The 60948-nt window shown below is 49.0% G+C and overlaps 1 protein-coding gene and 1 pseudogene across 1 annotated transcript; one reads left to right on the plus strand and one right to left on the minus strand.

Annotated features, from left to right (window-relative positions):
- The first annotated feature begins 33215 nt into the window (after positions 1-33215).
- On the plus strand, positions 33216-38137 carry LOC144162261 (snake venom vascular endothelial growth factor toxin HF-like). Its single transcript, XM_077692742.1, has 2 exons — positions 33216-33431; positions 37526-38137. The coding sequence occupies exons 1-2, from the start codon at positions 33216-33218 to the stop codon at positions 37745-37747; spliced, it is 438 nt and encodes a 145-aa protein (XP_077548868.1). The 3' UTR covers positions 37748-38137.
- A 1415-nt stretch (positions 38138-39552) lies between these two features.
- LOC144162270 (uncharacterized) lies at positions 39553-60702 on the minus strand (annotated as a pseudogene).
- Positions 60703-60948: the final 246 nt, after the last annotated feature.

Raw genomic sequence — 60948 nt, forward strand, 5'->3', positions numbered from 1 at the left:
ACCCGGGACCAGATTCGACCAGATTCGACCAGATTTCGACCAGGATTCGACCAGATTTAGGGGAAATCCCCAAGGTGGAGTAAGTTTCTGTAAAGGAAAGTTTGACACCCCTAAATCTGGTCGATTAACACCTGTCCTTCACTTCGAGTTGTTGATCAATTCGCTTTCGCGCTACTAACGACTAGCCTCCTGGTTAGCTCAGTTGGTAGAGCGACTACTCCGGTTAAGCAGTGGTCCCGGGTTCGGATCCTGGACCAGGACGAATTTTTCTTCAACTGCGAAGTTTCCAAGAAAGCTGTATAGCTTTCCTTTGTAGCCGTGTGGCTGCATTTAGGTGGATGTCAAACTGTCATTTACAGAAACTTACTCCACCTTGGGGATTTCCCCTAAATCTGGTCGATTAGCCTTCGTTCTGTGTGGTGCTGGTGTAGTGGTGGCGTATTATACTTTCGCCGTTGTCACCAGCGTCCAGGAACTCGAGAATGTCTAAAAAAGCCTCGTAGTTAGGCAGTCCAGTGTAAAATTGGATGTCGTCATCGCTTTGCTGGATTTTTTCAATTCCGAATGGGTCAAACGCTACTCCTTCAACTTTTGCAAGCACTGCTGGGTAGTGACTAGCTCATCTTGAAGCATGTTGAGGCCCAGGCGCTTTTCTTTGAGCTTCCCTCTTACATCTGCTAGCTCTGACTGGGCATTAGCGAGTTCAGCACGTACAGTGGCTTGGCTGAAAGGCCTGCGTTGCCAGTGCCTGTTTAGTGCTCACTACGTCCACCTCAAGCTTTGCCTCCCTGTCTTTGGTTGCGGCGAGCTGCCCCTCAAGCTCAGCATTTATTTGCACTCCCAGAGGCTGGAAGAAGAGTGCGGCTGAGTCACGTTCTCCTCGCCTTCTAACACAACTTCCTGTAGTGGACGCTGGTTCTCACCAGGGGTGCCTGTCTCGCAGCATTGAAAGTCGATGGGAAGCTGGCGGTCAGACTGTGTAAAAACTTGTTTTAAATGGAGAGCATTTCTTTAACTCACGATGTCACCCGTTCTAGGCGTCCGTAGTAGTCCTCATCGCTCGCAGGTGCGCCCTCTCGGCGCGATCGTGGCGTGATAAAGGCGGGTGTCGGCGAGGCTGGAACGCACTCATCGCCGCGCACTCTCGTCAGCCCCGCTCCTCCTCGCCAACTCTCTGCTCGCATCGCGCGCTCTCTCCGCGGTCGGTTCGCGCCCAACAGGTGGGGACGCACGCGTCGCGGGATCAACAACATCTGTGGCGTGATCATGACGTCAGCATCGCGCGCGCGTGGCGCGATTGTGGCGTGATAAAGGCGGGTGTCGGCGAAGCAACGCACTCATCGCCGCGCTCTCTCGTCAGCAGTTGCCACAAGTGCAACAACATTAACGTAACGCAAACTACTTAACGTCGTGTGCCCCCGGAAATGCTCTGCATTTGATCGTGCCCCTCGCGAGGGGGATGTTTAGTTTACAAATCGCTTGCGCACAGGTTCATCCGCAGTAGAGGGAAAGGGCGGCAAGGTGTGGTGTGCAACGATCCAACTTTGGGCGTAACGCGACGCGTTGAGGTCTCACGTCGTTGTCAGGTATGCGCAGCCTGACGTAGTGAGTTTTTTTTGGTAACAAACGATGTTTCGATATACGTAATTAAAGCTGGCCATTTTCTCTCTCTTCTTTCCTTTCAATTTTTTTCGATTACTTAAAAAAGCATGCCAGCCGGAAGACGGACGCGCCAACGGAAGAAAGTCTGTCAAGTAAAAAAGGCGTTTCCGCCTAGGAGATAGAGCGGGAAATAACTGCACGATACCCCAGTCAGCATGACGACTGAAGGCCAGTTGCGTCGTGATAAAAAGCGGTAGGAGGCTGATTTTGAATGGGAAAAACCTAGAGAGAGGCGCAAAATCTGGTCGCCGTCGACTATATATGGGGCTGTGGCAAAGACATACAGTCCTCCACAATTCCGGTAGGAAGAGGATGGAAGCACACCGCGGTCTGCAATTGCGGATGGAGGAAAAAGGTTCCCCAATCTAGAATGTCACAGGAGTTGCAGCTCGCAAGTGCGAAATGCACCGGGGCCAGCCGTCCAGGAAACAGTGTACAAAATCTGCAAGTCCATGAAAGTAGCTGTCGGGCTATTTAGTTTATAATCAGCGTAATCCTAACGTCAATAAACCAGCAGGCGCACGGTAACCCGATGACAGAACCGTCGCTACCTCATCAGAATGTATTGCCATGCCACGTAGATGCATACATGTCAGGTGGAGTCCAATCGAAGCGCACACTCCCTTAACAGCATCCCACAAACTCCATCATGCCAGACCGAGTATGCACTAGGATATTCGTGGAATAAAAATACTGAAAAAAAGAATTCAGTGTTTTTCCGCTGTGTGAACAAGGATGGTCAGCGAAGCCAAGCAAAGTATAAGGATTGCACGAAACAAAACACGTTTCTTTGCAATTTGCGATTCTGCGTACTTCCTTTTAATTGGCTGATTGAAACTCGGAAGAACTAGTTTTATTCTAGCGGATAAACATGAGGCTGTCCGTTTCCCTCCCGAAGCCGTGTATTAACAGCAGACGAAACATTACACAATTTTTCGACTTCGGGGCAGGAATAGTTCGCTGACGGGGCATTCTTCTAGGAGGCTTGGTCGAACGAAATCGGAAAATTGACGGCACGGATGACTCCAGGAGCAGGCGATGGCCACTTCCCACATTTGTGTAGAAGTCTGTCGCGAGGAAATGCAAGGAGCACACTTTGGTTTCCTTGGAGACACGAAATAGTGGCCCCTCATCCCTCTTCATCGCCGCAATCCATTTTTTCTTGAGGCCCACATCCGTCGGAAACCTGTGGTATGACACCTGAAAAAAAGTGGTTAAAAGTGGTCTTGGTGTGATTCTAACGAGGCAATCTTTCCCACGAACCAAACTTGTGCTCTGTTTGCATGGCCGCTTTAAGGTTCTGCCGCGCGGCTGCACGCACGGAGCAGGGGCGGCCGCTCGAATTCCTCCGGTTTGCGGTGGCGCCCCTCGCGGTACCCTTTGTCCCCAAGGAAAACTTTGGCGGGGGTTTCACGACGAGAAAAGTGTTGAGGAGCTCGGGTAATACCATATTTGCTAAGCAGACTGTTTACGCAAGAACAAACCACGTGGCGAGGAAAGAACACTACATCAAGCATATGGATACACTCACGAGATGCAGCGTCCACGCTCAATTTCCGTGGTGCTTTGCAGCCCTGCCCTGCAGCATAAATACACGCACAGGGACGCTGAACCAGGCGCGCCAATTTGTGCACAATGGTATAGTTGGTGAGATCATTTTTTATAATGATAACGCTGTGGGAATAAAGTATAGGCGAAAAAAATCATGTTTCTGTATGTGGGAAAATTACAGGGCGCCAGCGACGGATTTTTCAGGCTGTCAAACACTTTGCAAAAGAAAACAAAGGCATGAGCAACCGATGCACCATTTTGCTTTTGTTCTTCCTTTCGCCTGGCTATGTGGAAGCGACCATGTCATGCCAACCCCCGCTGACCATTGACATGGCCCGGCAGGCACCGGATAAAACCTTTTTGCATGAGAACACGTGCTACACACAGGTTCAGCGAAGTGTGGAGCCTATACGCTCAATCATCATGATGCGCAAGTTATTCAGAAACGGACAGATAGAATCCGTTTACAGAGGACAGGATATTAGTGTATTGATAAAGACTCGATAGACTGACTTACCGGTCATCCCTCAAAGGAAGGTAGGATGCAGAATCATTACGTTTTTACGCGCGTGTAAAACCGTTCCCGTGGGTGTGCCGCTGAATTACGGCCGGAGAAAAGCAAGATGAGTATTCGAGCATGTTCGAAAGGGCGCAATTTGGCCGCATAGCCTATCCTAAAGTAGCTAGATAAGGAAACGTTGAAAATTAGACTGAACGGCATGTATATTCTGCGGACTTCGGTTTTCGGGTAAAACACGTTACTGCCCTCTTTATCACCCAGCCACTGTTTAAAAATAAACTTTTGAATGAACCGCATTATACCCCTCTTCTCCCCATGAATCCCCCCCCCCTCCAATACCTGTATTCAAAGCCCGATAATGGGACGCTTGCCTAAAAAGAAAATCTCTTTGCAAGGAAAAAGAATCTTGCTGAATAGATAAAGCTGAGTAGTGATTCTAAATCATCCCCCCCTTCCTCCTCCTCCTCCACCCATACTACAACAAATAAAATCCATCACAGCGGTTCACTTCGCCCTTAAAATTATTTGCACTTAGTTGTAGCTCTGAAAACTTGCTTAAAAGTGCGTTTTAATTGCGCGAAGAGAACACAACTCAAGTCGTCACAGGGAATTGCCTCCATGTGCCACCCAGTCGCAAATGCCGTCTGGCGTTATTAGTCTTTACAAACGGAATCGACTCTAAGTCATAACATAACGAAGACGATTACTTATGGAAATAATGCAAAAAATTACACGAGTCCGGCAATTTTTTTCTGCAGAGTCATCAGTACTGCGAAGAACACAAAAGTTTCGTGGCTTCGAAAAGACACTAATGGTGCTAAAAAATATTTTCATGTTTAAGGAAATAAGTCACGAATCTTTGAAAGACGTTTACCAGAACCTCAATCCTCTACTGTAAAGAACTTTAAAAAAAGCGCCTGAATTTCGCCTCCGAAATTTCAAAACTTGTCAACCGTGGAAACAATGTGGCCTATGCCCACTCTACGGTGGGCCTTATGGCTCCGAAGACTGGGGATTCTCGAAGATAAGAAAAGTTTAAACACCTCTTTCGTGGCGGGAACGGGAAGTGGGAGGGCGGAGGGGTCACTCTAACGAAGTTGCATACGTTAATGAGTTTTCGAAGCGTCGTAATCACAGTAAAATGCCCGTAATTAACGTATTAACGCTTCAAAAACAAGTATTCTTGCGTATTCCTGTAGCAGAATTGAAGCATTGGAGTTATTGTTGAAGGCTTTCGCAGCGGGTGCTTCAGGTTTTAGTGATTTCAAAAATCTCATTGTACCATAAGATAAAAGTTGATTGATTGATTGATTGATTGATTGATTGATTGATTGATTGATTGATTGATTGATTGATTGATTGATTGATTGATTGATTGATTGATTGATTGATTGATTGATTGATTGATGTCACGCGCTGACGCTACATAGACGATGAGGTGGGCAGTAGTGGAGGGCTTCGCATTAATTTTGACCATCCGGGGATCTTTAACGTGCGCCCAAATCTCAAACACATGGGCGTTATTGCTTAACTAACATAAAAGTGAGCTCTTGGCTACAATTACAGCAGGCTCGTCAGTTTACTCAAGAATTTTAGTGGTGCTGTCTGCAGGAACATGCTGCGTTTCTGACACTAAAGTTATAAGTTAAACAATTAACGACTGACCGTATCGATCGACAGTTTAAGCGTGTACTATAACAGCAGTAGTTTAACTATCAGATTTCTTATTTATAAAACTATATGAGTTTTTGCAACCGTCTGGCATTTTTATTGAGCGAGTTCCTAAACTTTATAGTTATAAAAGAATTTTTGGCATTCATAGCTTTTAAACCCTATATATATGCAACCTATTTCGAGACGTTTTGAATCACATGTCCTCTAACCTTGAAAAATGGATTATCTTTTCTTTGATATTGTGCGCAGACAATGGGGCTGAAAAAAATCCGTGTAAGCAGACATACGCCCGCCCGGCTACAGTACGCAACAGCAAATGGTATGAACGAACAGCTCGAGAGCGAAATATATACCCAACGTAAATTGGGTAGAATAGGCTGTATATTAAAAGCAGGGAAAAGTGATTGATTGATTGATTGATTGATTGATTGATTGATTGATTGATTGATTGATTGATTGATTGATTGATTGATTGATTGATTGATTGATTGATTGTCGGGTTCAACACGCCGACGCAACGCAGGCGATGAGGCGCGCCGTAGTGGAGGGCTCCGCATTAATTTCGACCTTAGGGATCTTTACCATGCGCTAAAATATTGCACACACGGGAGTTTTTGCTTTCCGCCTCCATCAAAAAAGCGGCCGCCACGGCCAGGAATCGAGGCCACGCCACCTTGTGCTCAGCAGCACAACGCCTTAGCCACTGAGCCACCCCGGCGTGTAAAAGCAGGCAAAAGCTGAAAAAAAGAAGGCGCATGCGTGCGCTGCACTTTCGGCCAGAACCAAAGTTTGATTGATTGATTCTGGGGTTTTAACGCGCCGACGCAACGCAGGCGATGCGGCGCGCCGTAGTGGAGGGCTCCGGATTAATTTTGACCACCTGGGGATCTTTAACGTGCGCCGAAATCTCGAACACAGGGGCGTTTTTGCTTTTTGCCTCCATCAGAAAAGCGGACACCGCGGCCGGGAATCGAACCCGCGACCTCGTGCTCAGCAGCGTAACGCCTTAGCCACTGAGCCACCGCGGCGGGTCGAACCAAAGTTTGCACAAATGTTTCTGACCATGAGCCACGGCAGTTTATTCTCACTCTAGATCATTCTCATATGACGTGGGAACCAAAATGATATTGCTGAACAACGTAGGTGCAGCATAGTCAAGTAAGTGCGCCATAAATGAGGAATGGGCACTACTCAGTAAACTATTTCTGGGGGATTTTCCGCCACGCCGTGGTAAAAACAGAAGCAAAAAAAAAAAAAAACTAAGGGGGACATTCGGTAGGAGTTTAAGCTCTGAAACGACCCGCCCGAAATGGTCATGGCAAATTATTTCCCAGAAGTTTCTCCATTTTCTTTTCCAACCAGACTGGCTGTCCGCAGAAAAAAACGAGAAGTATCGCCCCAAAAGCTTGGCAATGGTGGTGGTCGCAATTATCTCCCCATGGTGACACTAGGCTTCGTGCCTCTGCACGCCCCACTAATTGACGGTATAATATTCGCGATGGGGGCACGGCAGTCTAAACGATGGTCCTAAGGCAAGAAACGCGAAACCTCTATCGACATCGCGCGCCCGTGAGAGTCCGTACGAGTGCAGAAGGTTAGCAACGTCGCGTAGCTGCGCATCCGCCACAACCAAACGACCCGCTCCCCTGGTAGGTCCGGTTTCGAGAAGCACCGACTGCGGAAGATGCGGACGGCGTGCAGGCCCGATCACCGTCCTCGAGCTGCGACACGCAGCTGAGCGCCGTGAACAGCGGAACATCGCGCCGAACAGCCAAACCCTCGTGTGAACTAGTTTCCGCAGCACGACGCATGGAGGCTCTCCTCTGTTTGGTGCTTCCCGGCCATCCTGATATCACGCGGCGGAAGACGCCGGCGTGACGTCCCGCCGGCGAAGCAGTCTGCCAGCCGCACCTGCGGTGGGTGCAATCCCGGTAACCAGGACCGCTTAAAAGCATCATGGGTGCCCGTTCGTTCACAAAGCGACGACCGGCACTCACGAGCCGCACCTGCCGCCCCACTAGCCATGGCCAGAGAACAGTACCAGGTGACGAGGGGACTGGTATGGACGGCGCTGCTCGTCCTGTGCGCCTGCTTCGCCGTGGGACTGTGCCTGCCGCCCAAGACGCACGGCGACCCCGACATACCATTGGCCAGAGAGCACGAGAGGAGGGTGCTGCGGGATGCCCGCTGCAAGTTCCCCCAGCAGAGGACCATCTGCCTGAATGAAACCTCCAGCAAAGTGAGTGGCCGCCCCCCCATGATCCTTCCATGGTTGTTGTCCTGCACCCCCCTGCACCCGGTGGATGAAACGCGAACATTCGCTCTGTATTTTAGCTAGCGTGGCAGAAGGCAAGAAAGGAAGAATCCGTTGCCGACTCCTTCCTCGCCTTCGTATATCTAGCCGCACTGGATTCGATATTAACGCTTGACAACCATCCGAGCTTTGTGTTTTCTCCTTCTATATTTCTGGGGAAAAAAGAAAGCTATGCGAACGCCCATATACACGCGACGTTATGTATTAACGCTGTGACAGCTAGGAGTGCATAAACGCGCAATGAATAGGTAGCTTAAAACCCGAAGGTGAAATAACATGATATATCTCGTCGCCGCCGTCAAATCTGCAGCGCCGAAGTGCCAAATAACATGCTTGTAAACACAGAGCTGGAAAAACCACGTGCGTGCGGTTGGGCGAGATTGTTGTGGAGCGCGCTTGTGTTACTTGTTACTCGACGTTGTGCTCCGCGCGCACGTTTTATTTCTCGCCGCATGTGTGCCGCTGAGAAGCACGCCGAGGTTTCCTCCGAACTTGGAATAAAATCTTCTCGGGATCTTCGGATTGGCGGGAAACTTAAATCACGCATACTGAATACTTCCTGTAAATTAATGTTAAGCGTATTAAAATGCGAAGTGAAATGCTGGTTTTAAGTTCTTTGTGATTTTATAGCTCTGAATGAGTTACGCGACACGCGCAAAACGGGAGCTTTTTGGACGCACACAACGCTTACAAAGAAAGAAAGGAAAACCGGCGCTCTATTATGGAGTTCGTTCATTTTTCTCTAATGTGGAACGAAGCCAAAACCAAAAAAAAAAAGAAAATAAAAATGACGAATTCAAGCACATATTAGATACAAATAAAAATTACCATCCGTTCCTAATAATGTTGAGAGAAGCACGAAAGCTAAAAGTTGCTTCCAAACTTCGCTGAAAGTGCATCCAATCGATCGCCAAATTTTCAAAGACCCAAGTCGCAAACGAAGAACGGACCCATGCAATGATTTTGTGTGGGTTAAGTAAACGCATCTACGATCGGTCTAAATGTATTCAGATTCGGGGTTTATGAGATAAACGTATGTACTCCTCCTTCATGATCCATGCGTGTATTCTCTTATCTAGAGTCGTTCCTTTTACGCTATTGCCAAGTAACCATTTTGACACACTGTAAGTCTGGTTTCACGCTCGCCCCGTGCGTCCAGAGGTCTTATCAGAGCTTTTCATTCGACCAACCTGTCTATGGGGAAATGCCTTTGTTCTTTGACAGAATGCCATTAATCCTACTAAGACAGCTTTCGCTCTAAAAAGGCACTAGAGCTTGCCGATCAATTAGTAACTGTGTGTCCGGCCCGTACGTAAGGCTTTTCATGGCCAGGAAAGTCGACATACATAAATTGGAAGTTTCCCGTTTGAACCCATTTCCATTTCATCTTTCCAGCTTGTTCCCTCCAGTTTCCACCCGGCACAAAACTACCCTCCCTTTGCGCCGTTTCCCATTTCGCCTGTTCCCATTTGAACCTTCTCGATTGTTCCCTGCCGCTTCAACCCGGTACAAAACGCCCATCCCGTCTCGTGTTTTCCTATTTAACCCTTTCCCGGTATAACGACCCCAGTTAAGACTCGGGTTACTCGGGCTAAGGTGTGCTACTTTTGAAATTAAAGTATCGTCCGACTTTATTTTAACCTCATGTTTTGAGTTGCGTCCGATGCAACCGGGAGCCAAAAATTACTTGCGTCCGCCGTAACCTGAAAATTAAATTGAAGTTACGTCAAACGTATTTCACCGTTAAAAAAACGTTTCGGGTAGCGGAGATAAAACATGCAGGAGCCCTAATAAACTGCAATCTTTTTGCAATGGTCCGTTTTACGATACGCGGCGCCAATTTAAAAACAATACGTATACATAGGTTGCTGGGTTACGTCCGACGCGGTACAGCGTATGTGAATTACAGCTAAAACCACACTCTTCCGTCTTTTTTTTATTTGCGATAGAATACCCGTTGGCATAAAAACCTATTTACAGGTAGAGATGGGCACCCGTCTCTAGGAGGAAGGCAAGAAGGGAGCGGTGGTGGGGTCCCCAGAGTCACCGTTGAAGGTCGGGGGGTCTTCTAGGATGGTGGCCTTTGCCTCTCAGGTGTTGCTTTTTGGCTGAGTTTAGTGCAGGACACGCCCATATTAACTGGTCCGCATCAGATTGTGCGGCAGGAGCTGTGCAGAAGGAGCAGTTGTCAAACGGGGCATGGTAGCGTGGTGGCCACGCCCGGGTCACAGCAGGTCAAAGCGACACTCCAACACGAAGCCTGCTTCTGCTTTGGTCGAGCGGTCTGGAACTTGTTGCTCGCATGCGTACTCCACGGCAGAGGTGATGGTTCCAGTCCCTACACGGTAAAAACAATCCGTAATTTTACGGTCAAATTACGGACCAGATGGTTGTAATAAAACAGAGCCGTGTTCCGTTTGATGCAGAACAAAGAAAACACCCGTAATTTAACGGAAGTGCGCTCCGTCCCTAAGTGTACGGATGCTCTCTCCGTTACACGTCAAACAGAATTATTTTCTGCTTTGCAAAAAACGGTCGTTTCTTCTGTATGATGCAGAACAGAAACAGATCAGTTTATTAACAACTGCAAGAAATATATTGTCGTGTCGATCGTCGGGAATCGATCGAGAAGCCAAAACTGCGCCCCGACAACATTTGTGGCGTAATGAATGCGGCTCTGTTTCGTTATGTCTAAAGTGTAGTAAACTTAGTGAGGACCATGAGGCACGCTGCCATGAAGCGCTTCATAGAAAAACAAGCATCTTGAACCAGGCACGTTCTCATGGGGGGCTTGGTGAGGGGGTGGTTTGTATATTCGAACACCTACGGAAATCCTAATCGTTACCCTCTCCCCCACCCTTCCCCACCCGTTCTGCGTAGAGATAGGGTGGTGGTTCTGAGGATCTCAATTCCCAACTCCAGGCCTCCCTCCTCTTCTCCTTAGACATCCCGAAAAACCCACCACGAGAACAAAGAAAAACGTCTTGCAGCTTCGGCTGTGTTTTGAACTTGGGATCATTACACCAGCATATGATACGATCGGCCTCAAGACTTCCTGGCGGAATGCTTTTACATTAGGAATCTGAGTAAACACCCCAAGGGGCCCCCCTCCAAGGGCCCACGACAAGCGGGTGGGTTCCTCCGTGGAGCGAGGCTCCTTGACGCGCTGCGTGCCGAAACAAGACGCCTAATTGCGCGGTGACACCGGCGCAGTTAAGCGGGGTGTCGGCAGCCACGGGCGCGCAAGTTGTATTTTTCGTTCATAACGCCGGTGCGCATGTCGGGAAAATATTAGAAATACGTGCGCGTGGCCTGGCTATAGTATACAGACGAATTATGATTAAACATTGAAATTAACTGCCTTTTAAGCAAGAATCGACAATAACGATTAAACCTTTCAACGCCCCATACTCCCCTTTTCCCAGACCCTTACTCAGTAAAGCCTATCAATCAATAAATCTGGTTCAAAAGGCACGGGTTACCGTGAATTGCAAACTCTAACACGCACACCTGCTGTCATAGTTTACTCATGATAAGCGCTGCCATAAAAGAAACCCGAAGACCTCAAATCTTGTACTTTCATCTTAAATACCGTCAGTAGTAGTATTGTTTCCATGAGGTCCAGAGAAGCCCTTCGCATTTAAGATAAACAATTTTGCAGCAACTCACGAGCGGCAATATTCAGAAACTAGTGTGTAGGATACTTTTTTTCCAGTTTGCCTTGAAGTCCCAAGGGTCATCAAATAAAGGGCGTTTTATTAAATACGCCTTGAATCTACGTGCACTACCGTTGGCCAGTTTATTCAATGACCCATATATACCTATGCAGCGAATCGTTCCCCGCATTTCAGATTGACGGGCATATTTCTGCGGCGAGCCATTTAAGAATGATAACACATTGAAAACTTCCACACACATTTTCTCGCGCGTGCTTGCTGTTCGATGAACGCGTATTCTGGCGTGCGCGAGCCTTGGCTAACGGGGCCGCTCTCTTCGTTTCGTGTGCGCAGGTGTACGTGCCCCACTGCACGCTGGTTCACCGGTGCGCCCCGGACACGGGCTGCTGCGCTAACAAGGAGGAGCACTGCCAGCCCAAGACGATCGAAGAGATCGTCCTCCACTTCGTCGTGCGCGGGCCCCACGGCGACAATCGGCGCCTATGGGTGGAGACGCTCGTCTTCGACAACCACACCGAGTGCGAGTGCCGAGCCAGATAGAGCCACATTCCGTGACGGGCCACCACGCCTAGGCGGAGAAAAGGGTGCCGCGTCGCACACTACCAGGCTTGGAACGGAACAAAAACGGGCGATTTTCACGAGCCGTCCGGCCGTGTTGTGTCCACGACCAAGCAAGACTCGCTTGTGAACATCGTGTGCGGCTCGCGTTGAAGAAACCGTTTCCCTGTGATGATGGCCTCTGCGCACCAACCAGCGGCCCCTGCAGCAGTGCTCGTTATTTATTTCGCGTGCTTAGTTCCTCATTGTTGCTGAGTATTTATTACCTTCATGGAACATCAGCGCCGACACTGTTCCCGGATGAAGCTCATGCGCTCCTAGTCAGATCTGTTTTTATTTATTTATTCAGCGCACCCCGAAGATCACCCCTTATTTATTTGTAATAAATGGGCCTATTTTCTCATTACTAACGGCTCTCCTACATTTCGCGTGACAGACTCAACTAACAGTATGAACGTTTAATGCGAACGTTCTCCACACTGGAATACTCAGCCATCGAATGTAGATGTTTTTTTAAGCGAGAATCCTGCCTTGCCCAACATTTTGTAGGAAACTGAAAGTGTCCATATAAACGAGCGGACAGCACTAAAGCACCCGTGGCTTGAACCCGCCCGGAGCTTGAATCGTCTGCTGATTTTTCACAGCGGCAGAAAGAATGAAATGAAGGTGCAGTACCCCAAAACCCGAAAACTGAAAGTGGCCGCATGCGTTATATTCATTTTGCACTTTACAATTGCTTTGAAATGCTGCTTAGGCAAAATAAGCTTGTTTTTTCTCACGTGATTCAGGCGTCATCACAGGACACTTGTAATGGCTTTAGAACAACGCTGTATATTCTTCCCTAAAACAACTGTCAAGATATACATCCCATAATAATTACCAGTAGCTTGAGGAGACTTGAGGGCTCAAGCTTCCGAGACTTCATAGGTGAGCTTGTCTCAAGTTGTCCTGCCATTGCCCAACTCCCTAAGCCCAAATGTGAGGAATGCAATAAGCTATAGTCGCAAATGGAAGCCCTTAAGAAAGAAAGAGCAATACTCAGAGCTACAATCGCTCTGGTTGCCTCGCAGGCGAAACCGACCCCCCCCCCCCCCCCTCCGTAAACGAGCGAAGGAGCGGAGAAGCGGTCAAGATAGATGACAACAACAAGCAGAATGACACGCCAACACGTAGTGAGACGCCAGAGATGCAGAAAACAAAGGGATAGGAGAACCTGACCGACAAGCTAAATGAAGTGGTGCAAACCATGACGGATGGCATAGCTAAACTCCATCAGCCCATCCCCCTTATGTTAAGCAGACTAGACGCACTGGAAATCTAAAGCGCATCAGCGGCGTGAACTTCACGTAGGGAGAAGCCATATCTTCGTCCGTCCTCGCAATATACCCATGACCAGGCAGACCTCACTCGACCTATTCATGGATAGCAGCAAGGGGGGGCAAGAGCAAAAACTTATAGTGTGGCAAAGGAACGCGAGAAGCATCAAAGGAGAACTTGGGATACTCTCACAGTACATTGAGTCGTCCATAGACAAACCGGATGCGATCGCACTGCAAGAAGCCAACTCGTATGCCAGACTCTACTGCTACGTCACACACGGTGACAAGGAACGGGGTGACACTAACATGCTTGTCAGCAAGAGAGGAACGGCAGTGCAACATACGCTACGCTAATCCGGAACGCAGGGAACTCTCACAGAGCTGATACCTCATATACCCGGGAAAGGAAATAGCATTTTTATTCTTAACTTATACTGCAGGCCAAAGAGGAAGCTGTCGGAGCTCCGCAGTCTGATACAGCAAGCAGTACAGATGGATGACGCATGTCCCTTACTAGTTTTAGGCGACTTCATTGCAGCCCACCCGGTATGGGGATACCACTACTCAAATAGGCTAGGAAACGAACTCATGGCTTCCAGTGCAGAGCACGAGCTCATGCTCCTCAACGACTGGACTGCACCTACCAGCCTGGGCAATAGTGGGTCCAGAGTCATGTGCCCGAATCTCATGTTGGGGCATCCAAAACCTGCATCCAAAACCTGGAAACTGGAAAGCGCATCAAAACCTGGAAACTGCTGAGATACCTCACTTATCCTGCAAAAGGCAAAAGCGTGACTTCCAAGATAAATCAGACTATTATCCACAACTTCGAGGGATCGCAAGAGGATCTGCTAGGCAAACTGCAGCAGAAATACCTGCCCACGTACCCCCCTTACGCGACCCCTGATTACACTGAACATCCAAACCCGCAATTGCGTGCGCCCATTGCGAAGGCTGAGGTAAAAGCAGCGCTTCAGAAAATCCGCCTAAATACCACGCAAGGTCAGAACCAAATCAAAAACAAAGCTTAGACCAACCTAGATGAAGCCTCTATCGCATCCCTCACGCGCTACTAAACTGGCTGCTGGGAGTGCGGAACTATACCACTCGAATGGAAATCCGCTGGGGTCCGCTTAATACCTAAACCAAACAAGGACCCCGGCATCGAAAACCTACGGCCAATATCGCTCACGCCGTGTATCGGGAAGCTGCTCGAACACGACGTGCACAACCGGTTGCAAAACTTCCTCGAAGACACGAAGCAATTGCCACGAACCATGTATGGGTTCATGGAGCACCTGTCGACGCAAGGTGTATTGCTGCAATTGAAGGATAACATCATAGATCGCGCCAACAGACACAAACCTAAGGCCATGCTGGCGCTTGATTTAAAAGCGGCCTTTGACGACGTCACTCACGAAGACATACTGACTAATCTCAATGAACACGGATGTGGAACCCGCACGTACACCTACGTCAGGGACTTTCTGTCCGGACGCCAAGCCCCTCTCAAGATTGCACACTTTCAAATGCTCACATGGTTCGCCAGATCATGGTAAAATCAAGAGGCATGAAGGAGAGCTGACACACTCATACTTGTCCAGGCATTCGCCGTCTCAAGGTTCACCTATGTGACTCCCTGTACTTTACTAACTACGACTGAGAAGAACAAGTTGGATGGGCTCTTGCGAAAGGTGTACAATCAAGCGCTGGGTTTGCCGTCCTACACCTCCATAGACTGTCTCCTCGAGTTTGGGCTTCACAACACTGTGGACGAGCTGATTGAGGGCCACCTGCTCATTCAGCGCTACCGGCTATCAAGGACGGATGCGGGCAGGGCCCTTCTGCTGAGACTGGGCATGAACATCCATGATCACCCTCCAGAATCCCCACAAAATATCCCTGGCGAACTACGCCGAAACATCACAGTGGCCCCCTTTCCAAGAAACATGCTCCCGTAGCTCCATGAGGGACGGAGATAGGCGCGAGTTAGAGCCCTGGAGAAAAAAATATGGCTTCCACTAAAATGTTTACTATACTGACGCCGAAGATTATGCAACACACGCAGCCATGGTAGCGACCGTAACGAAGATAGGCAGCCACGTCACGAAGCCTGACTCTACCGAAAGTAACGACGCTAGAGGCCGAAGAGGTAGGTATAGCACTGGCGATAACGGAAAAACCTGCGGAAGTAATCATCACGGATTCTCAGTCAGCGTGTAGGAACTACCTCCAAGGCCTCATCTCACACATCGCAATGAAGATCTTGAGCCGGAAACCTCCAAAGGAAAGGGTATCGGTTGTCTAGACACCGGCTCACACTTCTCTCCGCGGAAATGTCTTTGTCCACGAGGCTGTTCGACGTCTAACCAGCCGAGCGCCGCGAGAGAGTTGCCTAGAGACGCCCATCCCCTTGACATCATTCCAGGAGTTCACGCCATTCTACAGGCTGGGCCGGGTTACGCTTTCCCCTGCGCACACTTCTCTCAGCAAGAAAGAGGAGTGCTGCTAGAGTTTTCTGCAAACGAACATCTGTCCTCGTGTGAGTAAGCTGCACTTCATCTGGCCTATGCAATACGACACGCACTTTCCATTCTGCAAAGCGTCCTGCACTTTATACCACATGGTGTGGGAGTGCCAGCTCAACCCTTCACTTCCCGCGATTTCTAACTCCTCGCTTGAGCAGTGGGAGGGAGAACTGGCCAGCTCGAGCTTCGAAGAACAGCTTCACCTGATTCACTGGGGTAACATGGCTGGACGCTCCAACGGGGTCCTGGACTGAGGAAACCGACAACTTGGCTCTTTTCTCTTTAATAAAGTTTACTCTCTCTATCTATCTGTAGTAATGAGCTACCGAAGGTTGTCGCAAAAAGTGACAAGACAGTTTGGCTATGCCAGCCATTTCATCAGTATGCTTTGTATATATAATGAGATGATTCTTTGCATAAAATAGGTTTACTGTGAGCTTCTGTCCTGTAGGGCTAAGTGCGGAGTACTTAAGGGGCCCAACTTGTCTTTGTAGCTTGTACGGAGTCACGGCGTCACGCACCCAAACAGAGGCTCCGAAAACATGACCGCTTCCCCTGGTCTAGGTATAGCCTGGTTTCCTCGCGTTACGAAGCTGATGTCAATTGCGTTGCGCCGCCAAAACTTATTAAATAACGAAATGAGCGAATTGCACCTGCTGTTATCTTAAAAGAGTACTGAGCGTTCATACAACCTCAAATAATTCGAACTATCCATCCATCCAACAAAGCTCATTGCTACAACATTGCGCAGCAACACATAAAATGTTTAGCAGAGTTTTTTTAGGCCTGATCAGTGCTTCCAATATTTCGGTTTTCTCATTACGGTATGTCGAGTCACTCTTCTGACTGCTAATATTTAGTTGTTCCTTCAAATATGTCACAGAGCCCTTGGCACATCATATTAAGGTGCAGGATGCAGATCATTTGAAAGCGACTCCGTGAAGCAATGACTCTTTTGTGATGACGGCAATGTCCCCATCGACCAAAATTGCAGCAAGACGATGACTTCTGAACCTTTCTTGGGAGTAACAATTGATAGTAATCTCACTTGGCGTCATGTTCACCCCCCCCCCCCCCTCAAGGACAAGATTACTTCATTCGCCCGCATAATCCGTATGCTGTCCTGCTGTCCCCCAACACCGGCGGCTGTTCAGTCAATTCTCTTCTCCGGCTATAACAAGGGCTCGGTTTGGGTTGGCCTGATGCGTTACAGTAACCCTGCTTTGGTCCCTCTATCAAAAGGAACTGTCAACGTAATAGAGAGTATGCGACCTCAAAACCTCCGAGTGTGCATTGGCGTTTCGAAGACAACCTCTACCATCGGAACGCTGACAGAATGTAGGCTGCTCTCGCTACACGCTTTAAGCACGCATAAATTGCTTCGTGCGCGTCTACGGATCGTGGCAAGATAGCGGGACCATCCTTTAGCGACAAGCTGGGTGAACGAAGTGCGTGAATTTCTGTCAAATGTATATCAAGAGCCTGCTCCACCTGAGCACCCGCCCTGGATGTTCCTGCCCATGCCAGTCACGACTACTGTGCCCGGCATCACGAGGAAGGAGCATGTTCCGGCTCCCGCCGTAACGTTCTTCGCTCTGGGATATATTTCGCGGACATACAAAGTCCACACTCATGTGTACACAGATGGGTTAGTGTCATCCACATCATCCACTAACTGGGTGTGTATACCGTCATCACGCACCAACATGAGTGCCAATATGCTCAGTCACCAAACATCAACTATGGACAGAACTTGAATCTCTGAGGGTGTCTTTCGCTCACATCACCAAGCAGCCCGCACAAGAGTGGGCTATCTTCACAGACTTCAGGGCTGATCTTCAATGTCTAGCGTCATTTCCAAAAGATCAGCTTGTGTCTTACATACACGCCCTATTATCCAAGCTCTACAAGTGCACCATCACAAAGCAGTCCAATTCATTCCAGCCCATTGTGGCATAATTGGCAAAGTGAAGGCGGACATTGCTGCATCCATTGCGCACACCCATCCTGCATCGGCAATATCCATCCCATTCTCCAAGGAAAGATGCATCGGGTCTTGCATCTAGCGTGCATGGAGCATGCAGCGAGCAACCTGGGATGACGTATCAAGTCCGTACGCGCCGCCATCTTGCATCGATCGAAATTGCAAATTCCAAATGCCACCAGAACTCTCCAAGCGGGTAGAAGCCATTCTACACCGCATGCGGTTGAATGTTTATACACACGCAACTTCCTCTTTGAGATGAAACGGACTACGTCGTCACTCTTCCCGCACTGCAATGTGCGAGAAACCCTCCAGCACTTGCTCTGTGAATGTGCTCGATTTAGTGCGCTAAGAGTGTCCCTCGCATTATCTTTGGGACTGCCGCTTTCCGTGGACATTACATTAAAAGACGTTTTAGGACTGCGGGCATTCCCCAAACGTGCTTTACGGGCTACAAAAGCTATGATAGAGTACCTGCAACACACAGGTCTAGACCAGTCTCTGTAAAAAATTCAACGTCTCTGTGCGCATCAAGCTCTTCAACATCATCACCATCATCTTCATCACGTCATCAACTGGAGTAGCAAGTTAGGCATTTTTAGGCCGGATAACATCGCCAGACTTTATTAAAGATCTATCTATCTATCTATCTATCTATCTATCTATATATCTATCTATCTATCTATCTATCTATCTATCTATCTATCTATCTATCTATCTATCTATCTATCTATCTGTCTGTCTGTCTGTCTGTCTGTCTGTCTGTCTGTCTGTCTGTCTGTCTGTCTGTCTGTCTGTCTGTCTGTCTATCTATCTATCTATCTATCTATCTATCTATCTATCTGCCTGTCTCTCTGTCTGTCTGTCTGTCTGTCTGTCTGTCTGTCTATCTATCTATCTATCTATCTATCTATCTATCTATCTATCTATCTATCTATCTATCTATCTATCTATCTATCTATCTATCTATCTGTCTGTCTGTCTGTCTGTCTGTCTGTCTGTCTATCTATCTATCTATCTATCTATCTATCTATCTATCTATCTATCTATCTATCTATCTATCTATCTATCTATCTATCTATCTATCTATCTATCTATCTATCTATCGTGAACCTTTCAAATAAACAACGCTGTTTGTCATATTCATGATCAGAGTAAAGTACAAAGCTTCTTTCTGCTAGTTACCTGATGAAAACACAGTATTGCTCAGTTGGCGCCACAACTTCCTTTTTTTTCTTTTCTCTATTTTGCAGGATGCGCACGGGAGCCAACTTTCACTCCTCAAGAACAAGACACTCGTACTTCCATTGCAAAACCGGCCCCTCAAGCTCGTGTGATAATTTACAACGCTGCTCAACTTAAATCAGGAGCACTTGTAAACAAATTTGTTTACACCCTAGATGGTTAGCATGTTATTCCTTCACCGGATACCATCACTGGTTGCTAGAGTAGGGTTACGGGTTATATGAAAGAATAAAGCAGTTGCTCATGAACAGTCCAAGCCTGAAAAACAACAGAAACACTGATTATTACATACCAAGTTGTACTCAAGTGTGCGTTACGTTTACAAAAAATGGATATTCTTGAATATCTCCACTCAACTCCTGTTAACTCAACCCTTGCACACTTGCAGGACTGCGAGCTCTGGTAGAACAAGCCGAGTTAACTCAAAGTTCTATTATTTTCTGGAAATAGTCCCCTTGCTTTTAGCACTGAATCATGCATTAGTTCCTGAGTGGAGTCACGAGTTTTTAAACGCTTTTACAGCATGCGACTACAACCAGATGCCAAGAATAAGAGTCAATTTAACAGCTAACTGCGAAACGCCCAAGCAAGGCGGTTGCTAAACTTGCTGAGTTAAGTCTCGCAGGATGTTTACTTTTAGATCTGTTGTACAACGTGCATAGGTCAGAAAGCGGCTTACCTGCCAGGTAATGGTAAGATTACCGACAACGTGAGGTTGAGCATACAAACGTTTTTATTCCATAGCAATATGTGAATGTGTGCCCTGACCCTTACGTGTGACTGAATTATGGAACACGTAAAAATATTGAAAGTCAACTTACGTAGATCAAACACGGGAATAACTGACTCCTTATACATATTAGAGCAACACAGTTGTAAATTGACAACATATTTGTTTCAAATCATTTAAAGTGAATATATTGCGACATAAATTATAATAGGGATATTTAACAAACCGAAGGCAGGTATACCAGTGGGAAAAAAACCGGGTGGCATTGCGGAACTACACACAGTGACACAGCTTGTACCAAACTTACTGAATTCATTGCTAATGTAATGTCACGGGAAAATCTGTTTAAATTCTACGGTGATTGTCGTTCATTTCGCCGCTGGTTATGAAGCCCCGACACTTCATCCTATCGATACTACCGAAATTCACGAGCTAAACGGCCACACCTCTTATTTACGGCGTTTCTGTATTTCGCCACAATCCGGAATACAGCCCACTACATACCCGACGCAGTTCGACAGCACACAATACAAGGCAAAGTCTAAAAATCAGCCCAGACGTAACAGAACACGTGTCCCGCATTTTTTTCCGAACGCGCTCTCGTCCAGTCTAGCCATATGCGGGTGCTGCGCTTCTAAGCCCACCTAGCGCCACCAATACGAGCGCAATGGCAAGAAACAAAACACCGAAAGTGTTCTTATTAACCTGTTTCTTAGGACTCATATTTTTTCTGCAGTTTGTGCTCTCACCAGATCATTATTCATGAGGCTACGGAGAAGTTGTATCACAGCCCGAACAGTGGTAGTTAAATCTACACGAACTACCTGTAGCAGTGGATGAGAGCTGCACCAACGTGCTCGCACTTCTCTGATAGCCCTGGTGCGCACGAGCACTGCCTTTCTCCGATTTTTGGCTCGCTAGAGAGGCAGCCTCTCTTGAGTGAAATGCGACGTGGTTCCTCGGTCACACACGAGCTTTGCATGAACATAGCGACGATCTCGGCGTTTTCCTAGATCCGATCTTTGACGGGCGCCGATCAAGATAAGGTCGTCGGCTGAAATCACGCGCTCTTCCTCGCCAAAACAACGCGAATCAACGCTGCCGTCTAAGAATTTACTACGGCAGCAAGCGAAGCTGCGACGGCGGACCTGTTTTGCGACGCCATTTTGTTTGTTTTGACTGATGTTGCCAGACTACGTCGCAGTACTTGGGGTTGCGAACCGTGCCCCCAGCGCTTGTCCGGCAGCACGCGATGCCGTATTCACTGAGAAATTGCTCAATTTACGTTAACATTTTGATTCTCTCACCAAATCGTGTTTTCGTGACGCCTGCCATGAAGTCACAAGAGCGGGTATTCAAACGAACTTCCAGTGCGTCATTAGGCTGGCAGCCCTGCTTACCGTCAGTCCTCCCACATGCCGCTTCAATACTGAGCCGCGGCCAGAGCCGCTTCCATACTGGTGGGCGGCCAGAGTGTTACCGTATCTTTACATGAAAACCGTGTACACACACTAGAGGAAAAAAACCAGGACGCTCAGAACAAAGTAAATGAAACCTGGTAGCGCAGGGTAAACGACCAACGCAATAAAAAATGATGCGAAAGAATAAAAGACAACGACCTGGAAAAAGAGGATGGATACAAAGAAATCCTTAGATATATACAGATTCGGGAAGCGGATGATCACGAGGGAAAAGTTCTTTGATAATACCAAAGGGACTGCATTGCTTTTCGATGCCAAGGCGGGTTGCTTGCGGACAAAAACACTTATCCGCGGATGGTACAGGAGGAACTGCGCGCCCACCCCTTGCAAAAAGGTGTCAACAGTGTGGCTGCTGGTAACACTGTGCGCCGCGGCGATGGTAAAGGAAAGTCTGGAAGTCTTAATTCTCTCGCCCGCTCGCTCTTCGTGAGATAGCATGGCAAGTTCTGGTGAGATTGTTTTCCTTATCATCGGATGGGAGAACATTTTATCTTGCCTACCTCCACTGAGGAAGGAGAAGCTCGTCTAGTTTTACTCGAGCAGGTCGGGAACCAAAAGAATTTTCTAGAGAAGATAACTTCAGCGTAAAGTCACACGTGCTTCCGGTGGAGACTAAAAGCTCCCAGCAAAGGTAAGACTTTTTCCTTCGCCTTTGCGGCTGTCTTTCAGCCGCTGCAGCATAACTGCTTGTGAAAAATTGTTGAGCAGCATTGCGAACTAAAATGGTGACCCGTCCAGACGCCTTTCTTAATGCGCAGCATTCTTTACCGAGTACCCCCACATGCAGGGCCGTGTACCGCTCCACATTTCCACAAAAATGCAGATATCGCGGAAGTTCCATCTGTAATCCCTATAATAGCGTAAATGGGGATAATTGGTCGCACGAAATTTTGAAAAGCTTAAAAATAAAAAAAAAAAAGAAATGTCGAAAATGGCGAAACGTGTAACGCCCTGCATCTACCCAATACTGCAGATTCCGCGAAAATTCCACTGTAATCGTTAAAATAGAGTAAAAGGAGGCAATTTGTCGAACAAAATTTTGAGAAACCATAAGGTTAAGGAAAATATAAAATAATTACGGAAACTGGAGAACCCCGTAAGGCCCCTCATTTTCACAAAAATGCACATTTCTGAAAAGTTCCAAATGTAGTCGTTATAATAACGTAAGTGGAGATAACTGGTAGGACGAAATTTTGAAAAACTACAAAATAAAAAATATATAAGAAAAATACCGAAAATGGCAAAACGTATAACGCATGGCATTTCCACAATACTGGAGATTTCAAGGAAGTTTCACGTGCAATCGTTATAATTGAGCAAATGGTGATAATAGGTCGATCAAAATTTGGAAAACTAAGAAAAATAAAAAATATAAAACAATTACGGAAACTGGCGAACCGTCTAACGCCCTGCATTTCCACAACAATGCAGATTTCGGAAAAGTTGTGCCTGTAATCGTTCTAATAGCGTAAATAGAGATTATTTGCCGAACGAAATTTTGAAAACGTAAAAGATAACAAAAACATTACTGAAATGGCGAACCATGTAACGCACTGCATTTCCACAATAATGGAGATTCAGCGAAAGTTCCAAATGTGATTGTTTTAATAACGTAAATGTAAATAGCTGGACGGACGTAGTTTTGAAAAACTAAAAATAATAAAAATATCAAGCAATTACGGAAAAAGCAAACCGTATAACGCCATTTCCACAATACCGCAGATTTCGCGAATGTTCCACTTCTAATGCTTATAAAAACGTAAATGGAGGTAACTGGTCGGACAAGATATAGAAAAACGCAAAAATTTGGCTGTAAAAATCTCACACTCAATAAGAGCGGCATGTGAATGCTACGCATTAGTAGATGATTCTCCGAATTTCTGCATAATCTTTTTTTCTCGCCGTGTTCACAACGCGACAACTGAAGCATTCTTACGCGCGCCGCAGAAAAATCCGTAGACGGTTAGCAGCCGATTGACAGAACGAAAAACTGCAGTGTTTCCTTCCTTCGATCGGCTGCTAACGGTCTACGGATTTTCCTGCGGCATGCTAGAGTTACAGCGCTTCCGTGCAAGCGGAGAGGTGAATTCTGAGGAGATTTTTTACCGTGCGAACAACCTACGTACGCGATTACACGAGCAGATGAGTCATGAGGAACCGGAACATTTGATTTCCTCTTCTAGCTGATCTGTGAAAAAACGCTTATCGAGTCTCCCGTTTCGAATGCGCCAGCCCTTATGAGGAGAGGAAACGTGGTGTTGCAGCTCAGAAGCACGAGCACAGACTCGTCATATCCGCGGCCTTTCATCTGCTTCATCTAAACTTGGTTAGTGGCGGGTGCTAATGCCGGTGAAGCAGGGAAGTAAGAATTCAAAGGCGGAGGGGGTGAGGAAATGAAGAGGAGGAGGAGGTGAACGTTCGAGCGAAAAAAAAAGAGAGGTAGTAGTTTAGGTGGTGCCGCATTAAGACATACCACCATTAACAAACTATGTATGGTTAAGGGCGCATATTGCAGCATCTGGGCTTGTATAGGTTGTATCATTTGTAGCACGTATAATTTAAGAGTACTCATCACATTGTGAACGCTTCTTTTCTGCCGTGGACTCGTGTTCATCCGAGGGCACTGCCACCGCAGCAAGAAAAAGACGGCACCACCGCACAGCGCGATAGCCGCAGTTGGGAAGCATGGGGAAGCGGCCGATGGGAACTGTGAATGCGGCAGGAAAGGTTGCCTGCTACCACCTGATGGGCATGCTACAGACACTTGCCCTTCTGCAGTCCAAGGGCTTCCAAGAAGTACCCTAGTACATGGCGTGCACTGATTTGCCGGAGCAGTGGAGGGTGCCCGTTGGCATATTTAGTGCGTGTTTACCTTTTTTTTAATTTACAGTGTGCATGAGAGAATGGGTTTTGCGTTTCCGCATTAAGCACACCTTAACAAGAAGACCATAAAATACTCAGTGCCTGTAACATGTGTGTCACATGATATGGAAAGTAGGCTCCTTGTGCAATCAACAAAAAGAACGTACAATGTGACGGTACTTCATCGCACTTTGTACAGACTTCACCACACCTCCCTTTGCCTTGCTGCAACCAGCTTGTCAGATAGTGTGTAACAACAAATCCGGGAATGGTCGCACTATCGATAAGTGGAATTTGTGTCGAAAGAATGAATTTTCCAATAGGCCAGTTGAATCTCCCGCCAAACTGCCTCAGTGCGTTGTAATGCTGATCCCAGGAACGCTGGTTCGATTCCTTTCCACAGTGGCCACTTTTCAGATTAATGCAAAAACCGAAATTGCCTAAGTGTCAAGATTTCCACGCACATTCAAGACACCCAGGTCGTCCAAATTAATCCTAAGCCCTCCACAACGGTGTGCTGCATAGCTCAGGTGTAGCGTCAGCGTATTAAACCCCAACAAATATCGTGTCTACAACACACTCTAGCACTTCTCTGAAAAAGCAACTTTCTACCTCAAACAAAAGTCAGGAACTCAACGGCTAATGCGTCTTGGCCCACTGGGCAGTACATAAACAAAACTCCATAATGTGCATTTGTAATGCACACTGCAGCTAGTTGGGTTCCGACGTCAGCATTATAGGTGACTGCCAGAAGCATACGGCAGCACAGATCACCCACATCTGATTAGCCAACGGGGCCAACGAAATCGAAACCGGGCGATCAAATATGGGGTAGTACTTGATACACTGGATCCACCTTTCCACCTGTATCCTAAATGCAGCACTGTCCTGGTTTTCGTGGGTCTCCACGGCTGTGAATTGCTCACGTCGAAGGAAGGGTGGAATGTTCAGCTTCACACTTACCTCCTCCACAAGGTCATCAATTCGGAAGACCTTGTCCTGCATAATGGCGTCTCCTTCCTCGAACTCTCGCTCCATAAAACCACTTCGTATCACGCATTTCCTGTCTGATGTGCATCCCGTAAAGAGCTCGGAAACAAACGACACGTACCCTGGAGGAGCCACTCCAACCAGTTGCTTGAAAGTGTGTGATGATTTATTTTAAGAGTATAGGCCAGACTACGTCACAAATGACGATGGCACGTCGCACCTTATTCCTGTTGCATCAAACAACACGCACGTGGATGCGTAATTCTCCACAGAAGCCCAAGGCATTGCCTCGTCAATAGCTTTCTGCGACCACCATAAGGTCAGCTCTCCCAGCTGGAGGTAGATAAAATCCACCCATAAAGAAAGTAGCCCAGACAATGTGCTCGTGGAAACAGCAAACAAATGTCCAAGATGTTGGTGAAAGACGCAATTCGGAGGTTTAAAAAAACCATAAACAACTGGTTCTGTACGCTGACTTTTTGTGTTTTTGTGGTAGGCCCCTATAACCTTCGTTCTGTGTGGTGCTGGTGTAGTGGTGGCGTATTATACTTTCGCCGTTGTCGCCAGCGTCCAGGAACTCGAGAAAGTCTACAAAAGCCTCGTAGTCAGGCAGTCCAGTGTGAAATTAGATGTCGTCATCGCTTTGCTGGAATTTTTCAATTCCGAATGGGTCAAACGCTACTCCTTCAACTTTTGCAAGCACTGCTGGGTAGTGACTAGCTCATCTTGAAGCATGTTGAGGTCCAGGCGCTTTTCTTTGAGCTTCCCTCTTACATCTGCTAGCTCTGACTGGGCATTAGCGAGTTCAGCACGTGCAGTGGCTTGGCTGAAAGGCCTGCGTTGCCAGTGCCTGTTTAGTGCTCACTACGTCCACCTCAAGCTTTGCCTCCCTGTCTTTGGTTGCGGCGAGCTGCCCCTCAAGCGCAGCATTTATTTGCACTCGCAGAGGCTGGAAGAAGAGTGCGGATGAGTCACGTTCTCCTCGCCTTCTAACACAACTTCCTATAGTGGACGCTGGTTCTCACCAGGGGTGCCTGTCTCGCAGCATTGAAAGTCGATGGGAGGCTGGCGGTCAGACTGTGTAAAAACTTGTTTTAAATGCAGAGCATTTCTTTAACTCACGATGTCACCCGTTCTAGGCGTCCGTAGTAGTCCGCATCGCTCGCAGGTGCGCCCTCTCGGCGCGATCGTGGCGTGATAAAGGGGGGTGTCGGCGAGGATGGAACGCACTCATCGCCGCGCTCTCTCGTCAGCCCCGCTCCTCCTCGCCTACTCTCCGCTCGCATCGCGCGCTCTCTCCGCGGTCGGTTCGCGCCCAACAGGCGGGGGGACGCGCGCGTCGCAGGATCAACAACATCTGTGGCGTGATCGTGACATCAGCATCGCGCGTGCGTGGCGCGATCGTGGCGTGATAAAGGCGGGTGTCGGCGAGGCTGGAGCGCACTCATCGCCACGCTCTCGCGTCAGCAGTTGCCACAAGTGCAACAACATTAACGTAACGCAAACTACTTAACGTCGTGCGCCCCCGGAAATGCTCTGCATTTGATCGTGCCCCTCGCGAGGGGGATGTTTCGTTTACAAATCGCTTGCGCACAGGTTCATCCGCAGTAGAGGGAAAGGGCGACAAGGTGTGGTGTGCAACGATCCAAATTTGGGCGTAACGCGACGCGTTGAGTTCTCACGTCGTTGTCAGGTACGCGCAGCCTAACGTAGTGAGTTTTTTTGGTAACAAACGATGTTTCGATATACGTAGTTAAAGCTGGCCATTTCTCTCTCTCGTCTTTCCTCTCGATTTTTTTCGATTACTTAAAAAAGCATGCCAGCCGGAAGATGGACGCGCCAACGGAAGAAAGTCCGTCAAGTAAAAAAGGCGTTTCCGCCTAGGAGATACAGCAGGAAAAAACTGCGCGATACCCCAGTCAGCATGACGACTGAAGGCCAGTTGCGTCGTGAAAAAAAGCGATAGGAGGCTGATTTTGAATGGGAAAAACCTAGAGAGAGGGGCAAAATCTGGTCGCCGTCGACAATATATGGGGCCGTGGCAAAGACATACAGTCCTCCACAATTCCGGTCGGAAGAGAATGGAAGCACACCGCGGTTTGCAATTGCGGATGGAGGAAAAAGGTTCCCCAATCTAGAACGTCACAGGAGTTGCAGCTAGCAAGTGCGAAATCCACCGGTGCCAGTTGGCAAGAAAACAGTGTACAAAATCGGAAAGTCCATGAAAGTAGCTGTCGGGCTATTTGGTTTATAATCAGCGTAATCCTAACGTCAATAAAGCAGCAGGCGCAAGGTAACCCGATGACAGAACCATCGCTACCTCATCAGAATGTATTGCCATACCACGTAGATGCATACATGTCTGGTGGAGTCCAATCGAAGCACGCACTCCCTCAACAGCAGACCACAAACTCCATCATGCCGGACCGTGTATGCACTAGGATATTCTTGGAATAAAAAAAACTGAAAAAAGAATTCAGTGTGCTTCCGCTGTGTGAAAAAGGATGGCCACCGAAGCCAAGCAAAACTATCTTGTGTGCACGAAATAAAACACGTTTCTTTGCAATTTGCGATTCTGCGTACTTCCTTTTAATTGGCTGATTGAAACTCGGAAGAACTAGTTTTATTCTAGCGGATAAACATGACGCTGTCCGTTTCCCTCCCGAAGCCCGTGTATTAACAGCAGACGAAACATTACACAATTTTTCGACTTCGGGGCAGGAATAGTTCGCTGACGGGGCATTCTTCTAGGAGGCTTGGTCGAACGAAATCGGAAAATTGACGGCACGGATGACTCCAGGAGCAGGCGATGGCCACTTCCCACATTTGTGTAGAAGTCTGTCGCGAGGAAATGCAAGGAGCACACTTTGGTTGCCTTGGAGACACGAAATAGTGGCCCCTCATCCCTCTTCGCCGCAATCCATTTTTTGTTGAGGCCCACATCCGTCGGAAACCTGTGGTATGACACCTGAAAAGAAGTGGTTAAAAGTGGTCTTGGGGTGATTCTAACGAGGGAATCTTTCCGACGAACCAAACTTGTGCTCTGTTTGCATGGCCCCTTTAAGGTTCTGCCGCGCGGCGGCACGCACGGAGCAGCGGCGGCCGCTCGAATTCCTCCGGTTTGCGGTGGCGCCCCTCGCGGTACCCTTTGTCCCCAAGGAAAACTTTGGCGGGGGTTTCACGACGAGAAAAGTGTTGAGGAGCTCGGGTAATACCATATTTGCTAAGCAGACTGTTTACGCAAGAACAAACCGCGTGACGAGGAAAGAACACTACATCAAGCATAGGGATACACTCACGAGATGCAGCGTCCACGCTCCATTTCCGTGGCGCTTTGCAGCCCTGCCCTGCAGCATAAATACACGCACAGGGACCCTGAACCAGGCGCGCCAATTTGTGGACAATGGTATAGTTGGTGAAATCATTTTTTATAATGATAACGCTGTGGGAATAAAGTATAGGCGAAAAAAATCATGTTTCTGTATGTGGGAAAATTACAGGGCGCCAGCGACGGATTTTTCAGGCTGTCAAACACTTTGCAAAAGAAAACAAAGGCATGAGCAACCGATGCACCATTTTGCTTTTGTTCTTCCTTTCGCCTGGTTATGTGGAAGCGACCATGTCATGCCAACCCCCGCTGACCATTGACATGGCCCGGCAGGCACCGGATAAAACCTTTTTGCATGAGAACACGTGCTACACACAGGTTCAGAGAAGTGTGGAGCCTATACGCTCAATCATCATGATGCGCAAGTTATTCAGAAACGTACAGATAGAATCCGTTTACAGAGGACAGGAGATTAGTGTATTGATAAAGACTCGATATATATATAGACTGACTTACCGGTCATCCCTCAAAGGAAGGTAGGATGCAGAATCATTACGTTTTTACGCACGTGTAAAACCGTTCCCGGGGCTGTGCCGCTGAACTGCGGCCGCCGAAAAGCAAGATGAGTATTCGAGCATGTTCGAAAGGGCGCATTTTGGCCGCATAGCCTATCCTAAAGTCGCTTGATGAGGAAACATTGAAAATTAGACTGAACGTTATGTATATGCTGAGGACTTAGGTTTTCAGGTAAAACACGTTACTACCCTCTTTATCACCCAGGCGCTGTTTAATAATAAACTTTTGAATGAACCAGTTTATACCCCTCTTCTTCCCATCAATCCCCCCTCCAAAAGATGTATTCATAACCCGAGAATGGGACGCTTGCCTGAAAAGAAATTCTCTTTGCTAGGCAAAATAATCTTGCTGAATAGATAAAGCTGAGTAGTGATTCTAAATCATAACCTCCCCCTTCCTCCTCCTCCTCCTCCTCCTTCACCCATACTACAACAAATAAAATCCATCACAGCGGTTCACTTCGCCCTTAAAATTATTTGCGCTTAGTTGTAGCTCTAGAAACTTGCTTAAAGTGCGTTTTAATTGCGCGAAGAGAACACAACTCAAGTCGTCACAGGGAATTGCATCCATGTGTCACCAGTCGCAAATACCGCTTGGTGTTATTAGTCTTTACAAACGGGATCGGCTCTAAGTCATGACATCACGAAGACGATTACCTAATGAAATAATGGAAAAAGTTACACGAGTCCGGTAATTTTTTTCTGCAAAGTCACCAGTACTGCGAAGTACACAAAAGTTTTGTGGCTTCCAAAAGACACTAATGGTGCTAAATAATATTTTCATGTTTAGGGAAATAAGTCGCGAATCTTTGAAAGACGTTTACGAGAACCTCAATCGTCTACGGTTAAGAACTTTAAAATAGCGCCTGATTTTCGCCTCCGGAATTTCAAAACTTATCAACCATGGAAACGAAGTGGCCTATGCCCCGTCCACGGTGGGCCTTTTAGATCCCAAGACTGGGGATTATCGAAGATAAGAAAAGTTTAAACACCTCTTTCGTGGAGGGAACGGAAAGTGGGAGGGCGGAGGGGGTCACTCTAACGAAGTTGCATACGTTAATAAGTTTTCGAAGGGTCGTAATCCCAGTAAAATGACCGTAATTAACGTATTAACGCTTCAAAAAAGGTCTTGCGTATTCTGGTAACAGAATTGAAGCTATGGAGTTTTTGTTGAAGGCTTTCGCAGCGGGTGCTTCAGGTTTTAGTGACTCCACAAGTCTCATTGTAACTAAGCTAAAAGTTGATTGATTGATTGATTGATTGATTGATTGATTGATTGATTGATTGATTGATTGATTGATTGATTGATTGATTGATTGATTGATTGATTGATTGATTGATTGATTGATTTCACGGGTTGACGCTACATAGACGATGAGGTGGGCAGTAGTGGAGGACTTCGCATTAATTTTGACAATCAGGGGATCTTTAACGTGCGCCCAAATCTCAAACACATGGGCGTTATCGCTTAACTAACATAAAAGTGAGCTCTTGGCTACAATTACAGCCGGCTCGTCAGTGTATTCAAGCATTTTAGTGGTGCTGTACGTCTGGAGAAACATGCTGCGTTCTGACACTCAAGTTATAAGTTAAACAATTAACGACTGACCCTGTAGATGGACAGTTTAAGCGTGTACTAGAAAAGCAGTAGTTTAACTACCAGATTTCTTATTTATAAAACTATATGAGTTTTTGCAACCGTCCGCCATTTTTAATTGAGAAAGTTCGTAAACTTTATAGTTAAAAGAGAATTTTCGGCATTCATAGCTTTTAAACCCTATATATATGCAACCTATTTCGAGACGTTTTGAATCACATGTCCTCTAACCTGGACAAATCGAATACCTTTTCTTTAATATTGTGTGCAGACAATGGGGCTCAAAAAAATCCGTGTAAGCAGACATACGCCCGCCCGGCTACACTACGCATCGGTAAATGGTATAAACGAACAGCTAGAGAGCTAAATATATACCCAACGTAAATTGGGTAGGATAGGATCTATATTAAAATCAGGGAAAAGTGATTGATTGATTGATTGATTGATTGATTGACTGATTGATTGATTCATTGATTGATTGATTGATTGACTGTGATTGATTGATTGATTGATTGATTGATTGATTGATTGATTGATTGATTGATTGATTGATTGATTGATTGATTGATTGATTGATTGATTGATTGATTGATTGATTGATTGTAGGGTTTAACATGCCAACGCAACGCAGGCGATGAGGCGCGCTGTAGTGGAGGGCTCCGGATTAATTTCTACCATCTGGGGATCTTTATCGTGCGTTGAAATATCGCACATAGGGCGTTTTTGCTTTCCGCCTCCATCAAAAAATTGGCCGCGTATCTGCTTCTTTCGTTGCAAATGTTGTCAAAAGACGATAGCCTTATCGAATTTTGCCACGTAAATGCCTCCCTTCGCTTTTCCGCTCACCTCTACTGTTGTTCCTCTTGCGTCGCGCTCCTCCCAAGGCAAAGACGCCAAAGGTTTGGTTAAATCATTTTAAATTCCCCGCGTTCCACTGCTCCAAACCGGCTGTCTCGATGCCAACGCTGCCGTACGGCGAAGACGCGCGTAAATCGAGGCGCCCTACTTCAACGTTTATAGAACCGCGTTTGCCTACTCCACGTGCATTGCAAGCAGGACGTGGAACATATCTAGTGGAACCTTTCGTAACTGTTGCCGGTTGATTTCTTAAAATGGCGCTAGAAGCTATAGTGGCGCGGGCGACAGCAGGCGACGGCGGAGTGAATTTTTTTTCTGCAGTTGATGAAGTATTTAATTTCGCAAAAGTCAAGCATGTATGATTTTTATAAAGGAACACTGGAAATATCATTTCTGTATAATTTGTTTGTCTTATATTTGCGTAATGTCTTGTTCTTCTTGAACAATGTTGACAAGTATGAATATTACACCAGACTTAGACGGGTAGATTTAGCTGTGACTATATAAAACTATTGCGCAGGCGTTGTTTTACTTTGGCCGGGTGGCTGAATCGGGTCACAGACAGACATGCAGACAGACCAAAGTTTCTGGGTTTAAATAGCCCAAGAAAGACTATCGTCTTTAAAAAGCGGACGCCACGGCCAGGAATCGAGGCCACTACCTTGTGCTCAGCAGCACAACGCCTTAGCCACTGAGCCACCGCGGGGTGTAAAAGCAGGTGAAAGCTGAAAAAAAGAAGGCGCATGCGTACGCTGCACTTCTGGCCAGAACCAAAGTTTGCACAAATGTTTCTGACCACGAGCCACGGCAGTTTATCCTCACTCTAGATCATTCCCATATGACGTTGGAACCAAAATGATTTTCCTGAACAGGTAGGTGCAGCATAGTCAAGTAATTGCGCCATAAATGAGGAATGGGCACTACACAGAACACTATTTCTGGGGGATTTTCCGCCACGCCGTGGTAAAAACAGAAGCAAAAGAAAAAGAAACGAAGGGGGACATTCGGCAGGAGTGTAAGCTCCGAAACGACCCGCCCGAAATGGTCATGGCTAATTATTTCCCAGAAGTTCATCCATTTTCTTTTCCAACCAGACTGGCTGTGCGCAGAGAAAAACGAGAAGTATCGCCCCAAAAGCTTGGCAATGGTGGTGGCCGCAATTATCTCCCCATGGGGACACTAGGCTCCGTGCCCCTGCACGCCCCACTAAGTGACGCTATCATATTCGCGATGGGGGCACGGCAGTCTAAACGATGGTCCTGAGGCAAGAAACGCGAAACCTCCATCGACATCGCGCGCTCGTGAGAGTCCGTACGAGTGGAGGAGAAGGTAAGCAACCTCGCGTAGCTGCGCAGCCGCCACAACCAAACGACCCGCTCCCCTGGTTGGTCCGGCTTCGAGAAGCACCGACTGCGGAAGATGCGGAAAGCGTGCAGGCCCGATCACCGTCCTCGAGCAGCGACACGCAGCTGAGCGGCAACCGTGAACAGCGGAACATCGAGCCGAACAGCCAAACCCTCGTGTGAACTAGTTTCCGCCGCACGACGCAAGGAGGCTCTCCTCTGTTTGGTGCTTCCCGGCCATCCTGATATCACGCGGCGGAAGACGCCGGCGTGACGTACCGCGGGCGAAGCAGACTGCCAGCCGCACCTGCGGTGGGTGCAATCCCGGTAACCACGACAGCTTAAAAGCATCATGGGTGCCCGTTCGTTCACAAAGCGACGACCGGCACTCACGAGCCGCACTTGCCGCCCCACGAGCCATGGCCAGAGAACAGGACCAGGTGACGAGGGGACTGGTATGGACGGCGCTGATCGTCCTGTGCGCCTGCTTCGCCGTGGGACTGTGCCGGCCTCCCAAGACGTACGGCGACCCCGAGAGAATATTGGCCAGAGAGCACGAGAGGAGGGTGCTGCAGGATGCACCCTGCAAGTTCCCCCAGCAGAGGACCATCTGCCTGAATGAAACCTCCAGCAAAGTGAGTGGCCGCCCCCCCATGATCCTTCCATGGTTGTTGTCCTGCACCCCCCTGCACCCGGTGGATGAAACGCGAACATTCCCTCTGTATTTTAGCTAGCGTGGCAGAAGGCAAAAAAGGAAGAATCCGTTGCCGACTCCTTCCTCGCCTTCGTATATCTAGCCGCACTGGATTCGATATTAACGCTTGACAACCATCCGAGCTTTATGTGCTTTCTCTTTCTATATTTCTGGGGAAAGCTATGTGAACGCCCATATACACGCGACGTTATCTATCAACGCTGTGACAGCTAGGAGTCACTGAGTGCATAAACGCGCAATGAATAGGTAGCTTATAACCCGAAGGTGAAATAACATATATCTCGTCGCCGCAGTCAAATCTGCAGCGCCGAAGTGCCAAAGAACACGCTAGTAAACACAGAGCCGGCAAAACCACGTGTGTGCGGCTGGGCGAGATTGTTGTGGAGCGCGCTTGTGTTACCCGTTACTCGAGCTTGTGCACCGCGCGCACGTTTTATTTCTCGCCGCATGTGTGCCGCTGGGAAGCACGTCGAGGTTTCCGCCGAACTTGGAATAAAATCTTCTCGGGATCTTCGCATTGGTGGGAAATTTAAATCTCGTCTACTGAAATACTCGCTGTAAATTAATGTTAAGGGTATTAAACTGCGAAGTGAAATGATGGTCTTAAGTTCTTTGTGATTTTATAGCTCTGAATGAGTTACGCGGCATGCGCAAAACGGGAGCTTTTTGCATGCACAGAACGCTTACAATGAAAGAAAGGAAAAACAGCGCTCTATTATGGAATTCGTTCATTTTTCTCTAATGTGGAACGATGCCAAAACCAAAAAAAAAGACAATAAAAATGACAAATTCAAGCACATATTAGATACAATTAAAAGTGCCATCCTTTCCTAATAATGTTGAGAGAAGCGCAAAAGCTAAATGTGCGTCCAAACTTTGCTGAAAGTGCATCCAATCGATCGTCAAATTTTCAAAGACCCAAGTCGCAAACGAAGAACGGACACATGCGATGATTTTTGTGGGTTAAGTAAACGCATCTACGACCGATCTAAATGTATTCCGATACGTGGTTTATGAGATAAAGATATACTATTGTAGTCCTCCTTCATGATCCATGTGTCTATTGTCTTATCTAGAGTCGTTCCTTTCTCGCGATTGCAAAGTAACCGTTTTGACACACTGTAAGTCTGGTTTCACGCACGCCCCGTGCGTCCAGGGGTCTTATCAGAGCTTTTCATTCGACCAACCTGTCTATGGGGAAATGCCTTAGTTCTTTGACAGAATGCCATTGGTCCTACTAAGACAGCTTTCGCTTTAAAAAGGAACTAGAGCTTGCTGATAAATTAGTAACTGTGTGTCCGGCCCGTACGTAAGGCTTTTCATGGCCAGGAAAGTCGACATACATAAATTGGAAGTTTCCCGTTTGAACCCATTTCCATTTCATCTTTCCGGCTTGTTCCCTCCAGTTTCCACCCGGCGCAAAACAACCCGTCCTTTGCGCCGTTTCCCATTTCGCCTGTTCCCATTTGAACCCGTTCCCATTTGAACCTTCTCGATTGTTCCCTGCCGCCTCAACTCGGTACAAAACGCCCATCCCATTTCGTGTTTTCCTATTTAACCCTTTCCCGGTATAACGACCCCAGTTAAGACTCGGGTGACTCGGACTAAGGTGTGATATTTTTTTAAATTAAAGTATCGTCCGACTTTATTTTAACCTCAAGTTTTGAGTTGCGTCCGACGCAACCGGAAGCCAAAAATTACTTGCGTCCGCCGTAACCTGAAAATTAATTTGAAGTTACGTCAAACGTATTTCGCCGTAAAAAAAAACGTTACGGGTAGCGGAGCCAAAATATGCAGACGCCCTATTAAACTGCAATCTTTTTGCAATGGTCCGGTTTACGATACGCGGCGCCAATTTAAAAACAACACGTAGGTTGCTGGGTTACGTCCGACGTGGTACAGCGTATGTGAATTACAGCTAAAACCACACTCTTCCGTGTGTTTTTTTATTTGCGATAGAATACCCGTTGCATAAAAACCTATTTACAGGTAGAGATGGGCATCCGTCTTTAGGAGGAAGGCAAGAAGGGAGCGGTGGTGGGGTCCCCAGAGTCACCGTTGAAGGTCGGGGGGTCTTCCAGAATGGAGGCCTGTGCCTCTCAGGTGTCGCTTTTTGGCTGAAGTTAGTGCAGGACACGCCCATATTAAGTGGTCCGCATCAGCTTGTGCGGCAGGAGCTGTGCAGAAGGGGCAGTTGTCAAACAGGGTATGGTAGCGTGGTGGCCACGCCCGGGTCACAGCAGGTGAAAGCGACACTCCAACGCGAAGCCTGCTTCTGCTTTGGTCGAGCGGTCTGAAACTTGTTGCTTGCATGCGTACTCCGCGGCAGCGGTGATGGTTCCAGTCCCTACACGGTAAAAACAATCCGTAATTTTACGGTCAAATTACGGACCAGATGGTTGTAATAAAACAGAGCCGTGTTCCGTTTGATGCAGAACAAAGAAAACACCCGTAATTTAACGGAAGTGCGCTCCGTCCCTCAGTGTACGGATGCTCTCTCCGTTACACGTCAAACAGAATTATTTTCTGCTTTGCAAAATACGGTCGTTTCTTCTGTATGATGCAGAACAGAAACAGATCAGTTTATTAACAACTGCAAGAAATATATTGTCGTGTCGATCGTCGGGAATCGATCGAGAAGCCAAAACTGCGCCCCGACAACATTTGTGGCGTAATGAATGCGGCTCTGTTTCGTTATGTCTAAAGTGTAGTAAACTTAGTGAGGACCATGAGGCACGCTGCCATGAAGCGCTTCATAGAAAAACAAGCATCTTGAACCAGGCACGTTCTCATGGGGGGCTTGGTGAGGGGGTGGTTTGTATATTCGAACACCTACGGAAATCCTAATCGTTACCCTCTCCCCCACCCTTCCCCACCCGTTCTGCGTAGAGATAGGGTAGTGGTTCTGAGGATCTCAATTCCCAACTCCAGGCCACCCTCCTCTCCTCCTTAGACATCCCGAAAAACCCACCACGAGAACAAAGAAAAACGTCTTGCAGCTTCGCCTCTGTTTTGAACTTGGGATCATTACACCAGTACATGATACGGTCAGCCTCAAGACTTCCTGGCGGAATGCTTCTACATTAGGAATCTGAGTAAACACCCCAAGGGGCTCCCCTCCAAGGGCGCACGGGAAGTACGTGGGTTCCTCCGTGGGAGCGAGGATCCTTGACTCGCTGCGTGCCGAAACAAGACGCCTAAGTCTGCGGTGACAGCGGCGCTGTTAAGCGGGGTGTCGGCAGCCACGGGCGCGCAAGCTGTATTTTTAGTTCAGAACGCCGGTGCGCATGTCGGGAAAATATTCGAAATACGCGCGCGTGGCCTGGCTATAGTATACAGAGGAATTATTATTAAACTTTGAAATGAACTGCCTTTTAAGCAAGAATCGACAATAGCGATTAAACCCTCCAACCCCCCACAATCCCTCTTTTCCAGACCCTTACTCAGTAAAGCCAATCAATCAATAAATCTGGTTCAAAAGGCACGGGTTAGCATGAATTGCAAACTCTAACACGCACACCTGCTGTCATAGTTTACTCATGATAAGCGCTACCATAAAGGAAACCCGAAGACCTCAAGTCTGGTACTTTCATCTTAAATACCGCCAGTAGTAATGTTCCCATGAGATCCAGAGAAGCCCTTCGCATTTAAGATAAAAAATTTTGCAGAAACTCACGAGCGGGAATATTCAGAAACTAGTGTGTATGATACCTTTTTTCCAGTTTGCCTTGAAGTCCCAAGGGTCATCAAATAAAGGGCCGTTTATTAAATACGCCTTGAATCTACCACTACCGTTGGCCAGTTTATTCAATGACCCATGTATACCTATGCAGCTAATCGTTCCCCGCATTACAGATTGACGGGCAGATTTCTGCGGCGAGCCATTTAAGAATGCTAACACATTGAAAACTTTTACACACATTTTCTCGCGCGTGTTTGCTCTTCGATGAACGCGTATTGTGGCGTGCGCGAGCCTTGGCTAACGTTACTGCTCTCTTCCTTTCGTGTGCGCAGAAATACGTGCCCCACTGCACGCTGCTGCACCGGTGCGCCCCGGACACGGGCTGCTGCGCTACCGAGGAGGAGCACTGCCAGCCCAAGACGATCAAGAATATCACCCTCCACTTCCTCGTGCACGGGCCCCACGGCGGTGAGCAGCGCACCAAGGTGGAGACGCTCGTCTTCGACAACCACACCGAGTGCGAGTGCCGAGCCAAGTACGACCACATTCGGTGACGGGCCGCAACGCCTAGGCGGAGAAAAGGGGACCGCCTCGTACACGACCAGGCTTGGAACGGAACGAAAACGGGTGGCGTTCACGAGCCGTCCGGCCGTGTTGTTGCCACGACCAAGCAAGACTCGCTTGTGAACAACGTGTGCGGCTGGCGTTGAAGAAACCGTTTCCCTGTGATGATGGCCTCTGTGCACCAACCAGCGGCCCCTGCAGCAGTGCTCGTTATTTATTTCGCGTACATAGTCCGTCATTGTTGCTCACTATTTATTACCGTCATGGAACATCAGCGCGGACGCTGTTCCCGGATGAAGCCCACGCGCTCCTAGTCAGATCTGTTTGTATTTATTCATTCAGCGCACCCCGAAGATCACCCGTTTTTTATTTGTAAATAAATGTGCCTATTTTCTTACTAGTCACGGCTCTCCTACATTTTGCGTGACAGACTCAATTAACAATATGTACGTTTCATGCGAACGTTCTCTGCACTGAAGCACTCAGCCATCGAATGTAGATGTTTTTTTTTAAGCGAGAATCCCGTCTCGCCGAACATTTTGTAGGGAACTGAAAGTGCCCGCATAAACGAACGGACAGCACCAAAGCACCCGTGGCTTGAACCCGCGCGGAGCTTGAATCGTCCGCTGATTTTATACAGCGGCAGAAAGAATGAAATGAACGTGCAGTACCCCCAAAACCCGAAAACTGAAACTGGCCGAGTAAAGTTAGGTTCGTTGAAGAAGGTGAGTGGTGTCGTCGCGGAGGGTGGTCAAGGACCCGATGACGAGACGAGGCCAGTAGGTGATGAAGAAAAGAAGTCTATTTACACGTATTTACAAGAGACGACGAAACATAGCACAAGACAAAACGAAAACTGGATTAAAATTAAAAGGCGCCGCAGCGCGCAAAAGGGGGTATCGCGGCGCGATCCCTGGAGGGGCCCGGAGGCCAAAAAGGTGCCAAACCGCCGCACGGTTGGCGAGAAATTCGTGAGGCTCTGGCGCCCAGAAACCGCCACGGGAGCAAGTCTTGGTGCGACCACTCTGGGCCGCAGCTCCGAACAAACTCGTCGAAGCATGCGCGAGCAGGGCGCGAGCAATGCCGCCTCCCCCACAGCAGCGCACATGCCAATAAGGATTTTGACCTCTGCTCCCCCCCTGGCCGTCCCCGAAGGTCAGGATGAAAGGAAAGCCTCCCCCGACGCCGCGTAAAAGCCGCCGGCGAGGCCTATACAAAGGGTTGCGACTGGCTGGCGTCGGCGGAGGCTGCCCCAACATTCTGCCACCGGATGGGGAGACCCAACAAGGCCACGAGAAGGGAGGGGGGTCATCGTCAAGACGGGGTTCATCGGCGCTGCAATCATTACAGCTCCCCTATCAAAAGCCTGCGTCAGGACTGCTTGGACTACTACAGGCTCTAAAACAGAGTGATTATAGCGCGGATAACCCAAACAAACAACAAACAAAACGCGGAGAATATCCTTTGAGGGCTCCATGCATGCAAGCGCGATTTCCGCATGCCAGCAAAGCACAAAGTGAAATGCTACCCGAAGAGAAAAACAAATGCTGCGTAACACGCCAGGGGCACCTCATGCAACCAGAAAAGTACCCGCGTGCGGGATACAACAACAAAGGCAAAAGTGAGGCTCACTCGCGAGAACAAGGGAAGGAGCAAGAGAAAACGGCAGCCAAATGAACAACGCAACTGCAAAATAAAGCAACAAAACACAGGGTGAACCGTTACTTTCCGCCCCAAGTACAGAGAAAACAAAGAAACAGCAGCGGAATGAACCGCCCATGAGCATTCAATCAGTTCACCACAGTTCCTCCTCCGTGTCGCCCGTAACACTCGACTTAATCGGGCGCTGCTTCGAGGTGCAAGTCCAAACTCCGGTTGTTGCGCCAACCGCGATGTTCAGCATTCGACGAGGCATCAGGTGACCCGCCTCTGCAACCTGTTAGGGAAGCCCACAATGCCAGAACCACACGCATGACCAGGAGCCGAAGCTTTAAGAGGCTTCCTTTCTCATGCACGCGTTCGACACTGTCCCCTCCAGCGCATGCAAAACAGCGGCTCTCCACTGCCACTTTGTCGACCCTCGCTCTCATTTGGGACGCTCGATTTACGGCTGCCGCCAGCAGCAGTTTATCAGCGTTCGATGCTGTGAAGCTGCGCCTAGACTTGGGAGACTTCAAAAGCTTGTCCAGCCCAACACTGGAAGCATGGTCACAGCTTGTCGACGGCTTGTCAACGCTAATGAGCACTGGCGGACCTTGAGGTCGCGTACCTGCCTGTGCGGACGGCGTCTCAGTGCCGTCCGAGTCCATGTCGCTCGTCGGGGCATCACCCGTCTGCGTTCGTCCGCTGGACACCGCCGCCGCTATGCCTGCCGGATTTCTGCTACCGCAAATGTCCGAGGTAGCGTCTACCCCCCGAAAACCGTTTGGGCAGGGCCAGTCATGATACGGCAGAGATTTTGAAGCACCCAAGTGGGTGTTGGCTGTCTGACCGACCGCCTCTACTCCTACCACCATGGATCTCAGTGGAGACACCTCTGTACTGCCCGTATCATTTGCTTTTCCAGGGCAGTCGCTGCACAAGCCCGTCACCACTTTCATGATGCGTGCCGTCTAGGCGAGCGTGCCCCCTGGAACCCTGATCTGAACGGTCGACTTTTGTGCCCCTAGCTGTGTAGCCGGGTAGTCGCCGACAATTGTCACCGACGCACGCCGAGCAGCAAGGCCCGCGGTGGCCCTTGGACTGGAATCGTCCAGCGATGAAGCCGGGTTATCGGGCCTGATCCGCTGATCTGCTCCCGCCTCAGTGTCGCTCAGTGAAGACAAGTTGCTACGGGCAGGCTCATCTGCCTCCCCAGGACCAACGCTGCCGAAGCCCGCCCCTTCTTTCCCGGAGGGTGCCGTCAAGGCGAGCGCACCTGCCCGACCCGTTGGCCGGCCGGTCGACTCCGCTGTCTTGGCTGTGTAGCACAAGTGCCGCCAACAATAACCCTCGACGAGGGGAAAATAGCGGAGCCCACAGCCGTCCCTCTACGATGTTTCTGCCAATGCGACTGACTTAGCCGACCTGGTCAACTGATACGGATTGAAAATCCTTCTCAGTCGCACGGTTTCGCTGACAGTGTCGAGCCTTAGCTTGAATGGTTTAGCGGTGACGCTCGGTCCCACTAGCCTGCCGCCTACTTTGTTCGGCCGTCTTTTGGAGACGCCCGACACTGCAGCGGTGACGACACGCGGCTTTTCGCCTGACTCCGGACCCCCTACCTCAACACAGCGCCCCTTTGGTGGGGGTGGGCTGGCGTCACGGTCTTTCTTTTCTTTTCTTTTCTTTTTCCATGTTCCCCCCCTCCCAAAAATAAAAAGAATAACCTGGGGAACAACACCCGCTCCAGCAGCGCTATGGCAGGTTTGCAGCCAATCAAAAATAAATGAACAGGGGTTACAACCCAAACATACTTTTTGTAGTAAAAGCCAATTTGTAGAATGCAAAATTAAATACACCCCCATATTGGTACACTTTCGGCCAGTTCATAGCAGTTCGGCCAGTTCGTACCCGCACGGCCACGCATGTCCACTGGCCCGTCCACACGCGTACGAAACGTGAGCGTACACCACCCTAAAATCTTAAGACATCTTAAGACATTGCACTAGGACACGAGCGGGTCACCAATCCTGCCGTGCCCATCCGAAAAAATATGTGTCAACACATACAGTGATCTCGAAGTTCCTGCGCCGCCCGACTAGCAGGCTGCAGTCCCCTACAACGCTTCAGCCAACCTCGATGGGAATTTCGGTCTGTTTGTTCTTCATTCGTAGCCGCTAATGAGTAACTTCAAAACGATACCACGCTGAAGAAATTATTACATATTGTGGAGGAATGATGCGAAGCGGATATATCTAGTTCTCCTCGAGCCTCTTCCAAGCACCCACGGCCTAACGTGCGAGTACCGATTTCCCAGAAGTCACCTAACTTTGCCCTCACTGTGACGCAAATATTTCAGCAAGCCAGTATTGAGGAGTAGCGACAAGTGACCCAACGACACGCCCGCGGCTGAAGCGCTTTTCTAAGACGCAAGTTACACCTCCCTCATAAAGTCCAATGTAAACGATTATTACATATTGTGGAGGAGTGATGCGAAGCGGATATATCTACCTCCCATATTCGTAGTAGACAATTCCATTAGGTAAGCTTTCGTGAAACACCTTACATATTGTAGAGGAGTGATGCGAAGCAGATATATCTAGTTCTCCTCAAGCCTCATCGAAGCACCCACGGCCTAACGTGCGAGTACCGATTTCCCAGAAGTCGCCTAACTTTGCCCTCACTGTGACGCAAATATTTCAGCAAGCCAGTATTGAGGAGTAGCGACAAGTGGCCCAACGACACGCCCGCGGCTGAAGCGCTTTTCTAAGACGCAAGTTACACCTCCTTCATAAAGTCCAATGTAAACGATTATTACATATTGTGGAGGAGTGATGCGAAGCGGATATATCTACCTCCCATATTCGTAGTAGACAATTCCATTAGGTAAGCTTTCGTGAAACACCTTACATATTGTAGAGGAGTGATGCGAAGCGGATATATCTAGTTCTCCTCGAGCCTCTTCCAAGCACCCACGGCCTAACGTGCGAGTACCGATTTCCCAGAAGTCGCCTAACTTTGCCCTCACTGTGACGCAAATATTTCAGCAAGCCAGTATTGAGGAGTAGCGACAAGTGGCCCAACGACACGCCCGCGGCTGAAGCGCTTTTCTAAGACGCAAGTTACACCTCCCTCATAAAGTCCAATGTAAACGATTATTACATATTGTGGAGGAGTGATGCGAAGCGGATATATCTACATCCCATATTCGTAGTAGACAATTCCATTAGGTAAGCTTTCGTGAAACACCTTACATATTGTAGAGGAGTGATGCGAAGCAGATATATCTAGTTCTCCTCGAGCCTCATCGAAGCACCCACGGCCTAACGTGCGAGTACCGATTTCCCAGAAGTCGCCTAACTTTGCCCTCACTGTGACGCAAATATTTCAGCAAGCCAGTATTGAGGAGTAGCGACAAGTGGCCCAACGACACGCCCGCGGCTGAAGCGCTTTTCTAAGACGCAAGTTACACCTCCCTCATAAAGTCCAATGTAAACGATTATTACATATTGTGGAGGAGTGATGCGAAGCGGATATATCTACCTCCCATATTCGTAGTAGACAATTCCATTAGGTAAGCTTTCGTGAAACACCTTACATATTGTAGAGGAGTGATGCGAAGCGGATATATCTAGTTCTCCTCGAGCCTCTTCCAAGCACCCACGGCCTAACGTGCGAGTACCGATTTCCCAGAAGTCGCCTAACTTTGCCCTCACTGTGACGCAAATATTTCAGCAAGCCAGTATTGAGGAGTAGCGACAAGTGGCCCAACGACACGCCCGCGGCTGAAGCGCTTTTCTAAGACGCAAGTTACACCTCCCTCATAAAGTCCAATGTAAACGATTATTACATATTGTGGAGGAGTGATGCGAAGCGGATATATCTACCTCCCATATTCGTAGTAGACAATTCCATTAGGTAAGCTTTCGTGAAACACCTTACATATTGTGGAGGAATGATGCGAAGCGGATATATCTAGTTCTCCTCGAGCCTCTTCCAAGCACCCACGGCCTAACGTGCGAGTACCGATTTCCCAGAAGTCGCCTAACTTTGCCCTCACTGTGACGCAAATATTTCAGCAAGCCAGTATTGAGGAGTAGCGACAAGTGGCCCAACGACACGCCCGCGGCTGAAGCGCTTTTCTAAGACGCAAGTTACACCTCCCTCATAAAGTCCAATGTAAACGATTATTACATATTGTGGAGGAGTGATGCGAAGCGGATATATCTACCTCCCATATTCGTAGTAGACAATTCCATTAGGTAAGCTTTCGTGAAACACCTTACATATTGTAGAGGAGTGATGCGAAGCGGATATATCTAGTTCTCCTCGAGCCTCTTCCAAGCACCCACGGCCTAACGTGCGAGTACCGATTTCCCAGAAGTCGCCTAACTTTGCCCTCACTGTGACGCAAATATTTCAGCAAGCCAGTATTGAGGAGTAGCGACAAGTGGCCCAACGACACGCCCGCGGCTGAAGCGCTTTTCTAAGACGCAAGTTACACCTCCCTCATAAAGTCCAATGTAAACGATTATTACATATTGTGGAGGAGTGATGCGAAGCGGATATATCTACCTCCCATATTCGTAGTAGACAATTCCATTAGGTAAGCTTTCGTGAAACACCTTACATATTGTAGAGGAGTGATGCGAAGCGGATATATCTAGTTCTCCTCGAGCCTCATCGAAGCACCCACGGCCTAACGTGCGAGTACCGATTTCCCAGAAGTCGCCTAATTTTGCCCTCACTGTGACGCAAATATTTCAGCAAGCCAGTATTGAGGAGTAGCGACAAGTGGCCCAACGACACGCCCGCGGCTGAAGCGCTTTTCTAAGACGCAAGTTACACCTCCCTCATAAAGTCCAATGTAAACGATTATTACATATTGTGGAGGAGTGATGCGAAGCGGATATATCTACCTCCCATATTCGTAGTAGACAATTCCATTAGGTAAGCTTTCGTGAAACACCTTACATATTGTAGAGGAGTGATGCGAAGCGGATATATCTAGTTCTCCTCGAGCCTCTTCCAAGCACCCACGGCCTAACGTGCGAGTACCGATTTCCCAGAAGTCGCCTAACTTTGCCCTCACTGTGACGCAAATATTTCAGCAAGCCAGTATTGAGGAGTAGCGACAAGTGGCCCAACGACACGCCCGCGGCTGAAGCGCCTTCTAAGACGCAAGTTACACCTCATAAGTTACACCTCATATTAAGTTACACCTCATATTAACTTAATATGACGTGTAACTTATGAGGTGTAACTTGCGTCTTAGAAGGCGCTTCAGCCGCGGGCGTGTCGTTGGGTCTAGACATCACGGTCTAGATGACGGTAAACGCGTCACGGTCTAGATGACGGTAAACGCGGCAGTCGGCGGACGAGTGTGTGGTCTGCCCGCAACTGCAGCATGGCCGCACCACGTTCTCGTTACCCGGCCGCGCCCGAAATTCGGCCTCGGCCAACCTGACGAGCCGCTCGAGCTCTCGCGTTTTTGCGCGTTCAACCTCCAGCTCTTTGTCTCTGGCCATGCTGTGCTCTGGCAATGAGGATGTCCCCAAAAAGGAAGTTGCAGAGACAGACCACTCACCGGCGAGGATCTGGCCGCCAAGCTGCACCGCTCACAGCACTCCCACTTCTCTCCCGCGGAGATCCGAGGGTCCAAGGATGTTTTCTTCCCGGCAGTTGAACTAACGCATCGCTGTCTTGCAGGCGGCTCGCAGCCGCCCGGCTTCGTCGTTGTCCTTGCGTGTTGTCGACTTTTTTCTTCTGCTCTCGCGGTCACCTTTGGGTCACACTTCGGTCACGAGTTCGTCACTTGAAGCGACGAAGATACCCACGACGATGTCGGGCTGCGCCAGTAAAGTTTGGTTCGTTCGTGAAGGTGGTTGGTGTCGTCGTGGAGGGTGGTTAAGAACCCGATGACGAGACGAGGCCAGTAGGTGATGAAGAAAAGAAGTCTATTTACACGTATTTACAAGAGACGACGAAACATAGCACAAGACAAAACGAAAACTGGATTAAAATTAAAAGGCGCCGCAGCGCGCAAAAGGAGGTAACGCGGCGCAATCCCTGGAGGGGCCCGGAGGCCAAAAAGGTGCCAAACCGCCGCACGGTTGGCGAGAAATTCGTGAGGCTCTGGCGCCCAGAAACCGCCACGGGAGCAAGTCTTGGTGCGACCACTCTGGGCCGCAGCTCCGAACAAACTCGTCGAAGCATGCGCGAGCAGGGCGCGAGCAATGCCGCCTCCCCCACAGCAGCGCACATGCCAATAAGGATTTTGACCTCCGCTCCCCCCCTGGCCGTCCCCGAAGGTCAGGATGAAAGGAAAGCCTCCCCCGACGCCACGTAAAAGCCGCCGGCGAGGCCTATACAAAGGGTTGCGACTGGCTGGCGTCGGCGGAGGCTGCCCCAACATTCTGCCACCGGATGAGGAGACCCAACAAGGCCACGAGAAGGGAGGGGGGTAATCGTCAAGACGGGGTTCATCGGCGCTGCAATCATTACAGGCCGCATGCGTCATATTTATTTTGCACTTTACGATATTGCTTTGAAATTCTGCCTAGGCAAAATAAGCTTGTTATTTCTCACGTGATTCGCACGCCTTCACAGGACACTTGTAATGGTTTTAGAACAACGCGTGTATATTCTTCCCTAAAACAACTGGCGAGTTATACATCCCATAATAATAAACAGTCGCTTTCCACCTCCTCATAATGCACACAGTGTGCGCAAAGCAAGCTGAGAAACAGGTCGTGTAACGAAACAGCATTGGGGGAGGGAGGGGGGCGTCAAAACAGCAAGACGGCAAAAACGCGCACGTGCAAAAACAAAAAAAAGGCACAAAGACGAAACAGCATTACAACGTATTGCGCGCACCGGCGCAAAAATGTCGGTAAGCCCAAAATATGAGCCTTTAACTACAATATCTTTGGTACGAAATGGTATGTTTCCCCCCGTGCGTGCGAAGTGTTGTGGCTGCGCCACTCGAGATCTGGCACTTAAACCCGCTCAGCACGCAGTGTCGTATGGCGTCTGCTGGGCATCGTGTTAAGTTTTTTAGATGCGACGCATCTCTTGCTCTCGGGCTTGTCCCTTCTGCGTCGTCGTCGCGGCGTCCGTCCGCATCCCTCCTCCGTTCTTCTCTCCCACAGCTGTGTGCAACACTCTCACTCCGGCTCATTAGCATACCACAGCTGGCGCGCTTGTTTGGCGCGCGCTTCGCTACGTTAACAACTGTTCCGGTGCGCGCAAGTGCGCGCATGCGCGACTCTCCTCCGTTGTCTCCTCTCCTTCAATCGCTGTGAATATAAAGCGGCTATCGCGCCGCGGCGGTTCAGTCAAGCGCTCGCTCTCGCACTGACGTGACCTTGCTTTGACAATTCGTGCTTGACTTGATTCTTCCGATGAAGACGTGATGGAAGCGACGGTCCCTTCAGTGAGTGGTGTGACACAACAATTACGCTCATCGTCCCGCGTATAGGAACACCCGCATGTGATGAAAATGCATCATACGCGTTCACAACACGTTTTACGCGACTTAGAGAATCAACCCAACGGAAACACCAATTGAACCCCCTGATGCGTCGCATCACACCAGGGTTTCCTCGCGGGAAGATGGACGTAATTTTTGAAAAGCAAAGCTTTACTACTTTCGTCCAGCGGTTTGGCGGATGATGCGCAAGTTAACATTTTGACCGGAAACACACCCCCCGGCGACACACCCCTCGAAGCGGACCACGCGATTCGCCGGGCCCGCTGTCGGCGCTGCGCACAAGGCTCCGTTTTCAGTCGTTCTGCTCACGTAGCGGCGGCGGCAGCGACGGGAGCGGCCGCCGCAACTCCCGTCGTGTTCTGCGGAAAAAGAAAAAAGGTTTGTTCTCCCTCCCTCCGATGATGATGATGATGGTGATTTCTATTGGTTTCCCCTTTGTATCGGGGTGATGACATGTCATCTTACCAAAAAAGACTAATATACCTATGTTTTACACTTTTGGTTCAATACTAGCGCTGCTTGGGGCAGGCACAAAAAGCTTATTAGGCACAAAATACTTTTTTTTTTCTGTTACAAGTGGTAACTGTCCTAGGCAATATTCCCCTCTCTGCTTTTCGTCCACCAGCATTCTAATCTTCTTTTCGTCCCCTCGACAGCCTTGAAGTTAACTTCCTCTGTGATACCTTTAAATCCTAGGGCTTCTGACAGCCCAATATTCCCTTCATGTAGATTTGGATGGATACCCTCACATTCTAGCACGATGTGCCGCATAGTTTCTGCTTCTTTTCCGCAGACCACGCATACCCCATCATTTTGTGAATACTTCCCCACAAAACTCTTAGTTCGCAGGCAACCTGCTCTAGCCTCAAAAAGCAAAGCACTGCCCTGGGAATTATCGTAGAAATTTTCCTTTCTGATGTTCATCTTCTCAGCCCTGTACATCTCTAACGACGTTTTGGCTTCCATTTTTTCCCTCCATTTATTCGTTTCAATCTGCCTTGCCTCTTTTTTGGTTACCTTGGCTGTTTTGGATTCCCCACTGTTCTTTCCGTATTTCATCGTTAGCCTTCTAGTCTTTCTTAACCACTGCGTGTCCACGCTTTTCAAGTATAGGTACCTAAAAACCTTAGCTGCCCACCTTTGTTGATCCATTGCCCTCAACCTCATCTCAAAGCATATTTTACTCTGAGCTTCTCTAACTTCAAACGACGCCCAGCCCATATCTCCCTGAACTGCTTCGTTAGTTGTTTTTCCATGCGCGCCTAAGGCCAGACGTCCTACCGTTCTCTGGTTTACTTCAAGGCGTGATAGAACGTCTGATTTTAAGCAGAGTACAGCATTCGCAAACGTGAGACCCGGAACCATTACTCCTTTCCACATTCCTCTTACTACTTCATATTTGTTATACCCCCACAGAGCTCTATGCTTCATTATAGCTGCGTCTCGCTTTCCCTTAACCTTAAGTTGCTCCTCGTGAGTACTTAAGTAGCTATCCCCTTCGTTTATCCACACTCCCAAATATTTATATTCCTTGACTCTAGGTAATTCGCCTTGCTGGATAGACACTACGTCGGTGGTAGCGTCATTGAAAACCATTATTCCTGATTTTTCTGCACCGAAATTTAACCCGAGGTCAGTGGCTTCCTGGCCGCAAATATTTATTAGCCGCTGCATATCGGTTTGGTTATCAGCTAAAAGAACAATGTCGTCTGCGTATAACATTCCTGGAATATGCTGTTGTACCACTTCGCCTTGCAGCATATGGGTTAGGCTAAACCCTACTTGACTTTCTTCCAGTTTCTTTTCTAACCCTGCCATGTAAAGCATGAACAGTATTGGGCTCAAAGGGCATCCCTGTTTCAGTCCCCGATGGATGTTGACCTGCCGGGCGCATTTCTGTCCTTCCCAAGTAAGGTGCACTCTATTGTCTTTATAGATTGCTATAAGGAACTGTAATAACTCGTCATCTAATCCCTGGAGTTTCAACATTCTCCACAGCCGTTCTCTGTTTACGTTGTCATATGCCCCTTTAATGTCCAAGAACGTAATCCATAGTGGTCTATTCTGTGCTTTCGCAATTTCAATGCATTGCGTTATCACGAACAGATTGTCATCCAGTCGCCTGTCTTGTCTAAATCCATTCTGCAGTTCCCCAAGTATTTCATTTTCTTCCATCCATGCTTGAATTTCTGATTTTATCGCCTGCATTACGAATCTATACACCACTGACGTTACTGTGAGTGGTCTGTATGACTCAATACTGGCTTTGTCTCCTCTGCCTTTATATATTAAATTCATCCTACTTTCTAACCAGTCCTCTGGTACTTGTGTGGTTTCTATTACCTTATCTATTGCCCTCATAAACGATTCCTTACTTTTAGGTCCAAGTAGGTTTATCAGTTGCATTGGTATTCCGTCCGGGCCCACTGCTGTCTGAGGGGAAACCTTTTGCTCTGCTTTTTTCCAATCAAGGTTGCTCAAACTTATTTCCCTTTCCGCAGTCTTTTGTGGCGCTGATGTTATCAGTGCAGGTTTCCCTACCACTATTATCCTAAACTTCTCACTAATCACTCGATGAATATGCGCCAACGCGTGCTCTCCTTCTAAATGTTCCCCCTCCTCATCAATCAGGAATTTTTGATGGTTATCGTTTTTTGAGCTTAGTGATTTTACATGGTTCCAAAACTTCTTGGATGCGCTTTTGTCCTTCTTCCGTATTTCTGCCATCCATTGTTCGCTTTTCTGCTTGATCTTCACTTGCACCATTTTCTGCACTTCTAGTTTTTTCCCACGGTAGACATCCCACTTTTCCTTCACTACCTCCGGTTCCATACTAGTTCTTTTTGCTTCTCTATGTTCTCTCGACGCCTTTCTTCGCTGGTCGATAGCCTCTTTTATTTCCTTATTCCACCAGCTTCTCGGCTTTATCTTCCCTTTCCATCGGTTTCGTTCCTTTTCTTCATTAATCTTACCCTTTATGAACGAAATTATTTCATCGTAATCCCAATTTTTGCCTGGGTATTTATTGATTTCATCTTCCAATCTATCAGCGATGATCTTTAACTGCTCATTATTCAAATTATTTCCTCCTATTGTACCTATTTCTGCATTTGTCCGGGTTGCGCCTCCAAAGTGCAAGCTAAACCGCTTGTGGTCGCTTCCTAAGCTGTCTGTTTCATTTTCATCTATCCTCATTTCCCGCAGCCTTCCGTATACTGTCTCGGATACTAAACCGTAGTCTATGCTGGACTGCCTGTTACCGCTTTCCCACGTTATTTGTCCGTCACACTTGCTTTCCGTGTTTACCCTCCCTCCCCCCCCCCCCCCCCCCTCTCTCTCTCTCTCTCTCTCTCTCTCTCTCTCTCTCTCTCTCTCTCTCTCTCTCTCTCTCTCTCTCTGCTGATCGGAAGCCGACCAAACCTGCAGCCTCCCACGCATGCGCTGCTGGGTCTTCTCGGCCTATGTGACTCAGCTTGCGCCGCGTGCGGCCGCGTTCGCCGAGAATGAAAACTAGTCCGGACCTCCTTCTGTGAGCGTTGCACGGGACCGAATGGCTTTGAGCCGTAGTCGGCAATACATCTACATCAAAGGTTAACCAAGCGAAACCAAGAGTCAACCAGACTAAGCCAAGCTTTTGCTTTGCATATCAAAGGTCAGCTGAACTGAGACAAGCAGCAACCATTTTTTCTTTCGTGTAGGGAGGGAGGGGGGTGGGCGGTTGTTTTGGCGCAAGATAGTCGTCAGACGCAGGGTGTGCTGATATTCGTTGCGCTGATGTTCTCACGGTGCAACTGCGACGCCCGTGATGTTTAGCACGTGCCGTTCTGCAGGCGTTTGTCACGGCCTCAAAAAGATACCGTAAAAATCTCCGACTCTTTATTTTAAAACTGGTATGCGTTCGCATTGCAATTTTTGTCTGAGGGGGGGGGGGGGGGGCGAGAGACTTCGGTAGCAGTGCGGTGACACATTCTTGACGAATTGGATTTGCTTCCCCCTCCCCTTTCCTCCTCCTCTCCACCCTGTCCTCCAGTAAATTTTCGCGGAGGTTTCACACCGACAAAGCGCTCGGGTTTTTGAGAAGTGACGCCACTATATACCGCCAGCGCAGTATGTAAGACGGATCGCCTTTGAGCCACAGCATACGGGATAAGATATATCAGGGCCATTTTTCTGCCCGTGTACTACCCCGCAGATACGGGAATCATTGGGAGTATCGTGTTCCCCTTTTCCGCTCTAAGCCGAATGGCCAGAGGAATTGCGCCCCGTGTACCTGCGGCGGCCGCAAAGGCCGCATCTTTGTAGTGGCTTGATGCCCGTCTGCTGGCGCTGTCTCGACTACATTCTGCAAGCCTACCCCTTTGCGCCCACTGCGCGTAGACGCGCTTACAGGGCTTCCCACGCGATTATGTACAGTAGGCGCCAGCCTTCAAAAAGTCCATCCTTTCTGAGAGCATGGGGAGTATGTCGAGCTTCGTTTAGATCGGCGGGCCACCTCATCAGTTTCGGACCTCATGAGGTCGACACGGGAGCTAATGGATGCAATTACACGCGAAGCTGTCGAGCAAGCGCCCATGAGAGCTGCTGTGGGAATACTCGGATAGCGTGTTTGGGCGCCATGAAGGCCAAATCCCTGAGGCTGGCTCCAGGTAGGGTATAGGGTACGGGACAGGCCTAATACTCTCTTGTGAAGTGGTCCGCGGGTGGTGGTCGGCGACGAGGTTCTGATGGCCATCATCATTGCCGGTGTGAGAGTCTTGATCCAAGTAGCACGTTGAAGCAACTACCCTTTGCGACGGAGCTTTCATTTTTGAGGCTTTTGGAGGGAGCTGTTGCTTCTTTGCACTGCGACTCAGAATGCCCACTTGACCAGCGTCATCATGCGAGGTACCCGGCAGTGGAGAAGGAGCACTACTCGCCTGGATGCGATCTGGCGCTCCTCCAACGAAACGTTATCCGAAGCGAAGCCGCACACGTCCGTCGGAAGGCTGGCTGTGGTGGCCAAGCGCCGACGCCTCACCCGCTGCCAATGACGCCCACAGTGTGCCGCCCGTGGAAGCTGTCGGTTGAATCCCCGATGGTCCGCGGGAGGCAGCTCAATTTGTTTTCACAGTCTTGGGCTGAGAGTCGAGCGCGTAACTTCCGACTCATAGCGTCGAGAGCCAGTCGCAGCAGCTAAGGCCATCGCGACACAGACGACGGGTCGTCGCCATTTTTGCAGAACCAGCGTCTCGCGCTCTTCGTCTTTTTCATGTCTCTCTACGTGTCACGAGCTGGTGATTGATTGATTGATTGATTGATTGATTGATTGATTGATTGATTGATTGATTGATTGATTGATTGATTGATTGATTGATTGATTGATTGATTGATTGATTGATTGATTGATTGATTGCAGGGTTTAACGCGCCGACGCAACGCAGGCGATGAGGCGCGCCGTAGTGGAGGGCTCGGGATTAATTTTGACCACCTGGGGATCTTTAACGTGCGCCGAAATCTCGTACCCACGGGCGTTCTTGCTTTTCGCCTCCATCAGAAACGCGGCTGCCGCGGCTGCGGATCGAATCTGCGACCTCGTGCTCAGCAGCACAACGCCTTAGCCACTGAGCCACCGCGGCGGGTGTCACGAGCTGATGATCCAAGATGATCGGTAAAATAAATATGAGCCGGATTAGAAGCGCATATTTGTGGCATATTCCCGATTTTTTAAATGCACAGAGCAGTGACAACATGTGTCGCCCAGTTCGTTAAGCGTAACACTGCTACCAAAAGGAGCTGATCGTATCCGTGGTGAGGAGCACAGCTGCCACGTTTGCTGGCAATACCAGTTGTGATTTTAAATGCGTGAGTATTACTCAAAGGTTACTTGGCTCGGTTGGGGAAAACACAGTTCCAAATTGCGTTTTCTACGTAAAAGGGTGGCCAAGGTAAAAACCGTTCAGCAACGGGGTTCCCAATAGGGCTCCTTGGCCAAAATCTAATCGCGAAGTTAAAGCCAGGGACTTACTGTCTTCCCATTTCTTTTTGCTGCGAACGCTGGTATGCGCTCGGCTGACATGGGTATTGGTTGCGACGTGTCATGTGGCTGGAAATATAAGGGTGATGATGAAAAGGTCGACTTATAAGCAGACGAAGAGTAGGCGCAGCACAGTGGTGGTCGCCGGTATGTGTAACGTTCCGACGTTAGGTTTAACTTTGCGCTTTGAAGTTTAACGAAGTTAACCGGTATACCCACGCTTTGAAGTCAGTAGTTGGCATTATAGGGAACAGTGTTATACTCATGTTAAAGTTGCCTGACATTAAGCCAGAATATAGGACTTAACGGCTATTGCCCAAGGCTCTTATACCTGTGCTCCACGAACGTTTGAAAGGACATTTCAGTCGAATGACCTTCGAAATTTCAAGAATGTGCCATTCGAACTGGAAGAGTTCCGCCGATATACACGACAATTCTCAAAGTCAATTGAAAGTTTCCGCGTTCGCCCGCCTTGTTTTGGTGTCGCCACTGCTGCCATGTTTCGTTATAGACAAAAATTTATTTTGAGAGTTAAAATGAGCAAAAAAAAACAGTTATTAGCAATGAAATTGATAACAATCTACAAGTCCGCGCAAAACATGCGCTGACAGCCAGTTTTCTTGTTTTCTTTTTTCGCAGCGCCGGTGTTGAGAGTACCAGGTTACATTGTGATCGAGTGATATAAAACAAAAAAACGTGAGAAATTGCGAAGATTGTGCACTTCGAGCCCCAATTTTAACTCGCAAATAATTGTTTTTGTAATTACGGCATGCGGAAGCTGCTCCCGAGAGTGGGACCGTTCGCGTTTCAAAGGCCTTTGAGAACCTTAAAGGCCTTTGGTGGTGCGCCTTTGTCTGAAATGCCATTTCAACGAAAGGTCTTTTGGAAAACGTCGTCTAGCAGCTTAAGGGTGTCATTTGAGTCAAATGACATTCGACTGAAAGGCCCCCGAAACGCTCGTGTAGCACGGGTATTCGTCATGGAAAGAGAGCTAGAAGAAGGAAGACTCAAAACGAAAGGGGTGAAGGAAAAGGGGGGAAGATAAATGGGGGAAAATATGGCCGGTTTGCCTCCTTGCGTGTTCTGCGAAATCATATACCCTCGGCCCTCTAATCTCACTGACCAAACTCGGTGGCATATCCCAGGGTGCTCATGTATTTCTAGATCATAAGAGAAAGCTCAGGTGCCCCAGTAGTCTTTGTTCGTGTTTGCTTTGTTGGTGGCTAAAGGCCATTTTTCAAGCGAAGCTTGTATTAGCTGACTTCCGCAGTCGGTGGCGTTTGCTTAAAACATCCTCTTCCTTCCTCCTCTCCCGCAGGTGTCGCCCCTATTCGCGGCTGGCGCGCCATCGGATTACGCGAGCATAGCGGCAAGCGTACGATAACGTTACAGCAGCGGGTTACCGGGACCAGACTGTGAATGCGCGCACGGAGGCGTCGAGGAGGTCGCCCTCAGCGGAACGAACGCGCACCTGCCTAATCGGGTCCCGGCACCCGCCGCTATAGCGTTAGCGTACGCTAGCCGCTATGCTGAAACTCTCTAATGTCTTGCGCCGTCGTTGTCGCCGCGTGTAAACGTGCTCCTTGGAACCCCCCCTCTTTCTCCCTCCTCGCCCGCAGCTGTCGCTCCTCCGCGCAGCTGGCGCGCGCGCGTCACGCCGCATCGCAGGTTCGCTCCAGAGAAGGCGCATCGCCCAGTTCACCGTCGGCTGCGGCATGGGTAGGCCGAGATTGGTTCCCTCCCCCGTACGTTCGGGAAAGGCTCAGCGAAAGGAAAGGGTTTCGATGTGGTCACTCAATTGTTTGGCGTTTTGATTTTCGCAGAAGGGATTCGCATTCGTTTTCACTGTGGTCAAGCTTCGCGCGCATTACTGTTTCTGTAGGGAAGGGGTGCGTAAATTAATATTACACTAAAGCTCAGTAATGCGGGCAAAGCTGGTCGCCATTTAGAAAAGTCATGCACAGTTTTCCCGTAATGTCGAAGCCGGCCTGGACATTTTCTCACTGCTAAAAAAATTATATGACAAAATATGAGTCTTCCTACTTTGTAAAGGAGGATGACCAATGAATTAATGACCAGTTGTACAGGGCGCCACAAAACCTCAACTTCATCATCATCGTCATCATCAACACCAGTTGTATATAGCGATGTCGACGCGAGGCCCATCCGAGAGTAGCTTTGTGAAAACGGTTTAACGCGACTTTGACTGCTGTGCGCGCAGGTGAACAGGCTGGCGCCTCCAGCAACAGAGAACGCCATTTATTCCAGCTAAACTTGCTTCTTCCTCGTTCCTAAGGTGAGTGACTACAGCGCCTCACCGGCCAGCCGTACGACATCGTCATCCGAAAATAAAAAGAGATATGAGAGGCGATATTCGGCTACCGCCGAGATCCCCCCGTGCAAGCTATCGGCGGAACGCTGCAACGACCGCCTCGATTGTGGCCATGCGATGTGTCCTGAACACTGCGTCGCTGTTCCGGCTTCTGTTTGTGCCTGCTCAGAAGGTTGCGTGGACACTCGCTCTTGCGGCAGTTTATTGAGGCGAACTTGTGCCCACAACGTAAAACACCGACCGTTTCGAACGTCTCCCCACGAGCGTCTCCTCCAAAAACTAGCCTCGCCGCACGAGCGCGCATTCCACGTAGCTTCGTGGAACAGCGTCACGAGAGCGTGCTCCCAGTGACGTAGGAGGCCCATTGTGGGAAAGCTTTCTTCATGGCATTGCTCCCCTCGTTAGAGGCATCGCCCCGATGCTGTGACACAAATAAAGTGCGGAAATTAAGCCAGAAATAACAAGAAGCACAAAGGAAAAAATACAAGCAAAGAACGAAATGTAAACCCAAAGAAGAAAAAAGCTACTCTAAAAATATAGCACATCAGTGTCCTTTGCAATGAAGTCTTGAGTGGATCTACCGCGCATAGTATGGCTTCATGCGCACAACATGCACGACTTCTTTGCCGGGTAATCGTCGGCGAGCTGTGGAGCGAGAACCGCGAGGTACAAGTTCATAGGTAACGTCATTGATTCGGCGGGTCACTTCATAAGGGCCAAAATACCGCCGGAGAAGTTTTTCTGAGAGTCCACGGCGGCGGATTGGCGTCCACACCCACACGAGGTCTCCTGGCATGTACTTTGTAGCTCGGTGGCGGAGATTATACTGTCGCTCGTCGCTTTCCTGCTGGCGCAGAATGCGATGCCTGGCCAGCTGTCGTGCCTCCTCAGCCCGTTGGATTAACTCTTCAGCTCCGCTGTCACCTGAGTCGCCATCATAGAGGGGGAGCATGACATCGAGTGTTGTCGTTGCTTGACGTCCGTAGACCAGTTGGAAGGGTGTCCTCCGCGTCGCCTCTTGCACAGCCGTATTGTATGCGAATGTTACATATGGCAGAATTTCGTCCCATGGTTTCAGCTTCACGTCGACGTACATGGATAAGATGTCAGCCAATGTTCTGTTCAGACGTTCCGTAAGCCCGTGCGTTTGTGGGTGATATGCGGTGGCCTTCCGATGGTGGCTCCCGGTCAGCCTGCGGACGTCTTGCATCAAATCGGCGGTGAAAGCTGTTCCCCTGTCTGTAATAATAAATCCGGGTGCGCCGTGGCGTAAAACAATCTTGTGCACAAAAAACTTTGCCACTTCTGCTGCTGTTCCTCGAGGAAGAGCTTTGGTCTCGGAGTACCGTGTCAAATAGTCCGTTGCTGCTACTATCCACTTGTTTCCCGAGAAAGACATCGGAAATGGCCCGAGCAGGTCCATGCCAACCTGGTAGAACGGCGTTTTTGGTGGTTCCAGCGGATGAACTAGTCCGGCGGGCTTCAATGGCGGTGTTTTGCGCCGCTGGAAATCGTGACAGGTCTTCACGTAGTGTTGCACTGTGGGAAGAAGCCTCGGCCAGTAGTATTTTTGGTGAATTCTCGCGTACGTCCGGTTAACACCTAAGTGACCCGCTGTTGGCTCATCGTGGCAGGCCTGTAAGATTTCTTCGCGAAGCACTGAGGGTACGACAAGAAGGAAGGCCTCTTTGCTGCTGTCATGGTTCTTTTTGTATAGCACGTTTTCGCGGAGGCAGTAGGATGACAATCCTCGAGCAAAGGCGCGCGGTACGTCAGTGCGTTTTCCTTGAAGGTATTTGATGAGTGGGCCTAGTTCCGGGTCCTCACATTGTAAGTCGGCCATTTGGAATGAGTCTATTGCCCCAAAAAGTGTTAATTCTTCACCGTAATCGTAGGACTCTGCAGATATCGGTGCTCGCGACAAGCAGTCAGCGTCGCTGCGCTTCCTTCCAGATTTGTATACAACAGTTATGTCGTATTCCCGAAGTCGAAGGCTCCACCGAGCCAATCTACGCGAGGGGTCTTTGAGGTTGGCGAGCCAGCACAGGGAGTGATGATCGCTGACTGCTTTAAAAGGCCTGCCGTAAAGGTAGGGCCTAAATTTGGTGATCGCCCAGACGACGGCCAAGCATTCCTTCTCCGTGGTGGAATAGTTTGCTTCGACTTTTGAAAGGGTGCGACTCGCATAGGCTACGACTCGTTCGGCGCCCTGTTGCGACTGAACAAGTACAGCTCTGAGGACAACATTGCTAGCATCAGTGTGAATCTCCGTGTCAGCGGTTTCGTCGAAATTTGCGAGCACTGGAGCTTCCTGCAGCCGTCTCCGTAGTTCCTCAAAGGAGCGCTCTTGCTCACTTGCCCATACAAATGGCACGTCTTCCCTTGTAAGCCGTGTAAGAGGTTCAGCGATCCTCGAGAAACCTTCGACGCACCGTCTGTAGTACGCGCATAGGCCTAGGAAGCGTCGTACAGCCTTCTTATCGGTAGGTCTGCGGAATGAAGATACCGCGGACGTTTTGTCAGGGTCTGGGCGGATACCTTGTTGGCTGACTGTGTGGTCGAGGAATTTAAGCTCTTCGAAACCAAGATGACATTTTTCGGGCTTTATAGTGAGATCTGCGGATCGAATTGCTTGTAATACGCCTTTTAGTCGCGCGAGATGTTCTTCAAACGTGGCCGAGAACACCACCACGTCATCTAGGTAAACTAAACACGTTTGCCCTTTCAATTCAGCGAGGACAGTGTCCATCATCCATTGGAACGTTGCAGGGGCAGAACACAAGCCGAAAAGGAGAACTTTGAATTCATACGAGCCATCAGGTGTCACGAAGGCCATCTTCTCCCTGTCCCGCTCATCGACTTTTATCTGCCAATATCCTGATTTGAGGTCCAATGATGAGAAGAATTTTGCATTCCGCAAGCGGTCTAGTGTGTCATCAATTCGAGGTAAAGGGTAAACGTCTCGTTTTGTCCCACTATTCAGTTTACGGTAGTTCACACAGAAACGCAATGTGTTGTTCTTCTTTCTCACCAGGACTACGGGTGAAGCCCACGGGCTTTTCGATGGCTGTATGACGTCATCCATGAGCATTTCCCGTACTTGTTGGTTGATTGCTTCCCTTTCTTTTGGTGATACTCTGTATGGATGGTGGCGGGTTGGTCTCGCAGCCTCGTCGGTAATGATGCGGTGCTTCGCCACGGATGTGCGGCGCACACGGGATGATTATGCGAAACACTCAGAAAACTCTCTCACCAGTTCCAGTAAAAGCTCCTGCGCGGAGTTCAAGTTGGGGTTGACTTCTACTGGTGGCAGCAGCGCACCTCCGACCATGTGATCTGACTCTGTTTCTTCCAACATACAAATATTCGTTACGTCAGCAACATCCTCAATGAAAGCTATGGTCGTGCCTTTTGCGACATGTTGACACTCTGTGCCGAAGTTTCTCAGCAGCACTGTTGTGCATCCGTTTTGTAGCTTGACGAGCCCCCTTGCAATGCAAATGCCCCTGTCAAGCAAGAGACCGACGTTTCCTTCCGCAATTCCTTCGTAGTCCTGAAAAGCGTCGTTCTTGACACGAATAAGCATACTGGTTCGGGGAGGCAGCGTTATGTTGTCGTTGATGACGCGCAAGGCAGTGTCCCGTCGGTCCTCGATATCCTTAGCTACAGCTCTCTCCGTCGAGAAGCTTACACTGGGTTTCTGTAGATCGATGACAGCACCATTCTCTTGTAGAAAGTCCATGCCGAGGATTAAGCCCTTCGAGCATACGGGAAGCACGATAAAATGTCCGACGTATGTGAAGCCCCTAATTTTAACACGTGCTGTGCACCTTCCGGACGGAGTAATCAAGTGGCCGCCAGCGGTGCGAACCGGTGGTCCTGTCCACTGCGTTAGTACCTTCTTCAGGGTAGTGGCCAATGACTTGCTCATAACTGAACGATCTGCTCCAGTGTCCACCAATGCGACTATTTCTTGCTCGTTGTCAACCTTCACAGGTATATCGGAACAAACCACAGCGTCGCCGGTTGGCCGTCGTCGTTTCATTGGAGGGTCTTCAGCGCTTCGATGGTCAGCGGCCCCACCTCCCGAGGTCGCTGCTCTTAGTTTTCCCGGACGGAAGGGCTCGGAGAACGGCACTGCGAAGATTGTGACGGGCTTGGACTCGAAGAGCGGCGTCGCATCGGTGACGGTGATCGGTTATCGCGCCGTCGCTGCGGAAACCCATTTCGACGTTCGGCCAGGTAGCTTTCGATTTCGGCGGGGCGTTCACCGTACCTCGGGCGTGGGGCGTCTGGAGGAAATCCACTAAGACCAAGTCGTCGGCAGGGACAAGCTCTGTATATGTGGCTTGCCTCGCCGCAATGGAAACATAGAGGTCGCTGATCCGGCGTGCGCCACTCGTCGCTCTTGCGAGGCCGCCGTGCCTCATCAACAGTCAGCATGGCGCGGGGTCGGAGGCCCAATGTCGTTTGCGGTGTTGCGGCGGCAAGTGTTCGGGCAACGTAGCGATCAGGCTCCCTCAGGGCTGCCGCATATGAGGCAACCTGGGTCTGTTGTTGCGGGACCCCGTACGGCTCCTGCGGCACACCATACTGCCTTTGTGGTGCTTCATACCTCTCGGGCGCTCCAACAGCTTGCCTGACTTCGCGGCGTATAGCCTCCGCAAGGGGCATGGAGGCTTGAAGCTGCTGGACTCCGTGCAGCTTTTGGAGTTTCTCTCGGACGATCGACCTGACGAACTCCCGGAGGCCGCCGTTTCCTTGCTCCACTGAAGGGGCGTCGCTCGACATAAAAGTGATGTCCCGGCTGTACTGCCTCGCTCTTTGGAGTAGTGCTCTTTCAATTGCTGTGGCCTCAGACAGAAATGCGCTGACAGACTGCGGAGGATTGCGCACCAACCCAGCAAATATATCCTGCTTTACACCTCGCATTAAGGTGTCTCAACTTCTTTTCCTCAGACATAGCCGGGTCTGCGCGCCGGAAGAGGCGGGCCATGTCTTCTACGTACATGGTGACGCTTTCATTTGGCCGTTGGTTTCTAGCTTGAAGCGCCGACTCAGCTTTTTCCCGACGATCCGTGCAGGCGTACGTGGCCAAAAACCGCCGGCGAAACTCGTTCCACGGCGTCAAAGTGGCCTCGTGGTTTTCAAACCACGTGCGAGCTGACTCTTCTAAGGCATAGTACACGTTGTGCAGCTTGTGTTGCTCGTTCCATCCATTAAAGTTCGCAACGCGTTCGAATAGGTCGAGCCAATCTTCTCCGTCCTCGAAAGAGTCCCCATAGAAAACTTTTGGTGTGCGGGGCTGGTGTACCACGAAGTAGGAAGGTGCCGTACCGGTACCGGAGGTCACAGTGCTGGCGCCCCGCGTGGCCATCCTTGTTGGTCTGCTGGTAATAGGCTGGAATTCTACCGGCAACCCTCGCAGTCGCCGGCTGGTTCGTTCGTGAACGGGTGTCAAGTCCATGGCTGAGTTTGTTGCCGGGCCTACACAGGGGGGTGGATGTAGAGCTCAATTGATCGTACCCCGCACCTCCACCAGTTTTGTAGCGACAAGACGTTGCACGGGTGGATTACAATTAGTTTATTGAGGCGAACTTGTGCCCACAACGTAAAACACCGACCGTTTCGAACGTCTCCCCACGAGCGTCTCCTCCAAAAACTAGCCCCGATGCACGAGCGCGCATTCCACGTGGCTTCGTGGAACAGCGCC

This window comes from Haemaphysalis longicornis, unplaced genomic scaffold (genome assembly GCF_048455015.1).
Source record: "Haemaphysalis longicornis isolate Haplotype H1 unplaced genomic scaffold, Haemaphysalis longicornis Haplotype H1 scaffold_1, whole genome shotgun sequence".
Classification (NCBI taxonomy): Eukaryota; Metazoa; Arthropoda; class Arachnida; order Ixodida; family Ixodidae; genus Haemaphysalis; species Haemaphysalis longicornis.

Excerpts from the sequence above, each read along its gene's own strand:
- LOC144162261 (XM_077692742.1), top strand. The coding sequence starts at position 33,216 with ATGGCCAGAGAACAGGACCAGGTGACGAGGGGACTGGTATGGACGGCG. Across the intron at positions 33,432-37,525 it reads TGAATGAAACCTCCAGCAAA|AAATACGTGCCCCACTGCAC; the intron begins GTGAGTGGCCGC and ends TCGTGTGCGCAG.